The sequence below is a fragment of the Rutidosis leptorrhynchoides genome, chromosome 4 (genome assembly GCF_046630445.1).
Source record: "Rutidosis leptorrhynchoides isolate AG116_Rl617_1_P2 chromosome 4, CSIRO_AGI_Rlap_v1, whole genome shotgun sequence".
Classification (NCBI taxonomy): domain Eukaryota; kingdom Viridiplantae; phylum Streptophyta; class Magnoliopsida; order Asterales; family Asteraceae; genus Rutidosis; species Rutidosis leptorrhynchoides.
In genome coordinates this window covers 218,842,060-218,914,148 of record NC_092336.1, presented here as the reverse complement: position 1 = coordinate 218,914,148, position 72,089 = coordinate 218,842,060, and the positions used below count along the sequence as shown (strand labels likewise).

Below are 72,089 nucleotides of genomic sequence, written 5' to 3'. Positions count from 1 at the left end.
TTATTTACTTTACGCTTTAATTTAAGTCTTGTATTTATTTTATATTTTACATTAGGTCTTAACTACGACTAAAGTCTTAAAATCGACAAACCGGTCATTAAACGGTAAAAACCCCCCTTTATAATAATAATATTACTTATATATATATTTGTATTTTTATAAAAGTAAACTAATATAGCGTTGAGCTTTATTTAAAGATTTCCCTGTGGAACGAACCGGACTTACTAAAAACTACACTACTGTACGATTAGGTACACTGCCTATAAGTGTTGTAGCAAGGTTTAAGTATATCCATTCTATAAATAAATAAATATCTTGTGTAAAATTGTTTCGTATTTAATAGTGTTTTCTGCGAAAATTAATAACTATTTTATATACACCTCGCATAACATCAGTGTACCAAGCATATAAACTTCGTACGTGCACGCTGAAGCACAACGGTTATTGTAAGCTGTACCTCTGCTAAGTAAGGCCATGGAACACGGTTAGTGTTGACAAGTACACTTCACCATAACGCGGTCTCAAGCATTGCACCCTGCTTGAGGGATTCTTTGTTAATTAAGAAAATTTTTGTTCGAACACGTAAAGGATTTGACCGTTAGGATAACCGAACATATTCATGGAAGTCAGCTTGACTTGAAGTATTTTAAGGGCCTAACTATCTTTTAAACCAATCATTAACAAAAGCATCGAGGCACATCACGTCTCTCGGATGTGGAAAACTGTGTATTCTATTATGCTTAAGAAAGTTTAGACCATTTTGGAATGTTAATACGTCACCCAACCGAGTCGCTCAATTGGATGAGCCGTCTGAACGTGTATGCATGTAGTCAGACTGCATGGGCGTCGGGGGTAAGGGACGTTGTTGTCTATTCAGAATCTTCAAGCCTATCGCATTACCAGTGACATGTCTTATGATAGGGGCGTTTAGGACTAGTGTAGTAAATACAAGGTCACTGCCTATCCATGAGCCAGCACTCCATATACTGGCAAAGTAACTGATGAAATCATAGCATGCACTTGTTTTAGCCTTATCTGAATTACAAATTTTATCGTATTTACTTTACTTTATTTAGAAAACTCAAAATTAGGTAATCAACCACTACTCCTGCACCTTAGAATTATCTTAAGTTTTAGATATAGGTTCGATTTTACTGATATCTCAAAAATACGACTCTAGGTCATACTTCTCTTACTCATAATAAGGAGTAGTATGATTTAGGTCCCGCTAAATATAAATTTAAAACAAGTACCCTCCCTCTCAGTGGCTGACTCTGACGTGTCGTGACCTAACGACATCGAACGAAATAAAACCATCCGTTTTGGCCATATCATTTCTTGACCTCAATGCTCAAGTTGTCATCCATGGGAGCTTTATCTAGATGCTTTCTTTTCAGTGGCTGAGTTTCAGGCTCTTCAAGAGGCTCAGGTGAATTAACTTTATGCCCGAGCTCTTCTTCAGGTTCTTCCTCCTCTTTAGGTTCTTCCTCCTCTTCGGGTTCTTCTTCCTCTTCCAGTTCTTCTTCCTATTTCAATTCTTCCTCAGAACCTTCCTTCTTTTCAGAGGACCAAGGATGAACTACCAGAATAATCAGGGTGATTTCTCCATTTGGAGGGGGTCATCGGGTGGTAGCTCGATGAATGGTTGGGACTTTCGTCCTCGGAGTCGGAGAGAATGATGGGATTAACTTTCGACATGTTATCTTTAAAAACAAGTAAATCAAGAGTAATAAGTAAGTAAGGCAATTAATAAATATCTAGTTATAGATTAGGCTTATTAACGTATCCTATAGGCAGACACACTACTACATCCTAATTCCGTATAACCTGGCTCTGATACCAATTGTAATACCCCGTTAAAATATGGTCATGACGTGCTGTATTACCAGAGGTTAAAGTCTGATCGATGTAATCTATATTCTGTAATGACCCAACCCGTCATTAACCCGAATTTTTTTATGCATTAGGAATTTAATAACAACACCACCATACATGTTTGAATGACATTAAAACATTTCATACAATGCTTCAAGTATCAAAAGTTTAGTACAATCCAAAATATAACTTTGACCCAAGAGTTTAAGTTCCAAACAAAACACGAGCATGGAGTTTGGGGTTGATATGCTTGCACATACTTGCATCTTTTAGATATAGATTTGAAATAAATGTGGACTCGACTAAAGTGACAAGCAAAGAGAACGATGACTCGGTCTTTTATTAGCAAGTTTTCCGTTTAAGATTCGTCCCAAGCGAGCGTTAATGCTAATTGATTTAATGAAAACTAATAATTATCCTAAGGTTTGTTTGGGGGTTTGTGTTTTGAAAACATTTTGATTAACAACTAAACTTTCAATAATAAGAAAATAACTAAATATCGAAATATAAATCAAATAATTAAGTAGTGTTCACTTATCTAATCCACCCTTATGCTTGGATTGCCCCGTTCTACCCAAATTACTATCGTATTCGTTGTTGAACTATTAGATGTTTAACATCACTATTAAATCTTAATCTAGTAACACTATGCAAACTCACATAAGCATTGAATTACAAGATCAAGTTGAATAATGAGTAGTCATTGAGATTAAGCTTGGATTAAAATCATTTAAAATCCCTTAGTAGTCAAAATCACTTAAGAGAACTAAGCACCACTAGTTTTGACTAAGAACACCTTAAAAACCAAACAATTAGAGGACACAATCACTTATAATCCTTTCATTGATTGTCTAGATCATGCAAACATGATGAAGTACAAATTGAATCTCATTATAAATCACTTAATAATGATTAACAACTCATATAATCAATGGTGAGTTCAAAATAAACACTAGCAATGGATATATAACTAACTCAACAACAATCACTCATATATTTCATTCAAACAACAATTATTCATTGTTTTGGGGAAAATCCTCACATTAGGGTTTCATAAATAAGCAAACACAAGTAAATTAGCCAAGCATGGCTAAACTAACACTAATCAAAAATAAAAGAACATAAATAAGCATCATGTTCAACTAGTGCAAGTATTCAATGGAAAAATAATGAAGACAAAGGTGGAGATTACAACCCAAATGAAGAAATGATGTACATCTAACACTAAGATTTCTTGGGCTTGAGCTTAATCCTCTAAATTAGCCTTATTCTATCACTAGATGATGAAATTAGGGTTCTTAGGGTGAGATTCAAGGTAAAAACTGTAGCTCCCTTTATGAAAACCCCATCTCATATTATTTATACGCTTCATTAAAAACTGCCCAGAAAACATATGTGGAACGTTGTTCCTTAATTAGGAACGTCGTTCCATTAGTCTTGGAAGTGGAACGTCGTTCCACAATCTGGAACGACGTTATGTTGCTCAATAAGGTGGAACTCCGTTCCTTTACATGGAACGTCGTTCCCAATTCGTCCTCAATAAGATCTGTTCAACTTTTCTTCAATTCCTTTGTAATGGAATGTCGTTCTTCAAAGCTAGAACGCCCTTTTTGCAGGTGGAACATCGTTCCTCTGATTTGGAACATCGTTTTTGTCATTGGAACGCGGTTCCAGAATGTGGAACATCATTCTTGGTCATTTTTCAGCACTTTGTAGTTTTCTTGAACGTTTTGCACAACACATTGGTCAATTTTGAACCAATTTCATATCCAAGACTGCAATCACACTTAGAACGCGACTTTTCCCATTTTCTTCAATTTTAAGCACAATGAGGATCAAAATCGAGTAAAATGAGGTAGATATTGTGTTAAGAAACGTAGTGTAAATGAGCAATATCAAACCCCCTACATTTGAAACTTGCTTGTCCTCAAGCAAGCATAAAACAAACAAGAATTGGAGATAACACGTATAGAGAATAATAGCATACCAATGATCAAAACCAAACTGTAAGAATCGAACAGACGGAGTTACCTCCATGATTATGCAACTTTGAAGGCTTAAACGATCTCCAAAAACTTGTGCTCGCCAAATATCAAGCATCAACCTTTTCTCCTTCTTTCAAAACTTCCAAGACTCAAGTTCAATGTTGTTCAATAATCTTCATCAACTCCAATGGGCAATGGTGTCAATCGTTGACAATTTTTTCAACCTAACCCTCAAAAGTAGACACCACTCCTCCAAACCAAAACTTCATTTCTTCAAACTTCAAACTTTCACAAACATCCTCAAAACAAATCAAGTTCAAGCCTAAACTACCCAACTCTTTATCTCAATAATCCACAAAACAATCAAACAAACAAATTTGCTCCCTAGAAGGGTTCTAAATCAACAATATTCACAAGGTTTCACATTTGAGATTAAATAGATAAAGAATTAAACTTTTTAGTGCAAACCTTTCTAGGAGCATTCTTCAACCCACACAAAATAAGCTTCACCTCCACATCTAACTCTCCTCACCAACTAATCAATGATTTCCCAAATGCTTCACTTCGGTGTATAGAGTGCCAATTTCATGAGTCACCCAAGAAAAAAGTTTAGCCTTAGGGAAAACAAGGCTTTTAGAAAACCATTTTTGCTTTTTATAACGGGGAAACAACTCGAGTTGTTACACAAGACGAGTTTTCCAGAATTTTATGGTTTTTAAAGCTTTGTGCATCCGAAGCTGTGATGCCCCGTACAAAACCATCGTGTACGAATCATCAACAACAGGATCATTACAAGGTTAAGTACTATATGCTGTAATTAAAGAAGTTGCATTCACGATAAAAAGGTGATGTCATAACCGACATCAAATGTTTTACATTTCAAAAGCATGCTTCACTAAGTAGAAGCAAATAATAAGTGTATGTGACCACAATGGTCGTTACAAGTCATAGTTCAAAAGTACGAATGTTTGAATGCAAAATAAAGTAGTTCATGCGATAGCAACTCTAAGCAGCGGGTGTCTACAGCACGACTAGTACACAGCGGAAGCTAACCTCAAGCACCTGAGAAAAACATGCTTAAAAACGTCAACACAAAGGTTGGTGAGCTATAGTTTAAGTATAACAGTATGTAAGGTAGGCCACGAGATTTCAGTGCTACAAAGAACGTTTCAAAACAGTATGATAAAGTATATGTTAACCGTGGGCACTTGGTAACTAACTTAACGTTTATACCCCCTGAAAGTACACTTGGCAAGTGCGTATGTCTACGAAGTATTAAACACTCGTTAAATGCTAGCGCTACTAGCCCGAGTGGGGATGTCAAACCCTATGGATCCATATCTAAGATTCGCGTTCACGGTTCAAAAACCAATGATTAAACATTACCGAGCTAAAGGGAATGTTTATGCCGTTGTATAACCCACACATATATAAGTTTAAGTACTCGTGCCTAGTATGTAAAACATAAAATCCGCATGTATTCTCAGTTCCCAAAATAAGTTAAAGTAAAAAGGGAATGCTATAACTCACAATGATATGTAGCGGTAAAGTAGTAGTCGGGAAAGGTGTGCAAGTAAACGGTCCGACGTCCTCAACCTAAGTCAAATAGTACTAAGTCAGTAAATTGTCTTAATAGGTTTAAAAGTATGTAATTAAGGTCTTAAGGGTCATCATCAATCATCATTAAACAAAAGGCGTAAAGTAGGTTTCGTTTATGAAAGTAGTTTAAAACAAAGTCTGACTTCAGTCAGTCACCACGGCCTCTACCCTAACTGAATTAAGGTGAGACCAGTGGCCATGGTTCCATCTATGAGTCCTTTGAGTGTGGTAAAATTTACAGAAGCAAACTCGTCTTGGTTTGACCGTGGCGACGGTCTAAGTGCGAGTAGGTCAGAAATTTCTGCACAACGTTAAAGGACATAGTAACGATCGGAGGGCCATAAATCCTAAACCGTAACTCGGATTAAGATGAGTCCTATATGAAAAGTTATCTACTCGAAAAGTTCTATCTAAAAATAAAGGTTAGAACAGCCCAGGTCTAATGGTACGTTACAGAAACATCAGATCAGTAGCTTTTGGACAGAAACTGTGAGTTTAAAAGGGTTCCGGTGGTCTTGGTGCTTGATGTTCATCATGGTTCTCATCCTTGATGCATATAGCTTCAAGTGTACAACTCATTGATGTATCTACATCATCTTAACCAAGTCTTGACCATAATAACCCTAGTGCAAGTCTAAGACATGAAGCACAACTCACTTAAGAGTTGCATGTAGTTTGATGAACCAAAGTTACATCAAATTCTTAGGTTTGACACTTACATGAACAATAAACTTGAAAGTTAACTAACTAATCAAGATCATAAGTAGTAGAACATAGTTCTTAGTTTGATCTTGAAGATCTAAGACTCAAAAGTCTAGATCCAAAGTTATATTTAAAGAAAACTTATTTGTGTGTTCTTGAACTTTCAAAGTTAACTTAATTTGTTCAAGAGATATGAGATCAAGACTAACTTGTAGTACTTGACCATATAAACTAACTACATGAAATTAAAGTGCATAAATTGAAGAAGTAAACTTAAATAAACAAGAAAAGGTTCATGGTTGTTCATACTTTAAAGATTCAAACCAAAGTTTGATCTTTAGAAAGTAAACTTTAAAGTTTACTTCATGAGCTTCAAGTATGTCTTTAATCAACACATGGAACTTGCAACTTTTGAAACAATTGAAGTAGAATCATAAACTAGTGAGTTTATGTTCTTGTGTTCTTGAACTTACAAGATAATAGAAGAACCAAAACTAGAAAGTTAGGTTCTTGAAAGCTAGTAAGTAACTACAACAACAAGATGAAACAAGTAACAACAACAAACAAGAAATCAAACAAGCAAGTAACAAAAGATGATGATGATGATTAAGTGTGTATATAATTCGGTTTCTAACAAGAAAAGAAGAAAAGAAAGAGCTTGAAAGAACACTCACACTTGAGAGCAAAAGATGAGAGGATGTTTGAGAGAAATTACAAGTAATTGTGTGTGTGTGAAATGAGAGTGTTCTAGTGAATAAAGTAATGGAAAATTTGAAACAAAAACACCCATATAAGGGCCCTTAGGCCGACGGCCAGCTGCATGGGAGGGAGAAGGAGAGTATTTGTTGGTTAATAGTGTAGTGACCCGAACTTTTCCATGTTTATATATATTAAATGAAATTGTTATTTACATGATTAAGTGTTTCCAACATGTTAAGCAATCAAACTTGTTAAGACTTGATTAATTGAAATAGGTTTCATATAGACAATTGACCACCCAAGTTGACCGGTGATTCACGAACGTTAAAACTTGTAAAAACTATACGATGACATATATATGGTTATATATATAGTTAAAATGATTTTATTATAAGTATTTATCTCATTAGGTATTTTAACAATGAGTTATATACATAAAAATGAGACTATTAATTTAAGAAACTCGAAAACGATATATATAACGATTATCGTTATAACAACGTCTTACTAGGTACATATGAATCATATTAAGATATTGATACACTTGGTTAATTATGTTAAATGATAAGTAAATATATTATTAACTGTATTAACAATGAAATACATATGTAAAAATAAGACTACTAACTTAATGATTTCGAAACGAGACATATATGTAACGATTATCGTTGTAACGACATTTAACTGTATATATAGCATACTAAGATATATTATATATCATAATATCATGATAATATAACAATTTAACATCTCATTTGTTATAATAAATAATGGGTTAACAATATTCAACAAGATCGTTAACCTAAAGGTTTCAAAACAACATTTACATGTAACGACTAACGATGACTTAACGACTCAGTTAAAATGTATATACATGTAGTGTTTTAATATGTATTCATACACTTTTGAAAGACTTCAAGACACTTATCAAAATACTTCTACTTAACAAAAATTCTTACAATTACATCCTCGTTCAGTTTCATCAACAATTCTACTCGTATGCACCCGTATTCGTACTCGTACAATACACAGCTTTTAGATGTATGTACTATTGGTATATACACTCCAATGATCAGCTCTTAGCAGCCCATGTGAGTCACCTAACACATGTGGGAACCATCATTTAGCAACTAGCATGAAATATCTCATAAAATTACAAAAATATGAGTAATCATTCATGACTTATTTACATGAAAACAAAATTACATATCCTTTATATCTAATCCATACACCAACGACCAAAAACACCTACAAACACTTTCATTCTTCAATTTTCTTCATCTAATTGATCTCTCTCAAGTTCTATCTTCAAGTTCTAAGTGTTCTTCATAAATTCTACAAGTTCTAGTTACATAAAATCAAGAATACTTTCAAGTTTGCTAGCTCACTTCCAATCTTGTAAAGTGATCATCCAACCTCAAGAAATCTTTGTTTCTTACAGTAGGTTATCATTCTAATACAAGGTAATAATCATATTCAAACTTTGGTTCAATTTCTATAACTATAACAATCTTATTTCAAGTGATGATCTTACTTGAACTTGTTTTCGTGTCATGATTCTGCTTCAAGAACTTCGAGCCATCCAAGGATCCGCTGAAGCTAGATCAATTTTTCTTTTATCCAGTAGGTTTATCCAAGGAACTTAAGGTAGTAATGATGTTCATAACATCATTCGATTCATACATATAAAGCTATCTTATTCGAAGGTTTAAACTTGTAATCACTAGAACATAGTTTAGTTAATTCTAAACTTGTTCGCAAACAAAAGTTAATCCTTCTAACTTGACTTTTAAAATCAACTAAACACATGTTCTATATCTATATGATATGCTAACTTAATGATTTAAAACCTGGAAACACGAAAAACACCGTAAAACCGGATATACGCCGTCGTAATAACACCGCGGGCTGTTTTGGGTTAGTTAATTAAAAACTATGATAAACTTTGATTTAAAAGTTGTTATTCTGAGAAAATGATTTTTATTATGAACATGAAACTATATCAAAAAATTATGGTTAAACTCAAAGTGGAAGTATGTTTTCTAAAATGGTCATCTAGACGTCATTCTTTCGACTGAAATGACTACCTTTACAAAAATGACTTGTAACTTATTTTTCCGACTAAAAACCTATACTTTTTCTGTTTATATTCATAAAATAGAGTTCAATATGAAGCCATAGCAATTTGATTCACTCAAAACGGATTCAAAATGAAGAAGTTATGGGTAAAACAAGATTGGATAATTTTTCTCATTTTAGCTACGTGAAAATTGGTAACAAATCTATTCCAACCATAACTTAATCAACTTGTATTGTATATTATATTATCTTGAGATACCATAGACACGTATACAATGTTTCGACCTATCATGTCGACACATCTATATATATTTCGGAACAACCATAGACACTCTATATGTGAATGTTGGAGTTAGCTATACAGGGTTGAGGTCGATTCCAAAATATATATAGTTTGAGTTATGATCAATACTGAGATACGTATACACTGGGTCATGGATTGATTCAAGATAATATTTATCGATTTATTTCTGTACATCTAACTGTGGACAACTAGTTGTAGGTAACTAACGAGGACAGCTGACTTAATAAACTTAAAACATCAAAATATATTAAAAGTGTTGTAAATATATTTTGAACATACTTTGATATATATGTATATATTGTTATAGGTTCGTGAATCAACCAGTGGCCAAGTCTTACTTCCCGACGAAGTAAAAATCTGTGAAAGTGAGTTATAGTCCCACTTTTAAAATCTAATATTTTTGGGATGAGAATACATGCAGGTTTTATAAATGATTTACAAAATAGACACAAGTACGTGAAACTACATTCTATGGTTGAATTATCGAAATCGAATATGCCCCTTTTTATTAAGTCTGGTAATCTAAGAATTAGGGAACAGACACCCTAATTGACGCAAATCCTAAAGATAGATCTATTGGGCCTAACAAACCCCATCCAAAGTACCGGATGCTTTAGTACTTCGAAATTTATATCATATCCGAAGGGTATCCCGGAATGATGGGGATATTCTTATATATGCATCTTGTTAATGTCGGTTACCAGGTGTTCACCATATGAATGATTTTTATCTCTATGTATGGGATGTGTATTGAAATATGAAATCTTGTGGTCTATTGTTACGATTTGATATATATAGGTTAAACCTATAACTCACCAACATTTTTGTTGACGTTTAAAGCATGTTTATTCTCAGGTGAATACTAAGAGCTTCCGCTGTTGCATACTAAAATAAGGACAAGATTTGGAGTCCATGTTTGTATGATATTGTGTAAAAACTGCATTCAAGAAACTGATTTCGATGTAACATATTTGTATTGTAAACCATTATGTAATGGTCGTGTGTAAACAGGATATTTTAGATTATCATTATTTGATAATCTACGTAAAGCTTTTTAAACCTTTATTTATGAAATAAAGATTATGGTTTGTTTTAAAAATGAATGCAGTCTTTGAAAAACGTCTCATATAGAGGTCAAAACCTCGCAACGAAATCAATTAATATGGAAAGGTTTTAATCAATAAGAACGGAACATTTCAAATAGCATGAAAAGCTTACAAAAGATGGATATTAGATGGTTGTTTATGGGGATTACATGTTAACTAGATTCCATGCAAGTTAACTAACTAGTTACAAATTAAAGTGATACTTACACTTTGAAAGAGTGGGCTAACTAAGCCCACTTAAAGGTAGGGTGGGCTTACAAGTCATAATTCATGAGTCCATTAACTAATCAAAGCCCAAGTTCAATTAATTACCAATTAAACCCAATTAAAGCCTAAGTAGCTAACTAATAGCCTTAGTTAATTAAAATGATTAATAAATTTAATCATGAATGTAAATAATATCTAAAAATATTATTCGTGAAAGTTCCGGGTGTCACAAAGACGTTTCGGGCCATTAAAGTCAAGTTCGGGCAATCATGGCAACATGTAAATGTAATAACGTACATTCGTTTAAACACGCGTATTAATAATAGTAATTATTAATAAAATAACGTTAGAAATTCCAGGGTCGTTACATTACCCACCTGTTAAAGAAAATTTCGTCCCGAAATTTAAGCTGGGGTAGATGGAGGAGTCGGGAAAAGGTGAGGATTCTTTCGCATCATTTGATCCTCTCGTTCCCAAGTAAACTCAAGTCCTCGTTTGGCATTCCATCGTACTCGTACAATCGGAATCTTGTTGCGTTTCAAAGTTTTGATCTCACGATCCATAATTTCAACAGGTTCTTCCACAAAGTGAAGTTTGTCGTCAATCGTAAGTTCCTCAAGTGGTATGATAAGTTCCGGTGCAGCAAGACACTTCTTCAAGTTCGATACGTGGAAGGTAGGATGAACTGAGCTCAATTGTGCTGGTAGATCCAAACGGTATGCAACGGGTCCAACACGTTCCAAGATTTCAAAAGGACCAATGTATCGTGGGTTTAACTTCCCACGTTTTCCAAAACGGATCACACCTTTCCAAGGTGCAACCTTTAACATTACACGGTCGCCGACGTTGAATTCAAAGTCTTTACGTTTAAGATCGGCATAACTCTTCTAACGATCGCGGGAAGTCTTAAGTCTAGCTTGGATCTGAGCAATCTTCTCCGTGGTTTCGTGGACTACCTCAGGTCCTGTGATTTGCTTTTCGCCTACTTCGGCCCAACAAATAGGAGATCGACACTTACGGCCATACAATGCTTCAAAAGGTGCAGCATTAATGCTAGAGTGATAACTGTTGTTGTACGAGAATTCGGCGAGTGGCAAATGTCTTTCCCAGGCCTTTCCAAAATCAATGACACATGCACGCAGCATGTCCTCCAAGGTCTGAATCGTTCGTTCACTTTGCCCGTCAGTCTGAGGATGATAAGCAGTACTCATGTCAAGACGAGTTCCCATGGCTTCTTGCAAAGAACGCCAAAATCTAGAGGCAAAACGGGGATCGCGATCAGAGATGATCGATAAAGGTACACCGACGAGATACAACCTCTTTGATGTATAACTGAGCAATTCTTTCCATTGTATCAGTTTCCTTCATCGCTAGGAAGTGTGCAGATTTGGTAAGGCGGTCAACAATAACCCAAATAGTATCGTATCCGCCCACCGTCTTCGGCAGCTTAGTAATGAAATCCATTGTGATCCTTTCCCACTTCCGTTGTGGGATTTCCGGCTGTTGAAGTAATCCAGAAGGTCTCTGATGTTTGGCCTTAACTTTCGGACAAGTCAAACACTTTCCAACATAAGTTGCAACGTCCTTCTTAAGATTCGGCCACCAATACTGTTCTTTAAGGTCGTGGTACATCTTGCCCGCACCGGGGTGAATCGAATATCTCGATTTGTGTGCTTCATCAAGTATGAGGTTCCGTAGATCTCCATAATAAGGTACCCAAATTCTTCCGGCATAACATCAGAGTCCAGACTCCCTAACCTCGAATCGAGAGACAAGTATGTTCAAATGTTCGTGAGATATATTCTCCTCCTTGAGAGCCTCATCTTGGGCTACTCTGATCTGGCTGTTGAGGTTCGAATGGATGGTGATGTTCAGAGCCCTAACACGAAGAGGTGCCGTCCTCTCCTTTCGGCTTAAAGCATCAGCTACAACATTGGCCTTGCCAGGGTGATAACGGAGTTCACAATCGTAGTCGTTGAGTGTCTCGATCCATCGATGCTGTCTCATATTCAGTTGCTTCTGATCAAAGATGTGCTGGAGACTCTTGTGATCGGTGAAGATAGTGCTCTTAGTTCCATACAAATAGTGTCTCCATAATTTAAGCGCAAAGACAACGGCTCCAAGTTCAAGATCATGTGTAGTGTAGTTCCGCTCGTGAATCTTCAATTGGCGGGAGGCATAGGCAATAACCTTTGTTCGTTGCATCAGTACACAACCAAAACCACTCTTCGATGCATCACAATAAACAACAAAGTCGTCACTGCCTTCAGGAAGTGATAGGATAGGTGCGGTGGTTAACTTCTTCTTCAAAGTTTGAAATGCTGATTCGTGTGCGGGTTCCCAAATGAACTTCTTGCCCTTGTGAGTCAGTGCGGTCAAAGGACGCGCAATCAGAGAGAAACCTTCAATGAATCTTCGGTAGTAACCGGCGAGACGTAGGAATTAGCGAATATGCATTGGAGTAGTGGGGGTCTCCCACTTGCTGATGGCTTCAATCTTGGCGGGATCAACTTTGATACCATGGTCGCTCACAACATGACCCAAAAAATGTACTTCTTTCAACCAAAATTCGCACTTGGAGAATTTGGCATAAAGTTGCTCTTGTCTTAAGAGTTCAAGCACTAATCGGAGGTGTTGCTCATGTTCTTCTTCACTCTTTGAGTAGATGAGGATATCATCTATGAAGACGATAACAAACTTATCCAAGTAAGGCTTGCAGACACGATTCATGAGATCCATGAACACGGCAGGTGCATTTGTCAAACCGAATGGCATCACGAGGAACTCATAATGACCATAACGGGTTCTGAATGCAGTCTTCATCACGTCACTTTCCTTTACCCTCAACTGGTGATAGCCAAATCGCAAATCGATCTTTGAATAAATGCTCGATCCTTGTAGTTGATCAAAAAGATCGTCAATTCGTGGAAGAGGATACCGATTCTTGATAGTCAATTTGTTGAGTTCACGGTAGTCGATACACATACGGAAGTATCCATCCTTCTTCTTCACAAACAACAAAGGTGCGCCCCAAGGCGAGAAACTTGGTTGGATAAACCCACGGTCTAACAGCTCTTGTAGTTGACTCTGTAATTCTTGCATCTCGGATGGTGCGAGTCTATAAGGTGCGCGAGCTACAGGTGCAGCTCCTGGCACTAAATCAATCTGAAACTCTACAGCTCTCTGCAGCGGAAATCCAGGCAATTCCTCTGGGAAGAGATCGAAAAATTCGTTCACAATTCGAACGTCGTTCACGCTCTTCACCTCAGTTTCTACCGCTTTCACATGTGCTAGGACAGCAAAACGTCCCTTCTTCATAATCTTTTGCGCTTTCACACAACTAATGAGGTTCAACTTCGAGGTACATCTCTCTCCATAGATAACCAGTGGTTCGCCATCTCCTTGTGGTATGCGAAGTGCTTTATCTCCACAAATAATATCGGCCTTTATCTTGCTCAACCAATCCATACCAACGATCACGTCAAAGCTTCCCAGTTTGATAGGTATCAAATCAATTTCAAAATCTGCACCAGCTATGTTGATAATAGCTCCACGACTAATATGGTCAACCTTTTCAAGTTTTCCATTGGCGACCTCGACAAGCATACTCTCTTTTAACGGGACTAATGACCAATTAATCTTATCACAAAAATGTCTACATACATAACTTCTATCCGCACCAGTATCAAACAAGACAGAAGCTAAAAGATTGTTGATTGTGAATATACATGTCACCGAGTCGGGGTTATCGTGTGCATCCCTTGCATTAACATTGAAGGCTCTACCTCGGGGTGGTCCTCCGTCTTTTCGCTTGTTTGGGCACGCGTTTCTGAAATGGCCCGTCTGCCCACATTCGTAGCACTTCTTCGGTCCATTGGTGTTCGGTTTCCCATTCAAAGTGGTGACCTTGCAGTCCTTTCCGATATGCCCAGCCCGTTGGCACTTCTCACAGACAACATTGCAATATCCATTATGGTGCTTGTAGCACTGCTTGCATTGTGGTAAGGTTCCTTTGTAGTCCGGGTTGGTGTTGGTGTTGTTGTTGGGATTAGGGTTTCCACCGTTGTTGTGCCTCTTGGCGGGGGTCTGATCGTAGTTTCTCCCCCTATTATTGTTGTTGTTGTTGTTGTTGTTGTTGTTGTTGTTGTGGTTGTTGTGGTTGTTATCCCATTTCCTCTTTTCGCTACTACCAGCTTCAAACTTAGCCTTCTCCGGCTCATCAATAAGAATCTGATTCATGAGAGTATGCGCCATGCGCATTGCTTCGGGAACATTCGGTGGTTTGGATGAGGTGACATTTCCTTTGATGGACTTAGGGAGTCCTGAGAAGTATTTCTCCATGCGCTTGAATTCAGGGGTGACCATGGTCGGACACATCAGTGCTAACTCCAAAAACCTACGATTGTAACTGTTAAGGTCATTCCCTACGGTCTTCAACTGCATGAATTCAATTTCCATCTTCTGGATTTCGGTTCTCGGACAATACTCATCAATCATAGCCACCTTGAATTCCTCCCATGGCGTAGCATACGCCTCATCGATACCTTTCGCTTGAGCTAACGTGTTCCACCACATTAGCGCGCCGTCAGATAGCGTGCAAGATGCAAACTTGGTCTTATTGTCCTCCGAATAGTTGCTAACTCGGAATACTGATTCAAGTTTCTCGAACCATCTGGTGAGACCAACTGGTCCCTCGGTGCCGCTGAAGTTATGCGGTTTGCAGCTCTGGAATTCCTTGTATGTACACCCATTTCGAACGGGTGGAATAACCGGTGGTGGTGGCGGTGGAGCTTCGAGATTTCTTTCTGCTAGGGCTGCAGCGACCCGTTCGTTGATCATGTCCTCAATCTGGGCGGCGGTAGGTGTGGATCTTCCGTTAGCCATGATATTCTAAACAAAAATTTTGACTCAAGTCAAAATCCAGTATGCAAGTAGTAATAATACAGTATATAGTGACCAACATGGAATAAAAACATCACATGTTATTAAATAATGCATCTAGGTACAAATACCACAGAATCATTGTACAGCAATGTAAATAGAACATCGTGCAAGAATTAAATAACGCAAAGTTCCATTCATTAATAATAATAAGTTTCATACATCTGAATAAGTTCGTACAATACATATGAAATACATGAAACTATAGCTAGATTACATCATGAAATCTAAATACAAAGTCCTACGGTGAAGGAGGATGAACTGCTCCTCGAGCCAACTGCTCCTCGAGCTCAGTGACTCGAGCTCGGAGAGTCTCAATCTCCCTCATCAGTTCCTCGTTAGAGGGAGCTGGTGGGACAGGCAGTGCAGGTGGGGCGGGTGGTGCCGGTGGTGCTGATGTAGATGGTCCGGCTCCGGATGTAGACGGTACGTCCCTAGATGTAAGTAGTCCATATCTAAATCTAGGTGGTACGGTTCCAGGAATAGTCAATACGTAACGGGGAACCTTACGTATCTGTGGGTCGGCAGGGTATGGCACAACTCGTTTACAAGCAGTAACCCTACGACGATGGCCAAAAGCGTCAGTAAAAGCACGACCTCCATTCACCCCTGGAATGACGGTGCCGTCGAAACGGTACCGCTTCTTCGGCGGGGTGGAGGGTGCCTGAATAGGTCTATCAACAGGATCCTCATCATCGCTGGAGTCGTCTGATGATGAAGAATCGGCGGATGATGAGTCATCCGAATCGTGTGGTGGTGACACTGGTGGCTGAGCTGGTAATCTGAAGCGTCCGAAGGCAGCCAACATCTATCTGTGTCTGCCTGGCGGAATCATGACTAAACATCCGTCGGGAGTGCGTCGGCAAGGCGTGCGCATGTGGTTACGAAACGGCCCTTCCCCGAACTCCGCGGGGATCTCAATACCACCAATGCGGGGCTGTGATCTCGAGGGTCCGGGAGCAGACACTGGGGCAGGTGCACTAGTACCAGCTCCGGAAGTAGAAGCACCGGGATCACTAGTGGGTATCGGGGCCGGTGTATCGGTAGTAGCAGCAGCAGGTGTAGCAGTAGGTAGGGCGACGGGGTCTGAGTCTGTACTGCCCGAAATGCCAGCAGGTGAAACATCCGACATCTGAACAAGGAAAAATAAATTTTCCATGTCAGTATGTCATAAAGCAAGCAAATAATAGGCCAACAGTTTAAATCATGTATAACGGTAACTAGCATGGCAATAATAGTAATTCGTATGAAAGTAGCATGCAATCGAAAGCAAGTAGCATCATGCAGTAGTGAAATCATGTAGTAGCATACGGCATATAGCAGTAAAAGTAAGCAGCAGCATGCAGTAAGTTCAGCGGAAACAAGTAAACTAGCAAGTTGTAGATTAGTCCTATTAGTGAATCCTACTCGGGTCGGTCTTAGACTCACAAATGCAACCTAATTCCCTACAACCAATGCTCTGATACCAAATGTGATGCCCAGTACAAAACCATCATGTACGAATCATCAACAACAGGATCATTACAAGGTTAAGTACTATATGCTGTAATTAAAGAAGTTGCATTCACGATAAAAAGGTGATGTCATAACCGACATCAAATGTTTTACATTTCAAAAGCATGCTTCACTAAGTAGAAGCAAATAATAAGTGTATGTGACCACAATGGTCGTTACAAGTCATAGTTCAAAAGTACGAATGTTTGAATGCAATATAAAGTAGTTCATGCGATAGCAACTCTAAGCAGCGGGTGTCTACAGCACGACTAGTACACAGCGGAAGCTAACCTCAAGCACCTGAGAAAAACATGCTTAAAAACGTCAACACAAAGGTTGGTGAGCTATAGTTTAAGTATAACAGTATGTAAGGTAGGCCACGAGATTTCAGTGCTACAAAGAGCGTTTCAAAACAGTATGATAAAGTATATGTTAACCGTGGGCACTTGGTAACTAACTTAACGTTTATACCCCCTGAAAGTACACTTGGCAAGTGCGTATGTCTACGAAGTATTAAACACTCATTAAATGCTAGCGCTACTAGCCCAAGTGGGGATGTCAAACCCTATGGATCCATATCTAAGATTCGCGTTCACGGTTCAAAAACCAATGATTAAACGTTACCGAGCTAAAGGGAATGTTTATGCCGTTGTATAACCCACACATATATAAGTTTAAGTACTCGTGCCTAGTATGTAAAACATAAAATCCGCATGTATTCTCAGTTCCCAAAATAAGTTAAAGTAAAAAGGGAATGCTATAACTCACAATGATATGTAGCGGTAAAGTAGTAGTCGGGAAAGGTGTGCAAGTAAACGGTCCGACGTCCTCAACCTAAGTCAAATAGTACTAAGTCAGTAAATTGTCTTAATAGGTTTAAAAGTATGTAATTAAGGTCTTAAGGGTCATCATCAATCATCATTAAACAAAAGGCGTAAAGTAGGTTTCGTTTATGAAAGTAGTTTAAAACAAAGTCTGACTTCAGTCAGTCACCACGGCCTCTACCCTTACTGAATTAAGGTGAGACCAGTGGCCATGGCTCCGTCTATGAGTCCTTTGAGTGTGGTAAAATTTACAAAAGCAAACTCGTCTTTGTTTGACCGTGGCGACAGTCTAAGTGCGAGTAGGTCAGAAATATCTGCACAACGTTAAAGGACATAGTAACGATCGGAGGGCCATAAATCCTAAACCGTAACTCGGATTAAGACGAGTCCTATATGAAAAGTTATCTACTCGAAAAGTTCTATCTAAAAATCAAGGTTAGAACAGCCCAGGTCTACTAGTCTGTTACAGAAACATCAGATCAGTAGCTTTTGGACAGAAACTGTGAGTTTAAAAGGGTTCCGGTGGTCTTGGTGCTTGATGTTCATCATGGTTCTCATCCTTGATGCATATAGCTTCAAGTGTACAACTCATTGATGTATCTACATCATCTTAACCAAGTCTTGACCATCATAACCCTAGTGCAAGTCTAAGACATGAAGCACAACTCACTTAAGAGTTGCATGTAGTTTGATGAACCAAAGTTACATCAAAGTCTTAGGTTTGACACTTACATGAACAATAAACTTGAAAGTTAACTAACTAATCAAGATCATAAGTAGTAGAACATAGTTCTTAGTTTGATCTTGAAGATCCAAGACTCAAAAGTCTAGATCCAAAGTTATATTTAAAGAAAACTTATTTGTGTGTTCTTGAACTTTCAAAGTTAACTTAATTTGTTCAAGAGATATGAGATCAAGACTAACTTGTAGTACTTGACCATATAAACTAACTACATGAAATTAAAGTGCATAAATTGAAGAAGTAAACTTAAATAAACAAGAAAAGGTTCATGGTTGTTCATACTTTAAAGATTCAAACCAAAGTTTGATCTTTAGAAAGTAAACTTTAAAGTTTACTTCATGAGCTTCAAGTATGTCTTTAATCAACACATGGAACTTGCAACTTTTGAAACAATTGAAGTAGAATCATAAACTAGTGAGTTTATGTTCTTGTGTTCTTGAACTTACAAGATAATAGAAGAACCAAAACTAGAAAGTTAGGTTCTTGAAAGCTAGTAAGTAACTACAACAACATGATGAAACAAGTAACAACAACAAACAAGAAATCAAACAAGCAAGTAACAAAAGATGATGATGATGATGATTAAGTGTGTATATAATTCGGTTTCTAACAAGAAAAGAAGAAGAGAAAGAGCTTGAAAGAACACTCACACTTGAGAGCAAAAGATGAGAGGATGTTTGAGAGAAATTACAAGTAATTGTGTGTGTGTGAAATGAGAGTGTTCTAGTGAATAAAGTAATGGAAAATTTGAAACAAAAACACCCATCTAAGGGCCCTTAGGCCGACGGCCAGCTGCATGGGAGGGAGAAGGAGAGTATTTGTTGGTTAATAGCATGAAAAGCTTACAAAAGATGGATATTAGATGGTTGTTTATGGGGATTACATGTTAACTAGATTCCATGCAAGTTAACTAACTAGTTACAAATTAAAGTGATACTTACACTTTGAAAGAGTGGGCTAACTAAGCCCACTTAAAGGTAGGGTGGGCTTACAAGTCATAATTCATGAGTCCATTAACTAATCAAAGCCCAAGTTCAATTAATTAACAATTAAACCCAATTAAAGCCCAAGTAGCTAACTAATAGCCTTGGTTAATTAAAATGATTAATAAATTTAATCATGAATGTAAATAATATCTAAAAATATTATTCGTGAAAGTTCCGGGTGTCACAAAGACGTTTCGGGCCATTAAAGTCAAGTTCGGGCAATCATGGCAACATGTAAATGTAATAACGTACATTCGTTTAAACACGCGTATTAATAATAATTATTATTAATAAAATAACGTTAGAAATTCCAGGGTCGTTACAGAAGCCATCTTAATTATGGGACAACTGCACGGATAGCTATTGAACCCGTATATCACATAAGTGAACTACCTCTCGGTTTGAAGGCGATGGAACAATAACTATCTTGGGCTCAAAAAGGTTATGTGTATACAAGTCATCCCAGTTGTGGATGACCGCACGGGTAATTGTCCTCCCCGTAAACAAACTATTCGGTATCAATAGCGATAGGAAAGCAACTACCTTAGGTGAGTGATTAGAGTGCCATCCACGGTCAACTTGGTAATAGTCAACGACATGGCCAAGTGACCAACCCTTACTAGACTCCGGTGTTTTAAAAACTAGATGAAAAGGCCACAAGGTAGGACATGTTAAGGAAGACTTGACTTCCTAAAATAGGTGGACTCGATTCTCCTGGAAGTGACAAAGCTTGAAGCTTTTAATTACTTAGCTACTTCCCACACATCAAGCTTTTATGCTTATGTTAAGAAAAGGTAGGAAGTAGGAACTACCCTTCCGTTAATTGAAAGAACTTGGTGCCATAGCTTTTGGGTATGGCATCTGTTGTCTAAGCAATACTAGCACGAAGTCATTGCTCTTCATCAAGAAGATAGCGCAAAGCTCGAGGGCTTCTCTTCCCAAGGTATGATACATCGGTGTGATGCATCGTGAAATGATGCATCAACCAATGTCAATATGAAATGATGTAGATCAGAAGTCTCCCACACCAAGTAAGACAATGTTCAAAAGACTTTACTTTCTAAAAGGATGGACTTGAGTCATCCAGAAGTGTTAAAGCTTGAGGATTTAAACACTTGGTTTTTGAAGCAATCATGGAAGACTTTACTTCCATGCACAACTTTGATTCTCTTTAAAAATTGTTTAACTTTAAGTACATGAATCACTTTGAAAGTGGAAGACTTTTCTTCCATTTACACTTGCAACAACAAAGGAAGACTTTACTTCCTTTGATGTGAAACAAAAGGGAAAAACTTTACTTCCCCAAATTACAAGTTTTATACCATTTAGATGTTTAATGATTTGTGATATTGCAATGGCAAAAGCTTGTTCCAAAAATTATGTCAACAATGCAAGTTTCATCAAGTTTTAAGTGTATGTGACAAGTTTTAACCTAAAAGTTTTAAAATGGCCCGAAATTTAACTCTCCCCCTACATTTAGTAAGTAATGCCCTCATTACATTGAACGAAGAAAATGAGTAAAATAGAGGGACATTTTGGAAAACAATAGAGAAGATAAGATAAAGAGGCCGGGGATAGAGATCAAATGATCTTTGTTGTCACCATTTGGAAAAACGTAGCCACCATATCACTTGCATGTTGTTGTACCACTTGTTGAATCAAAGTAAGGAGCCATTTGCACAATGGCTTTCCCTACAATGCAATTATGCTCACAAAGTACAATATGGGTGGGGCGATACTTATACAGGTATTAGCACCCACAATATGTTCATAATCTAACCAACTCATAACACAACCAACCAAATCATAACACAAACAACCACAAAATTATATCTCTATGCTAAAACAAACCAAGCAATAAGAAATAGATAACAAATCATAAACACAACCATATGAATGATAACAACATCACAATCCTAATAAATGTACACAATCGAATGTGATGTTATTATATGAGATAACCAAATTGTTCAATTATTTTATCTGGGAATTACCAACCCTCCGGATTCTACAAACACAAATTACTAACATACCAATCACAAGCAAGTAAAATCACCAATCAAAAAATCATCGATCACAAATTATCAAACATTGTATCAAATTACCAACCCATCCACCCACATTATTACATAACCAAATTGTTTTGAAATTCAAAAAACACAAGCCATAAAGTTATAAAATCACCAACCTTCAAAGCACAAACCAACACAAATCAAATCATTTCCAAAAGTTACTAAACTATCCACCCGGACCAAAGGTTGAACCGCTTTGACCACCATACTCGGCCCTACGCCTTTCTTCCTCCGCTTGCCTCTCCCTTTCTTATTGTTGTACCCGTTATTGATGTAATTAATGCAACTCTTGAGAACGTTGCACGGCATAAGCGTCATTATAAGGGGTTGGAAAAGGTGGTGGTGGGGTCAATTACACGTATGAGTTCCAAGGTTCACGGTACGGTAGAGGGGCATTGGGGTTCGCGTACATTTGTTCCATAGAGTGGCATAGCCACGAGATGTCCCTACTGTGGCCCGCTTGGGTGTAACCAACGGCAAATACAGTTCGGTTAATATTTTGATTTATCCCATCAAATTTGTTTTGAAAGAATTGCATTGTTTGTAGGCTAAAATCATAAGTCCCTTGGGGAGGTACACTTGCACTCCCACTTCCCCCGACTTGATTTGGTTTGGCTCATCTTTTGGGGTTGGTTTGGTTCATCTTGTGGTCTCGCATACTCTACATACTCATCATCCTCTTTCATCAAAATATTACAACCTAGGTAATCATGCATCGACCTCTTCTTCATCTCCACCCTTTCCCCGACCAAATCATCAAGATTGATGTCAAAATACTTAGCCACTAAGGTCACAAAATGGCCACCCAATGTAGGCTTTTCGGCCTTCTCATCATCCTCATCATATAGGATATAAGCGATGGTGTTTGGAATGTGTGCATTCCAACCATTGAAAATGACATAGTTGAGCCATACGTCCAAATGGGACATTTTTTTCAAGGTTCTCGATTGTTGATCACACGTGAAACAACATGATGAATCATACGGCGGGTGTGGCGTTTGAGAAAGGTCATGGAGGTTTTCCCGGGGGTGAATGGACCATGACTCGGAGAATCTAGTAACAAAATTAAAAGGCATTGAAAAGTTTTTACACCCTTGCAAATACTTCCATAAAGCATCTAAGTCTTCCTCGTACTCATCATAGATCCCTAGGATTCTAATCCATTATATCATGCTCGAGTTCCGATCAACACCCCCAAGGCAGAAAGTCATGTAACCCACCTCGTCTATTCGGATTGGTTTGGGGTTAAAGTGCAAGGTGGTGACGAATTCCATAGTGATGGTTGGGTAAACAGCCTCCCGAATGATAAAGAGCGGCCACCAAGTATTTATTGTTATTTCTTTATTCCCCACAATTGGGTAGACCACAATGTTTTCCAAAAGGTCTTGATAAAGACCTACGTCTTTTAAAGGTTGCCAATTTACGTACTTGGCAACATGGACAGGTTTAGCAAGTCAGTCTTGCAAACATTTTCGCCACTCGGGCTCGTTTTTCATGGCTAAAATGGCACGTAGCCATGGGTGGATGTTAAATTTTCTTAGGGGCTCATCCCCCTCAGGACATGGTGGTGATGGAGGATTAGGTGGTGGTGGTTCATTTCTTTGCCTTTAATTGCTAGCCATTTGTCGTTGGCAGGATGTTCCCTTCGATTGTTTTCCTTTTCCTTTGCCTCGACCCTGAATTATAAGCAACAAACAACAAACACAACCATGTTCGCATAAAGCTAGCACAATTTCAACTTGCCACGACAAACCATTAATGGGAAACACGCCCCCTACATTTAATTCTAAATACATAACAACGCAATCCATTACTGACAAGCTTCACAATCTTTAATGTTTAGGCCAAATGGTCAACATGAAACAACGGTACAATGGTCAACTCGGGTTAAACTAGACAAGTGAAATTCCAAGTAAACCTAAGTAACCTTGCAAGCATACCGAAAGCACACATTTAAACAAATAGGCCAGAGTGTTTCATGCTTCGAATCAACTAATTCAATAGTCAAAAAGTCAAAACTAGTCAAACCCTAAAGTCATAAACCCTAATTTCAAATTCATAACGAAAGAACACCAATTTGTAAGGGTACATGGAAATAGTAAGTTGGTAGACTAGTAATCAACCCTAGACAACACCCAATTTCATCTCAAACAACCAAATTGGAGGGAAAAAACCCTAATTTCGAAGAACCCTAGATTTTTAAAGTTGGAATTCGTGAAATTAAACATGAAAAACATGTTAATTAGCAACAATGTAACCTATATTCAACAATAATATCATAACATTCAACATTAATCAAGCATAATCGACATGTATAGCATAATGAGCAAAAGCATGAAAATCTCAAAAAAAAATAATGAAATTAATTGAAATAGATGCAAGAATCGTACTCTAAACATGTTTGTTGTTGAAGATTAGGCAAGATCTTTACAGAAATTTGATTAATTTTAAGTATAAGATTAGGGTTTTAAGTGTGGTAGTCGGTTTTGAGAGATAAGAGAGAAGTGGGTGTTAGAAAAAGTGATTCAAAATAACCCGCAAAAAACATCTAAAATGGGGTATGGAACGTTGTTCCATAAAGTGGAACGTCGTTCCAAAAACCATAACGTCGTTACTTCAGACAACTGGAATGTCGTTCCTTTAATTAGGAACGTCGTTCCTGAAACTCACTGGAAAGTGCCACCGATCAATTCGTTCAAAACCTAGTGTAATGGGACGACGTTCCACCAAAGTGGAATGTCGTTCCAGAAACAAGGAACGTCATTCATCTTTAGTAGAACGTTGTTCCTGATCAAAAATTGCATTTTCCAGAATTTTAACCAAGTGCAACACAATCCAACCTATTCACAAGCTGTTTTTGGTATTTTCAATTTCCCATATGCATGAAATGCAACTAAATGCCAATGAAATCTATCAAAACACAATATCATACAATTATAAATGAAATGCAAACCTACATGCACAAATATACACAAATGTGATCATTTTTTATCTCGAGTCTATCACTTGACCCGTTTCAAGCACAAAGGTGTCATTTTGGGTAAAGCTTGATGTCATCAAGCTAAGGGCATTGACTTCATCATCATAAACTTTCAATCTATGGCCATTCACCTTGAAGGTGTTCCCATTCCTAAAAAACTCCACATAACCCATCGGAAGGGCTTTTTTCACAATATAAGGACTTGTCCATCTTGACTTTAGCTTTCTGGGCAAAAACTTAAATCTAGAGTTAAACACTAAGACTTTGTCCTTGGGGTAAAACTCCTTAACTCCCTTAAGCTTGGCATCATGCTACTTTTTGGTCTTCTCCTTGTATGTCAAGGAGTTCTCATAAGCTTCTAGCCCAAATTCATCTAACTCATGCATTTGCATGACCTGTTTATCCCCCGCTTGATCTAAATCTCGGCTAACTTGTTTTAACACCCAATAGGCCCTATGTCCAACCTCTACCGGGACGTGACATGCCTTTCCATAAACCAATCTAAACGGTGTTGTACCGATAGGGGTCTTAAATGTGGTCCTAAATGCCCACAAGGCATCATAACGTTTCGTTGACCACACCTTAGGGTTATTATTGATCGTTTTCTCTAAAATCCTCTTAATTGCCCAGTTCGTATTCTCCACTTGACCACTCGTTTGAGGGTGGTATGGAGTTGAGAACCGGTGCATTACCCCATACTTTTCTAAGGTTTTCTCCAAAAGATTGTTCGTAAAATGTGTTCCTCTATCCGAAATTAATGCCTTAAGGACTCCAAAACTAGCAAATAACCCTTTTAAGAACTTAACTACAACCCTGGCGTCATTAGTGGGAAAAGCCTTTGCCTCGACCCACTTTAACACATAGTTAACCGCTACCAAAATGTACAGACATTTGTTTGAATTTGGGAACGGGCCTATAAAATCTATGCCCACACGTCAAACACCTCACAAATTTGTATACCGGGCATTTCATCCCTTTTTGAAATTGTCCCGGATCTTTGACAAGAATCACACCTTTTGACCAACTCATGGGAGTTTTTGAATATCGTGAGCCAATAGAACCCGGAATCAAACACCTTTTTTGCTGTGTGATTCGACCTGAAATGTCCTCCCGTGGGCTCGTTATGACAAGCTTCCAAAATTTCCCGGGCTTCTTTCCCATAAACACATCTTCAAATTACTTGGTCCGTCCCAATGCGGAACAAATCCGGATCCTCCCAAAAGTAATACTTTAAGTCATTAAAAAAACTTTTTTTGTTGTTGGTAAGAAAATCCTTTTTAAATTACATTTGAAGCTAAGTAATTAGCAAAATTGGCAAACCATGGGACTTCATCATCAAGTTCAACCCGCATCAAGTGTTCATCCGGGAAGGTATCCTGGATTTTTGATTCATCCAAAGTTTGTAAGTCGGGGTTGTCTAATCTTGACAAATGGTCGGCGGCTACATTTTCGGCCCCTCTTATCTTTGATTTCGATATCAAACTCTTGTAAAAGTAAAACCCGCCAAATTAATCAGTGTTTTGAGTCTTCTTTTTGAAAAATATATTTTAACGTTGAATGGTCCGTGTAAACAACCGTTTTAAAAAGGACAAGGTAAGACCAAAATTTGTCAAAAGTGAATACCACCGCGAGAAGTTTCTTCTTGGTGGTTGTATAGTTCAATTAGGCCCCATTCAAAGTCTTACTCGCATAATAAGTAGGCCTAAAATGTTAGTCAACCCTTTGACCAAGAACTGCATCAAGTGCAAAATCACTTGCATCGCACATCAATTCGAAATACTTGTCCCAATCGGGAGAGATTAGGATTGGTGGATGGTTGAGTTTGTGTTTCAAAAAATTAAACGTTTAGGTGTACTCATCATCAAATATAAAAGGTTGGTCCTTTTCCAATAATTTAGTCATGGGTCGTGCAATCTTTGAAATATCTTTTATAAAACGTCGGTAAAAATCTGCATGACCAAGAAAACTTCGTATAGCTTTGACGTCAGACGGTTTTGGAAGATCTTTTATGACACTAATTTTCGATTTATCGACCTCAATCCCCACTTTTAAAATTTTGTGACCTAAAACGACTCCCTCGTTCACTATAAATTGACACTTCTCCCAATTCAACACTAAGTTGGAATTTTCACAACGGGTCAACATTTGGTCAAAGTTTTTGAGACAATGGTCAAAAGAGTCCCTGAACACTGAGAAATCTTTCATAAATACCTCCACCGTGTCCTCGACCATATCCGAAAAGATTTCCATCATGCATCTTTGGAATGTCCCGGGTGCATTACACAACCCAAAGGGCATTCTTCGGTAAGCAAAAGTGCCATATGGACACGTGAAAATAGTCTTTTCTTAATCCTTAGGGTCGATTAAGATTTGAAAATATCCCAAGAATCCATCAAGAAAGCAATAAAAATCATTCCCGACTAATCGTTCAATCATTTGGTCAATATATGGGAGAGGGAAATGGTCTTTTGTTGTAGCATCGTTGATATTCCTATAGTCAATGCAAACCCTCCATGTAGTGATGGTTTGGGTCGGGACAAGTTCATTTTGGTCATTGAGGATCACCGTGGTCTCACCCTTTTTGGGCACCACTTGAACCGGGCTCACCCAAGGTGAGTCCAAAATGGGATAGATAAGGCTCGCATCTAGCTACTTAATGACTTCCTTTTTCACAACTTCTTTCATATTCGGATTGACCCGACGTTGTCGTTGAACTTCGGGATTGAAATTTTCTACCATGAGAATTTTATGGGTGCAATAAGATGGATTTATCCTTGGTACCGTGGTTTTCCATGCAATAGCTTTTTTATGAGACTTGAGAAGTGAAACAAGACTTGCTCTTTGATCATTGGTGAGCCTAGATGAGATAATCACTGGTAATTAACTTGTTTCCTTGAGGTAAGAATACTCAAGGTGCTCGGGGAGTTCTGTTAACTCAAGTGTAGGAGGTTCCTCCCATGAAGATTTGATTCTAAATCTATCTTCATTTGGGATGACCTCAAATGACTCTTCCACGTTGGTTTCACTTTCAAGCTCATAATCATCAACATTCACATTCATTAGGTCCCTAAAGTCGACTTCTAGGTCCAAAGTGTCATTTTCACCAAGTTGGTTGAACTCGGTGGTGCCAACCTCTAAGAGTTTTTTAAACTCTTCCTCTACGTATTGGTCAATCAGGTCAATAGAATAGCATTCATTGTCATCAGTCTCGGTCATTCATTATCATCAGTCTCGATCAGTTGCTTCAAAGCTTCTCGAATATTAATGGTCACACGCTCATCACCAACACCAATGTTGAGTTGGTTGCGTTGGACTAAAATGATTGTATCAGCGGTTGCTAAGCATGGTCTCCCTAAGATGAGTGGTACTTAAAGGTCTTCCTTCATTTCCATTATGACAAAATCAACCGGGAACACCAAGGTGTCAATACTAACCAATATGTCCTCGGCGATACCAATGGTGGTGTCATAAGAATGGTTTGCCAATCTAATTCTAATTCGGGTCAGTTTTAGGGGTCCAAGTCCAAGTCTTTCATAAATTGAGTGGGGCATAAGATTAATTCTCGTACACAAGTCAGCAAGTGCATTAAACACTTCTGAATCACATTCTTCATCATGTCTTGTAACTTTTTGTATTGAGTCGCCAACTTGTCTTTCCTTAAAGCTTTTGGATACGGGACCGTTTTCTTAGCCTCCAAAGGCTCACAACCCCTTTCATCATTACCCTTTACCCCGGTTGAGTCGACCTTTTCTTTACTCTTGTCACTACTAACCCCAATTTCAATCTCGATAAAGCTTAGAAGTGGTTCTTGGGTGATAAAGGTTTGTGGTTCGGGACTTTCATTTCCCTCATTCAAGGTTAAACCGCTTCGGGTGGTTATGGCATTGACGTTTTCATTTCGGTTTTGGTTGGTGTTGATGTTTTCAATAGGGATGTTTCTGTGTTGTTGTTGTTTTGGTTTTGTTGACTTTGGTTTTGATTGTTTCAGTTATTGTTGTAATTTTTGTTGGGATTGACTTGTGTATTTGATGGTAAAGCACCTTGAGGTCTCTCGGCTACTTGATTTAACAATCTTCCCACCGTGCTCTCTAAGTTTTGGAAAGATGCTTGGTAATGTCTTGGTTGTTGCTTTAGAAACTTGTTATTTTTCAAAAAAAACACATCGTTACCTTCTTGATGTAATTTTGCATAATCTCTTCTAGGCTTCTTGAGGATTGAGGTGGTTGAGTGTTTTGTTGGTTTTGGTTAAAGTTGGAAGTATTGGCATTTTTTTGTTATTATTGAGGTTGGTTTTGATTGTATCCTTGGTTATTTTGGTATTGGTTATAACCTTGGTTTTGTTGATAGCTTTGATTGTAGTTTTGGTTGCTTTGGTTGTTGTAAGATTAGTTGTTGTAAGGTTGTTGGTGTTGTGTATGGTAATTGTTGGTAGTAACCTTGGTTGCCTTGGTAGGAGTTGTTGTTTTGGATTGATGAACCGCCTATTTGATAGTTTTGATTACCCACATAGTTAACATGTGCATCCGAGTTCATTGGAATGTTGTCCGAGTTGATTACATTAGTTTATTTGTGGACAATTCTTTGTAAGGTGAGGTCCATCACATCTCTTGCATCCAACTTGCATAGGAATAAGGGATTGTTGGATCTTCTTCAACTCTTTACCATAGGATTGAAATTGATTGTTAAACTTGAAAGTGTAACTTGACCATCTTCACTTTCAACTTGAGATACGTTCTCTCTTGGCTAATCCCTAGGTGAGGGATTCCACTCATAGGTATGGAATGAAATATCTTCAAGTAGTTTTTCGGCTTCGTTTGGTGACTTGTACATGAACACGCCTCCCGCGGAGGAGTCAAGAATTTGCCTTGTCTTTTCATTTTTACCCCGAAAAAAAGTGTTAATGTGCTCTCTCTTTGATAGACCGTGTGGTGGACATGCCCTTAACATCTTTTTGAAATAAATCCAAGCGCCTTACAATGACTCATCACCTCTTTGAGCAAAAGCATTGATTTCTGTTTTAAGACTTTCCGCCTTCGATGGTGGAAAGAAATGATTGATGAAAGTATCACTCAAATGTTGAAAAGTGCGAATGGTGTCGGAAGGTAGATCTCGTAACCAAATCTTTGCATCTCCTTGAAGAGAAAGGGGGAATGCCCTTAGTTTGTATGCATCCTCACTAACATCCTTATGTTTGTAAAGATCGCAGATATCGTTGAAGGATTGAAGATGCTCAAAAGGATTATCTTGCATTACACCGTAGAATTGGACATCTTTAAGCATGGTGAAGAAATTTCCCTCGACTTTCCAATGTTCGACCCTAATAGGAGGTTTGTTAATGGCCGGTGGCACAACTGTAGGTGAAATCAACCGTGCATTCCATATAGGCATGTCATTTGGGTCTATCCTTTGATCTTGAATCTCGGGTGGTTGAATTTTGGGTGGTAGGCCATTGGGACCGCAACCAAATGGATTATGTTCGGGTGGTTGATTATGTTCGGGTGGTGGATTGAGACCATCCATTTCTTCAATACAAAAAGGTAATACGTCAAAATTTCTCCTTAAAATCCTTTCATCCCGTCTTTTATAAACCCCTTTAACTTGTCTCTCCGGATCGAAATATGGATGTTCAAAACCTTGATCCTTTTGGGATCTCATTTTCATACATCGTGGTACCTACCTTTGATAACAACACAAACAAAATACGGGTTTTCCAAACACAATAATATATAATAAACAAGAAAAGTAATTTTATGAGGATAAATCCTAACAAAAGGATCGAACAATTAAAAGTTTTGACTCAAAAATCCAACTAGCTACCACTCCCAAGCAGCGGCGCCAAAAAGTTTGATATGCTTGCACATACTTGCATCTTTTAGATATAGATTTGAAATAAACGTGGACTCGACTAAAGTGACAAGCAATGAGAAACGATGACTCAGTCTTTATATTAGCAAGTTTTTCGTTTAATATTCGTACCAAGAGAGCGTTAATACTAATTGAATTAATGAAAACTAATAATTATCCCAAGGTTTGTTTGGGGGGTTTTCTGTTTTGAAAATGTTTTGATTAACAAATAAAACTTGCAACAATAAGCAAATAACTAAATATCGAAATATAAATCAAATAACTAATTAGTGTTCACTTATCTAATCCACCCTTATGCTTGGATTGCCCCGTTCTACCCAAATTACTATCGCATTCGTTGTTGAACTATTAGATGTTTAACATCACTATTAAACCTTAATCTAGTTACACTATGCAAACTCATATAAGCATTGATTTACAAGATCAAGTTGAATTATGAGTAGTCATTGAGATTAAGCTTGGATTAAAATTACTTAAAATCCCTTAGTAGTCAAAATCACTAAGAGAACCAAGCACCACTAGTTTTGACTAAGAACACCTTAAAAACCAAACAATTAGAGGACACAATCACTTATAATCCTTTCATTGATTGTCTATATCATGCAAACATGTTGAAGTACAAATTGAATCTCATTAGAAATCACTTAATAATGATTAACAACTTATATAATCAAGGTTGAGTTTAAAACAAACACTGGCAATGGATCTATAGCTAACTCAACAACAATCACTCATATATTTCATTCAAACAACAGTTATTCATTGATTTGGGGCAAATCCTCACATTATGGTTTCATAAATAAGCAAATGCAAGTAAATTAGCCAAGCATGGCTAAACTAACACTAATCAAATATAAAAGATCATAAATAAGCATCATGTTCAACTAGTACAAGTATTCAATGGAAAAACAATAAAGACAAATGTGAATATTACAATCCAAATGAAGAAATGATGCAGATGATGAAATTAGGGTTCTTAGGGTGAGATTCGAGGTAAAAACTGCAGCTCCCTTTATGAAAACCTCATCTCATTCTATTTATACCCTTCATTAAAAACTCCCCAGAAAACGTATGTGGCACGTCGTTCCTTAATTAGAAACGTCGTTCTTATGGTCTTTGAAGTGGAACGTCGTTCCACAATCTTGAACGACGTTCTGTTGCTCTATAAGGTGGAACTCCATTCCTTTAAATTGAATGTCGTTCCCAAATCGTCCTTAATAAGTTTTGTTCAACTTTTATTCAGTTCCTTTGTAATGGGACTTCGTTCTTCAAACCTAGAACACCCTTTTTGCAAGTGGAACGTCGTTCCTTTGATTTGGAATGTCGTTCTTGTCATTGGAATGTCATTCTAGTAATGTGGAACGTCGTTCTTGGTCATTTTTCAGCACTTTGCAGTTTTCTTGAACTTTTTGCACAACACATTGGTCAATTTTGCACCAATTTCATACCCAAGACTGCAATCACACTTAGAACGTGACTTTTCCCATTTTCTTCACTTTTAAGCACAATGAGGATCAAAACCAAGTAAAACGAGGTAAATATTCCGTTAAGAAACGTAGTGTAAATGAGAAATATCATGGGTTAAACTACCCAACTTAGGCCGAATCCAAAAGTATCCTCCAAAAGTCCATAAGGTAGAGGTTTCTAATCCACAAGCTTACTATTGCCCTTGTCCGCACCTGAATCTAAAAAGAGTAAACAACGAGAGGGTAAGCATAATGCTTAGTGAAAGCAACAATTATACATATATGTATTGCAAACACTTACAAAAATACCGCATACATGCTAGCAATTTAATTAGCATACAATCTCAATGTACAAGCTAAAGTCCTCAACACGCCACAAGCTAGCATTACCAAAAGCATATAATCATCACAATATAACATGCTAATACTACCGATACATAACCATGGTTAACCATAATCACAAGGGAATGGTTCTCGCGAATGACCATCAGTGTTCGCAACATCCATTAGTGTACATACGCCTTGTATCACTAACCACTGGGTGGTGTCTTACACTTTGACTAAACCCACCTATCATGACAAATGTGGTGTCTTACACTGCCACTAAACCCACACGTCACTAACCCTGGAGTGGTGTCTTACACTGCGACTAAGCCCACCTTTCACGCCGCACAAGCAAATACATCATGTATAATTATTTCACTCACCTTATCACTTTGGTGGAAAGCAATACCAAAGTCCCGCAACCTTCAATGCAATGTACCTATTACATTAATCACACAATTAACACACAAAAAAGTTGGACTACTTACAAATTCATAACTCCTAGTGCAATTAAGACCAATAGTGAAATTATGACCCATTTTCACTACTAACACCCACACTAGGTCAAGACTACTACATATCACTAATAGCTAGTTATTAAAGTCCAAACACAATAACTAACACAAGTTTTGAGTAATTAAATGCTCATCTTGTTAGTTGGGTCACACAATACCCATTTGACCCTTTTCAAGGTCAATACTTGCATTTGGGTCAACCATGAACCCTAATAACACTCATTTCACTAACACACAAGTGTGCTAGTGATTCAACAAACATTAAAGCTCAAAAACCCTAAATTACAACATAAAACCCTAGATTATGAATCTTTAGGTTTATGTACATAAATCTTACTCAAAATCTCCAATTTATCATAGAAACGGGGCTTACACCCAACACATGACCAAAAACCTAGCAATAACTCAAATTAAACACTAAGACTTAGAATTGGAACTTACCACAACATCAAAAGATGGTTAGCAAGTGGATGCAACAACATCAAAAGACATGTATTCTCACCCGAAAAATAGTTTATAAAACAGTTAAAAAGTTGGGGCTATGACTCACCTTAGGTGCACAGTAAACAATGTGATAGCAAATAGCAGCGGTGGTCCAAAGTAGTCAACCTATCATGATCAGGTTTAAGTTAGTCGGATCATCATTTTCATCATCTTTTTAGTTATGTGTTTGTGTATAGTTATGTGTTTGTGTTATATATTCATATATATCATTGGTGTTCATTTGTTTCATAGTTTCTCAATTCGCATAATTACTATACTCACAGTTTAGATGTTATACAATTCTCGTTGCTATCAAGTAAGTTAATAGACAGCCAGACGACCTGGGGCCAGGATCCGTTTGGTCAGAGCGTATCATGACTGTTTGAAAAATCCAGCAAGCCAATTCCCATATGTTCGACCAATAGACACCATTTATGACCGTAAGTAGCGGTGAAATTCGTAAGAGTCGTACGTCATCCGTTTGTGATTATAGTTCCGCATTGTATATTATACGCTCGTATAATACGCGTGTCTTTTTCATAGCTTTCGAATGTGTGTATAGGAATACAACACGATTATTATGTTTCACTTATATATTATACAATATATGTAAATGTTTTATATAAGTTCTTGTGTCATATACATATACTTTATATATATATATATATATATATATATATATATATATATATATATATATATATATATATATATATATATATATATATATATATATATATAAGTATTACCATACTTATATATTTATTATGTACATGTGAATGTGTTATAATATATGTATGTAACTCTAGTGTTAATATATATATATATATATATATATATATATATATATATATATATATATATATAATATGTTTATTATACTTTTATGATGATAATATATTATGTACATATAAATGATAATATATTACTTAATATGGAAAAATAGGAATGACAAAGTCTTCAACAATAAATGTTGGAACGTGCCGGTAGCGGTAAGTGAGATTCAAGTTAAAAGTTTCGAGTGGATTGGGAAAAGATGCAAGAAATTAAAGCTCGATTGGCATAATTGGCTTCATATGCCGCGTAATTGTTTTGTGTAGTTTTGTCGGAATTTTCTTCGGGAAAACAATGTAAATATGTGTGAATTGTGTGTCATCTTGGCACCTTATGTATTGCTTGTTTGGTTGCGCTCAATTGAGTGGTGGCTTTGAGTAATAAAAAATATAATTTACCTTTCAAAAAAAAAATTTACGCACATATATTATTAGTGCAATCGTTTTAATATAATGCTTATGATATATTTTATTTACAAGTATTTTTATATTTATAGATTCACCTTTATATTTCATTAAAGAGATGTGTTTATGTTCAAGTTATCATTATCAAGTTCATAAATATAATTATTATTAACTTCATCTTTATACTTCCAAGTTTATAAACTTTATATTCATAATCAAAATCTTTATATTTTTTCATAATCATAATCATACTATAAGTATCATCATTAAAGTTTATAACTTTTATCCATATCAATATTTATTCATGATCTTAACTTTATTCATATTTATATTCGTCAACTTTTATTCATGTATCATAGATTTTTGTTCGAGCATATATACATACATACATATACACACACACACACACACACACACATATATATATATATATATATATATATATATATATATATATATATATATATATATATATATATATATATATATACTTTTCATACATATATATCGTATATTTAATAAAAGAGTAATTACGTATCCACTTTAATTATATAAGTGATAAGTGATATAATCAAACTTTTCAAAAACAAAAAGTTAGAATGGAAACTTGATGAAATTTGTTTCAGGAGCATGTGACAACAATTGTAAAACTCATTAGTTGGTATACTCCTCCGAAACTTCTAGAATTTTATTGAGATAATTATTAAATATTTTAAGAGTTGGACTTAAACAAACTACAAGTAACAATCTCATCTAATTTAAACATGAGATGTCGTCAAATCATTCATGCGATACTGTATATCATGTATATATATTATATATATTATATATTAAACTAGTTATAATAATTAATGAAGAAAAATGACTCATAAATATAATATAATCTAATTGGTACCAAAAATTTAACACAAAGGAAATTGAAGGCTTACTTATGCAATGAAGGCAATTGGTAGATGGTTGATCGACGAGCAACTTGAAGAAAATAAAGGATCGGCAAAAAAAAAAAAACATATATGGAACAAATGGTGAGAGTTTGAAGTTTATTTATAAGCTAAAAGTTAGAGTTTAGGTTGGGTTTTCCAATTCTTCAAATTTGGGATTGAATTCAAGTTGGTTTATGATAGAATTTAAGTTTGTTTTAGGATAGCTAATCTTCAAGGATCAAGTCACAATTTGATTTAGATAATAGTTATCTATTTTTATTTTTAACTTTTCGGATTTATTTAATTATTTAAAAAAAATTTAATATATATCCACATTTATATATATTTTTTGGCAATATATATATATATATATATATATATATATATATATATATATATATATATATATATATATATATATTAGTTTTATTAATTTATCATATGTACACTCCAACCCTTCTACATTTTAATTATGGTTTATTTATTCGTTAAATGTTTATAATGATGATGATCCAAGTCCATAAAGTTTTTGGTAATCTCAGTTACCCAATAGTCTCGTTGGTTTCACATAATCAAATAGTCTCCATTTTTCTAATCGGGTTAGTTTTAAGGTCGACCTAGGACATTTCTTAAGTTTTAAGTTCGAGTTCGTTAATTTCTTTAACGATTGCTAACAAAATATAAAATAAAAGTCAGGTTGTTATAGAAATGTTTGAGGAATAAAATATGAAGTGTTTGAGGTGTATTTTATAGATGAAAACTAGTTTTCGAACCCTCGCTTCGCGCCGGGAGTTCGATTTTTAATGTATTTTATTGTGTTTAGTTACGGAGCCTGCGAGTGAAAAATCAACATATATGAAAAATGAAAAGTACCCTAAATATTTAGCTTTTTTTTAAAAGTGTCCGTTTTGCGTATAGTTAGTGACATTGTGTTCATAAAATTATTTCGAGTTTAAGGATGGTGTCGCAAAAATTTAACTCGTTGCGAGCGAGAAGATATGACGTGTTGAATATTTGAGTGGAGTTTATTTAAGATATTTTATGAAAATTTTGATTTAACGCTTTAACCCCCTGTTTTGGGGGCCGATTTTAATTTTTGAGCAAAGTGTGGGGGGCTTTTGTGGTGTTACTTGAAAGAAAAGGGAAAAAAAAGTTAAAAGACGAAAATACCCCTAATACTATTCATAAGTTTTGTCTAATAGTTAATATGGTAATATATAATATATTTAATTTATTAGTGAATTTATTTTTCTATCGGTATATTTAAACAAAAAACTATCCGCTCTAATTGAAATAGCCAATCAAAATCATACACGTACACCAACACGAGGTCATCTTCTACGTGCAAACTTCCAGCACGCCGACCCTAAAACCACCCAACACGCTGCGTTAGTGGAGTGCTAGTGGCGTGCTGGGTGCACGGCTAGTCCAGCACAGGCGCGTTACAAACGGTCTTAACATCTTTATCGATAATTAATAAAACATTTTATTATAAATAAATCCTTGAAGTATTTATATACTTATATACAACAACAACAGAGCTCAATACCTCATGTATAGGGTATGGGGGATGTGAGACGTAGACAATCCTTCATCCACCCTAGATTAAAGAGAGGTCATTTTTCACCTAGAGTGAAACACTCTAAGAGTAGAGAAAGTCCTCTCTCTTTATATTCGACGGATGGAGAGATTGCTTCTAGAAGAACCTCCGGCTAAAATTAAAATAAAATAAAATAAATAATAAATAAATAAAATGAGATGACGTAAAAATGATATGATCAAATTTACCTGAGTTTTAGATTATAGACTTTTAAGAGGCAGTAAAATTCAATATATATAGCACTAAGCTTTTAGACCAACCATACTCGTTATTAAACAATAACCACCACCCAAAAAACTTGCCACCATTTCATTTTCTTCTGCGTCTTCCATGGCGTCTAAACTATCACTGACTCCCATCACAGACCACCTCCAAATACACAAATTCCCAATATTCCATCCTCAATTCTATCAAACCAACCATGCTTTTTATTCATCATCATCGCTATCTTTATTTTCACATGAAAGAAAACTTAATTGTACTTCCAGGCTCATTTCAACACATAAATCATTTGTTTGTAGCAACTCACTGAAACAAGAAACAATTGAGAACCCTAACCCAACAGTTCCAGCATCTGATAATAAGGTTGTTTTTGTCACTGGGGGCACTGGTGGAGTTGGTATGAACTTGTTACTTTTTGAAATTAGTGTGATTAAATTATCTATTACACCGTACAGCTGTTTAAAAAAGGGGGATTTTATAGATGCTAAATTGGTTCAAAATTTGGGTTTAAATTTGGATTATTGTGTTCTGATTGGTTGAATTTAATTTAGAAAAATTGATGTTTTGCCAATGGGGCTTTGCCTCATTGGTCACCATGTTAACATGGTGTTCGAGGAGACCAGGGTTCGAGTCTCGGGGGGGGGATTTTCGTGAATTAACTTCGTGAGCTAACCACTAACATTGCCTTTCAAAAAAAAAAAAAAGAAAAATTGATGTTTTTATGCTGTAGATTGATGGTTAAATTTCTTAAAGCTAGTGCTTTTTTTTCATAAAAATACAATTCGATATGCTAATAGAAGATTGGTCATATTAGCTTTCCAAAATGTATCTTTATCTTAATATATATGATAAAATGTTGACTCAATGAGGGTGTTTGGATGTGAGATTAGTCTTAGTGTATAATTGCCCTCCCTGGGTATCCTAAGGAAAAACGTTATCCGTTTTATTAGTCTTATTGTTACGTCTTGAGATTGTGGTGGTGTAAAATTGAAGTATTATGATTAACCATATATATGTGAAGAGCTTGGCAAAGTTGATTTAAGAAAACTGATTACTAATATTAATCTAAAATTCTCTATCTATTCTGATGTTCCCATTACTCATTTAGAACATATATATATCCATAGAATTTGAATGTACATTTTAAAGGAACAAGACAAATTGTCTACTAATATGAGCGGTCATATCATGGATCCTTAATATGTAGGTGTTGCTTCTATACAGGACAATTAGTGGTAGCCTCATTGCTAAATCGGAATGTTAAATTGCGCTTATTACTCCGAGATCCAGAGAAAGCCACTGCTCTTTTTGGGGAACAAGAAGATGATAAAATGCAGGTTTATGTTGTTTTTTTTTTGTTCTTATATGTGCTATGACAAAAAGCAAAATGTGAAACGAATATTTGTTTTGACACTCTTACTTTAAGTACTGAAACCAAATTAGGTGTTTATATTTCTTATCTAAAAAGGGATTTTGGTAGGTGTTGAAAGGTGACACTCGGTATTCAGAGAATCTTGAACCATCAATCTTTGAGGTTTGTACTCTCAGTTGATTTAAGGTTTCATAGACAAAGGTTGATTTGCAATATAGGTGGCAATTTCTACCTATTTACTTATAGGGGTCGATTCAGGTTATGTTATTTTCATAAAAGATTTAAGGGGGTTATATAATGCAAGAATTGCATAATAAGGATATGGAAATGGGTCAAAATCCCACAAAACGTATCTTGAATGCATAAAATGTTAAAACCTCGTAAATCATATCTTTCAAAAAACTTCTTAAGAAAATAAAATAAAACTATGCGTTTTTTTTTTTTTTTTTTTGGTAATCATGCTTAACACTTGTAATAAATTAATTGTTAAGACAAAACAAAAGGTGCTTGCAGTCAACTTGACCAGACCCATTATGGCCCATGCTAAAAGTTCACTGCTTTGGCAAGGTTACCCATCCTGCTTGACCCGCCCACGACCCATTATGTCACCTCTATTTTCAGCAATAACCTTGAAGATTTTGATGCATAGGGTGTAACTCATGTTATATGCTGCACTGGTACTACTGCCTTTCCATCACGGCGCTGGGATGGAGATAACACACCTGAACGAGTAGGTCTGAATCATACCTAACAGAATATAATCTTTAACCTTATTTTATTACACATTTAGTTTATATTTTATCTTAACGCCATAAAGGAATATATAGAAGCATAAAAGATTGCCCAATAATGTTTAAGACACGTAATTAGGTCAGTAGCTAATAATAATTGACCTAAAACAAATCTTAAGACAATTTTGAGAAAACTTTTTGGTCATAATCAGAATAAAAAAACAATGTACAATCATCTTTGCCTGGATAATTGCTTTGAGTTCTGATAACTCAACGTCATTTTTTAATGAAGATTGGGAAGGCGTGAGAAACCTCTTGTCAGTACTGCCTCGATCACTTTCAAGATTAATACTAGTTTCATCTGTCGGAGTAACCAAGTCTAGTGAACTACCTTGGAGGTATTTCTAATATTTATTTTAGTACATGCTATAATTTTGACAAATTCGGTCAAACGTGATTGATCTGTGTTATATTGGTTAATTAATCTTTCACTAATATCTGTTGACTATCGTCTAATCTGATATTTCGAAACCTTGTTGTGTTTTGACAATAAGGGGGTGTCTGAATGTGCAGTTCCAAAATGCATATCCAAACATCAATTATCTAGCAAATAATCACTTAATCACTCTTTATGCATTTTACTGATCATGTGCAAACGTGTTTTTGGTGTCAGTAAAAAGCTAAAAATGAAGAACTCTGTAAATTTTCCTTACGTTTGCTTTACCATTGATGTCAGCATAATGAACCTTTTTGGTGTTCTCAAGTATAAAAAGATGGGCGAGGACTTCGTTATTAACTCTGGCCTTCCTTATACAATAATAAGGTTTACATCTCGTATTCTCATTACTTTTAAAAATCCTTAATTTAAATAATTAAAGAAAATGGTTGTACCCGTACTATATGTACATTATGTACTTACTAGTGTCATATACTTTTGTGATTACTAGACCTGGTAGATTGACAGATGGACCATATACATCGTACGATCTAAATACTCTGCTCAAAGCTACAGCCGGTGAAAGACGAGCCATCCTTATTGGTCAAGGTACGTAATTCACACACTCTTGTGGATGTTGTTAACGTGCATAAAATTGTTGTATAATTCAATAACCGTCACTTTAAAGTCAATATATAACACTTCTATGCACATTAACAACCACCCTAACGGTTGTCATTAGAAAAATCATTAGTGTTTTTTTAGTACCGTGCTTGCTTGTGGTTTGCAGGAGATAAACTCGTAGGAGAGGTTAGTAGGCTAGTAGTTGCTGAAGCTTGCATTCAAGCATTGGATATAGATTTTACACAAGGTCAAATATATGAAATCAACTCGGTCCCTGTGAGTAATCCAACTTTTTTTATATATCTAGTAGTTCATCGTGCCAAAATTAGTATTGTAGCAGTATTTAGCCATTGTTTCGATCTTATTTGAGGTTGTTTTATTAAGACTTGCAAGCATCGTTAGACGAGTTTTACAAGTGTATTGTTTATACTAATTGAATAATGGTCAAATATCGACATGGTGCAGGGTGATGGACCAGGAAGCAACACAGAAAAATGGAAAGAATTGTTCAAAGGTGCTCAGCTCCAATAATATATGTATACAACCGGTTCAGTCATGATATATAATTGTGTATCTAATCATGTGTATAGAATTATAGTGTGGTACATGTTAGAAAAACAAGTGATTCAGATATCCAACTATTGTTTGACATTATGATAGGCATTGTACCTGCCATACCTGCCATATCATTTGCACCCATTGTATATTGTACTTCAGCTTCTTGAAATATAACGTACAATACAGTTTACTCATACCAAACATTTATATATTTTTATGGAAAAGTATATTTCCTGCAATTGTATTGTTAGGTTGAATAACGGATCATTAAACTACATCTACGAGAAATAAGTGTAAGCTTGTAAACGAACAGGGTTTTTCTTGTTCAGACTATCCAGAGAGGACGGTGATTTTTACTTAGATGTACCTAGCCTAACCAGGTTATCTTGTGACTGTTTTTGACCTTTTCCCCGGTCACAAGATATGTTACACTCGTGACCTTAATCACTAGGTAATGTTGGGATGGTTAGAAATTAGATGCAAGTTATGTTGTATTTAAAAGCATATATAACACATTTACATCCCCTTCTTTTGTTTATTGTAGCCCTGGAAGACTTAAGTTTTATGGTGTGTTTAATAAATTGCTTCAATAGTGATATCTTTGTGACTAAAGATTCAAAGGATAGACATTTCTTGATAAATTAGTTGGTTCATGAACCATGAGTCACGGCAATTTTTAAAATTATAGAGGAAGAAGTATTATCATATGATATTATCTGTTCCAAAACATCTATAGATTAAGTTATGTTATGTAGCACAAAGATTCTCATACACCCTCAATGCAGGTGCTGGTCATAGGAACTCTAGTTGCATTTTGCATTTAGAAAATAATAACAAAATCATGAAACATACAGATGCATAACAAAATCATGAAACATACAGATGCATAACAAAATCATGAAACTCATAGATGCATAACAAAATCATGAAACTTATAGATGCATAACAAAATCATAAAACGTATCAAACCACCAACACATGAAACAAAACACGAGCTCATTGATCCGGTTTAGCATTTGTAATTCACAACACTTGTATGTTTAATCTGGTTATGTTTTTATTAACCTCCCATTGTTCAAACTACTTTTTTGTATCAACATTGAAAAGAAACAAGGCTCATTTTTACTTGCACTTTGTAACAACTTACCTTTTGTACTTTCTATTTTTGTTTGTTCAAGTTCATTACTTTTAGTGTATTTGTTCTAATAAAGCAATTTTATTGAAATTTTACTTAAAATTTTGCGTGTTATGTAAAAAAATGTTTGGATTTATAGAGGTTAGTCTTTTAATTTTCGATGAAATTTTTTACCAACAAGTAGCAAAGCAGGTCATGAAATTTTATTGTGCTATCAGTGACAAAATAATCTGGATCCTTCGCCCGTCCCGAGCAAAATGCTTTATTTATAACCTGAAAATGCAGTAAGCTTTTGGATCATCTAGGTTAAAACAATAACCACCACCCAAAACAGCTGCCACCATTTCAATTTCTTCTGCGTCTTCCATGGCTTCTAAACTCACTCCCATCACAGACCATCTCCAAATCCACAAATCCCAACATTTCCTACTCAATTCCATCAAACCAACCATGCTTTTTATTCATCATCATCTTTATCTTTATTATCACATGAAAGAAAACTTAATTGTACTTCCAGGCTCATTTCAACACATAAATCATTTGTTTGTAGCAACTCACTGAAACAAGAAACAATTAAGAACCCTAACCCAACTGTTACAGCACTGATAATAGGGTTGTTCTTGTCACTGGGGGCACTGGTGGAGTTGGTATAATTTTGTTACTTCTTTATATTAGTGTAATTAATTAATATTGAATTGTTTATTACACCGTATTATATTCTAATATTGAAGTTACTTCGTTTTTCATGTTACAGGTGGTGCTTATGTTTTTTATAAATGCTAATTTGGTTCATAATTTGGGTTTAATTTTGGACTTTTGTGGTCTGATTGTTACGGCTTGAGATCTATGTGGTGTTAAATTAAAGTGTTATGATTAACCATATGTGAAGAGCCTGGCAATGTTGCTTTAAGATAACTAATTACGGATATCAATGTAACGTTATCTATCTATCTATCTATCCTGATGTTTAACTAGCTTAATAAGTAATCATCTTAGCTCAATTTATTAAGTAGCAATAATGACTTCTCAAATGTACATTCAAATCGTATGGATATATATGTTTTAAATGACATATAAGTGTTTGATGTTGCTTCTCTACAGGACAATTAGTGGTAGCCTCATTGCTAAATTGAAATGTTAAATTACGCTTATTACTCCGAGATCTAGAGAAAGCCACTACTCTTTTTGGATAATAAGAAGATGATAAATTGCAGGTTTAAGTTGTTTTATTTTTGTTCTTAGATGTGCTATGATCGAAAACAGAATATGAAAAGAATATTTATTTTGACACTCTTACTTTAATTAGTGAAACCAATTCGGTGTATATAAATTCTTATCTAAAAAGGGATTTTGGTAGGTGTTGAAAGGTGACACTCGGTATTCAGAGAATCTCGAACCATCGATGTTTGAGTTTTGTACTCTAAATGGATTTCATCTTTAAAGTTTCCTAGAAAGAGGTTGATTTGTAGTACAGGTAGCAAATTTTACCTAATTACTAAAAAAATGGGTTGAACCACCTTACGTTATTAATCATAATAGATTTAACGGGTTAAATAATACAAGAATTGGCTTGAAAGGATATGGAAACGGGCCAATATCCCACAAACCGTATCTTGAATGCATGACGTGTTAAAACCTCGTAAATCATTTCATTCAAAAAACTAGTTTTTTTCTTTAAATAATACTCCTTGGTACTCATGTTTGACACACTAATAATTATTTAATTTTTTTGACAAAACAAAGGTTGTTTGCAGTCAACTTGACCAGACCCATTATGGCCCACACCAAAAGTTTACCCGCTTTGTCCGTTACCCATCCTGCTTGACCCCCCACGACCCATTATGTCACCTTATCAGCAATAACCTTGAACATTTTGATACTAGGGTGTAACTCATGTTATATGATGCACAGTACCACCTTTCCATCACGGCGGTGACATGGAGATAACACACAGTAGGTCTGAATCTTATTTTACTACACCATAGATTCATGTTTATTTTTTTCCGAGAAAAATATTTTTTTATATATTTTTGTTTATTCGTAAAATAAAAAAAGAAAATGTAGCACGAGTTGTGTGACCTCATTATGTGATATACTATATGCATTCAAAGTTGTAATTTGAATAATTGACTCTATTTCATGTTCTGTCTAGCTTATTATAAAATGACACGTGCTACTCTATGTTACTTCCCGCCTCACCTAAGAGGATTGTCATTTTCTCTTCTCTATCTATGTGTTGCCTTGAATTTCATCAGAATCACATTTTCAAAAAAATCCAGGTACTTCTCTCTCTCTCTCTCTCTCTCTCTCTCTCTCTCTATGTGTGTGTGTGTGTGTTTTCTCTGTTTTTATGTAACGGTGAAATATTTACATTTCAATTCGGATGATATTTAGATCATTAGGCCCAAGTAGCTAGGGTTTAGTGCAGTAATTAAACTACATAGATTCGGTGTTAGATTTTAGACAATTATAACTGCGAATGACTTGCAATGAATCCCTTGTCGAGCAGTCGGCCTTTTTTTTTTTTGTATAAAGGAAACTATAATGTAGGAATTGATTTAAAAACACATTATCCTGAATTTGTTCTGTTTAGTCTCTGTTTTTATGTATTAACGATATATTTATAATCAATTCAAATGATTTCTAAATCATGCAAAGAGCTAGGATTTTGTGCACTAATTACAATACACAGATTCGTTATTAGATTTATGACAACTATAACTGCTAATGACTTGCTATGAAGTGTAATCAGTGCACAAAACCCTAGCTCCTTGCACGATTTAGAAATCGTCTGAATTGATTGTAAATATTTCGCTGATATATAAAAATAGAGACTAAACAGAACAAAATTCAGGATAGTGTGTTCTAAAATCAATTCCTACATTATAGCTTCCTTTATATAAAAAAAAATAGATGACAGCTCGACAAGGGATTCATAGCAAGTCATTCGCAGTTATAACTGTCTAAAATCTAATAACGAATCTATGTAGTGTAATTACTTCACTAAACCCGAGCTACTTGTGCTTAATGATTTAAATATTATCTGAAATGAAATGTAAATATTTCACCGATACATAAAAACAGAGAGACAAGACACACACACAGAAGAAACAGTACCGGAATTTTTTTTGAAAATGTGATTTTGATGAAATTCAATGCAACACATATAGAGTTGAAATTCACAATCCTCTTAGGTGGGGCAGGAAGTAATATAGAGTAGCACATGTCATTTCATAATAAGCTGGACATAACATGAAATAGAGTCGGTTATTCACAGTGCAACTTTTAATGCATATAGTATATCACCAAATGAGCTCACACAACTCGTGCTACATTTTTTTTTTTTTTTTTAAAACAAGAAAATATATATCAAATCTTTTTCTTGGAAAAAAAAACATGAAACAAAACAATCAGAGACACTTGAAAGAGTAAGTCTGAATCTTATTTTCATCACCCATATGCATATAAAATCATATTGCGTCTTAACACATCACCCATATGCATATAAAATCATATTGCGTCTTAACAACCTAAAGCATAATATATTACCTTTGCTAAGTATACCTTATAATACACCTAACCCCCCCCCCCCCCCCCCCCCCCCCCCAAACACCAAAACCGGCTTTTAATTACGCACTGCCGGAGCAGGTTCTTAATTCCGTGCACCAAGTGCTCGGGAAATCGACTGATTATCGAGCGTAGGGGCAATATTCATTCACTTGTCAAATATTACAAAGTAGAACAACTTTGTGCTTTCATGCGTCTAGTTATTTAATGTATCCATCAAATGTAGTATTTGACTTGATGCATAATTAGAAGTCCCTAGTATATTGTGATTTACCTAAAATAAATCTTAGTAAGACTACTTTGAGAAAACATGTTGGTCATAATCAGGGGGAGAAAAACGGTGTACAGTCTTCTCCCGTGCCTTGATAGTTGGTTTGAGGTATGTATTTCTACTACTTTTTTAGTGCATGCTATAATTATGACAAATTCGTTCAAACGTGATTGAACTATGTTATATTGCTTACTTATCTTTTCACTAATATCTGTTGACTATCCATTTGTAAACCTTGTGGGGTGTTTGGATGTTCATATTGAAATTGATTAATGTTGAATTTGCTTATGTTGTTTGAAGGTGTAATATTTCTAACTAGATGTCCGTGTTTTTAAATTTTTGATTATTTAAGAAATTAATAAATAGATTGATTATTGAAAGAAAGAAAAGTTTTTCTAAGGAATGCAAGTCAAAATCTCCAAATTTAGCTAAGAGGAGTTAAATTCTCTAAATTTAGCTAAGAGGAGTAAAAATCTTTATATTTAGCAAAAAGGAGTAAAAGCACTCTTTATGCATGTTACTGATCATGTGCGAACTTGTTTTTGGTGTCGATTGAAATCTAAAATTGAAGAACTTCCATAAATTTTCTTACGTTTGCTTCACCATTGATGTCAGCATAATGAACCTTTTTGGTGTGCTCATGTATAAGAAGATGGGGGAGGACTTCGTTATTAACTCTGGCCTTCCTTATACAATAATAAGGTTTACATCTCGTATTCTCATTACTTTTAAAAATTCTTTGTTTAAAGAATTAAAGAGCATGTGTGTGTACCCGTACTATATGTGCATTATGTACTTACTAGTGTCATATATTTTTGTGATTACTAAACCTGGTAGATTGACAGACGGACTTTATACATCATATGATCTAAATACTCTGCCCAAAGCTACAACTGGTGAAAGAGGAGCTCCTTATTGGTCAAGGTACTTAATATACACCATGGTTGTAAAAGTCCCCCGACTAGTCGGGATTTCGAAGTAGTCTGACTAGCCCCTACTATTCGATCAAAATCAGTCAAAGTAGGCCAAATATAGTCAAAGTCAAAGTTAGTCAATGTCTGACTAGTCCCCACCAGTATCCGACTTACCTTATTAGTCCCTACAAGCTCCCTACCGACTAGCGACCTTCTCTTGCACTATATTTGTTATATTTCACTTAAAGGTGTTCATGTATTCTGCAGTATTTTTATATCCGCGCCTCTTATCTAAGGGTCTTGAACTAATTGAGCACGTGACCCTTTTTTTGCTTTGTTATATGATAAAATGATTTTGAGATTTTACTTTTCTTTATGATATTAAATATAATAATGATAGTGGTTTTCTGAATACTCTACTTGCTCGTGGTTTGCAGGAGATAAACTAATGGGAGAGGTTAGTAGACCAGTAGTTGCTGAAGCTTGCATTCAAGCATTGGATATTGATTTTACACAAGGCCAAATATATGAAATCAACTCGGTCCCTGTGAGTAATTTAACTTTTTAGTATATTTGTAGTATGAGTTCTCTTTATAGTATTTCATCATACCAAAATTAATAAACGAGTGAACAGAGGAGATTTTCTCTATTGAAGTTACCGGGAAGGCGAGTATTTTTACTCAATTACTCAGATATACGCGGTTTAATCAGGTTATCCCATGAGTGTTTCCTACCAGGCCACCCCAAAATGTGTAGCTAGTAGATTTGAACCTTAGACCTGTTGAGGACGTCAAGCCAAATTGTAATGGTTATCATACCAAAATTATTATTGTAGCAATAATTAGCCCATTCTTGCGACCTTACTCGAGGGCTGTTAAGATTTACGAGCATGGTTAGACGAGTTTTACAATTGTGTCGTTTATAGTAATTGAAGAGTAGTCAAATGTTGACATGGTGCAGGGTGATGGACCAGGAAGCAACACAGAGAAGTGGAAAGAACTGGTCAAAGGTGCTCAGCTCCAATAATATATGAATACAACTTGTTCAGTCATGATATATTATTGTATCCAATCATGTGTGTAGCAGTACATGTTAGAAAAACAAGTGATTAAATTATCCAACTATTATTTGACATTATGATACGCATTGTACCTGCCATATCATTTGCAGTCATTGTATTTGACTTCAGCTTCAGGAAATATAATTTTTAAGAATTATGTAGAATACAGAGAACATTTATATTAAAATATATTTCCTACAATTGTATTGTTAGGTTAAAGTGTGTTGATGTAAACCAACTTAATTTGATAACCTGATATATAATGTATTTGTTATACATGCTAATGTTGTTAATTTTTTCATGTGAGGGCATTTTTGTGTCATCTTCTTCCTTACATCATCATCTGAACTTAATATCAATTGTAGAGCGTTAGGATTAATGTTTGCAACGACGTTCGTGAAGATATTATCAGCTAAAACGAATGATGATGAAAATCACCTTTTTGACTCATAAGCCGCTAGCTGCTGCTATTCTTCTTTAATCTGAAACAAGGTGATTTTTAGGTTAAGTTGTATAGACTTAGCGGACCTTTTTAACGTCCGTTAGCTTCAAGGACTGCACACGCAGGTAAACGGTCAGCAATAGCCTACATTAGAACATTTTTTAATAGTATGTAACCTACATTGTGTATTATTATTTTTAGTTAAAAAAATGCTAAATAACTAGTTTTACCGGTTCATCGGGTAACCGGTCACCAATAAGCTACATTAGAACATTTTTTGAAAATATGTGACCTACAATGCTATTTTTCTGTGTATATAGCATACATTGGAACAAAAATAAAACTATAAAGCTATTTAGTAGCTTAAACTCTTAAATATATGACCCCGTATATTTTTTAAATTTATGGTTTTTAGATGTAAACAACCACTAAAGTACCCTTCAAATATAATTAGTTTTAAAAAAAAAATTGGGGACTCCATTGGATATTCATCATGGCTGCAGACAGGGCTGGTATTTTTTCTTAGATGTACAGTCTAGCCAGGTTATCTAGCCAGGTTATCTGATGATTATCTCATGACTATCTCTGACCTTTTACCTGATCACCCTAAGATATCTTACTCTCGCGAGAAGAAATTAAATGTAACTTATGTTATATTTAACAGCATATATAACATATTTACATCCCCTCCTGTTGTTTATTGTAGCCCTAGAAGACTTGGGGATTATGGTGTGTTTGAAAAATTGCTTCAGTAGTGTTATCTTTGCGTGATTAAAGATTCAAAGAATAGACATTTCTTGACAAGTTAGTTGGCTCATGGACCATGAGTCAGTCATAGAATATGGGTGGCAATTATTAAATTTATACAGAAAGAAATGTTAACATATGATATTATCTGCTCCAAACCATTTAATAGATTAAGATATGTTATGTAGCACAAAAGTTCTCATACACCCTCAATGCATAGGCTGCTTCCCCATAGGAACTCTAGTTGCACTTATAAAACATAAAACAAGAATATAGATGCATAACAAAATAATGAAACATATAGATGCATAGCAAAATCAAGGAGTAAAAATACAAAAGAGTAAATAATGCATCAGTTTGATCAAGTGTCATCATCTTGTTACATGTTATAATTATACTAAACAAGACACAGAGCATTAAAGTTTAATTACACAAACAAAATTTAATTTCATATTGTTGTTCTAGAGACCTTTCTTGCAAGAATGATCCAACAAAGAACTCTATAAAACACAAAGAAACCAAACATGATCCCAACATTCATCCATCTAGTGTCAAAACTAAGCCCTCTACCATTCAATATATCCTTCCCAGTAACCATACATTTAGACCCATAACTCTCCCCAGAAAAACAAACATCCATTCTTTCCCAATACTCATTAACCAACCATGAATCTAACGGGTATCGATATAACGACACGTAGTACATGAACATCCAGTATTTGGGTATCAATTCTTTTGGTATAAAGTAGCCCGAAAAGAGGAAAAATGCACCAAGAACCGTGCAAATGAGTGAATTTCCCGATATAAAATCAGGAGAAACCGCACTTAGGAACAGAACCAACGAGCTAGCCATTAGTACGATGAGCCAAACAACGAAAACGAAAAAGGCGAATGCAGTGAACGATGGGTTCAGCCCGACTAGCCAGTAGACCGGAATAGAAAAAAGAAGCCCAACCACAAAAAGAAACGGTAGGAACACAATAGTGTTAGCGATCATATAAGAAGACGTTTTGTATGCACCTCTTGATGCTTCTTTCATCAAGACCCGACGTTCTTGAAGGTATATAGGAAGTGCTTCAACCGTTGAAGAAAGAAGAAAACTAAGACTAAAAGCGAAAAGGCCTAATCTTTCTGCAATCCCGTTTTCGTTATTCTTGATATTTACATAAACACTCCCTAAACCGAGTCCTCCAACAATCGCTTGCATCGTTCTTGCTAAGAACAATTGTTTAGTCCTGTAAATTGATTTCCAAAATCGTGTGCAAAGAACTAGAATTTCGTATAAACCATGTTTATATCGAGTTCTATCCATGTTTTGATCTCGTCTTAAAAGCTCTTGAAACGTTCCGTGTGTTTGTTCAGCCCATACTGTTGCGAAAGATGGTTCCATAAGTTCTCTAAATGTAATAACGGGATCTTTCGAGTTATATGACGTTTCAAGAACCTCCTTGATTTCCATTGAAAACTCGAGTGCATTTAGTTGTGTTGGGATTTCGAATCCCAGCTGATTAATGGTTTCCTCGAGTGACTCTAGTGACCCGTTATGGATTACTGAACCGTTTGAAAGGATTAAGAAGTTAGAAATGTATTGGAGGACTCGATAACTCGGTTGGTGGATAGATAAAATGATGGTTCGTTGCTTTGAACTAGCCATGTTTGATAGTAACTCAATCACTTGAAGAGCCGAGCTACTATCTAACCCTGATGTAGGCTCGTCGAGGAGTAAAATGGGTGGGTCAGGGATCATATCGACACCAATCGATACCCGTTTCCTTTCTCCACCGGATATCCCTCTATCGTCTTCATCTCCAACAAAACTATCACGAACATGAACCAACCCGAGTTCGCGCATTAAACACTCGACTCTCTCTTCTTTCTCTTTTGAACTCGTGTCTTTTAGCCTAAACTTAGCACTATACATCAAAGTTTCCTTCACAGTTAACAATGGAAGCAAGTTATCTTCTTGGGCCACAAGCCCACATATTTTTTTCATTTGTGACGGACTCGTGATCGGGTAATCGTTGAGTGAGATAGTAGTTTTTGGATCCAATGTGTTGTTTCTAACACGGCCCGATACAAAATGAAGCAAACTTGACTTCCCACTCCCACTCGGGCCAACAATCGCCATGATCTCCGAGCTTTGTGCGACAAAAGATACGGACTTTAGAATATTAATATGTTTTGGTTTGTTTATGAGCCATGAAAGTGAAAAATCCGTGCTTGTTTTGATGGTGTATGAGAGGTTTTTGATAGTGAGCTTGTAAGATGGTTTTGAGGTGTAAGGTGGTGGTAAGGAGTGGTGGGAGGAGGAGGATGGGCTAGTGGATTGGGCCGGTGAGTTATCGGAGGCGGTGAAAAGGGCGGCAGAGTCGTCTTCAGCGGAAGTAGGGTGGAAACAAGAAGCCATTTTGGGTTGAAAGTATGCAGTTTGTAGCAAGTTTTTAGAAGAAATGTAAGAAGATGAATTGTAGGACTTACACTAATTAGGAAAAGTTGGGTGGGCTAACCCATGTTTCATTGGTATATTTTGTTCCTGACTTAGGTGAACTAACTGTGTTTCTTGCAGTCCCAAGTTATTGGATGGTAAGACTAGTGAAAATTATGTATTCAATTAGTACAAGTATAAAGGTATAGCAGGTTGTTTAATTATATAATATAATCTATATATAATATATAATATATAATATATTTAATTATATAAACTGCTATATATTATATTATATTTAAATATATAACTGTATACCATATAAAAGCTAAAGGTAGCAAAGCAAACGAGTGTTACATGTTGGGTATCAAATATATATAATCTGAATAACCTTTTATTACAGTAAAATTATATTATATTATATTATATTATATTATATTATATTCCTATATCTAAAGTTAAGCGGAAATGAATAGAACTACTCATTTTTCAAGGAAATGAATAGTACTATTCATTTTTCACTTTTCGCAAATTTAGCCCCCTAACTTTCATTAAAATACAAATCGAACCCAAAGTGGAAATGCATAGTACTATTCATTTTTTCACTTTTCGCAAATTTAACCCCCTAACTTTCATTAAAATACAAATCGAACCCCCCACTTTATACGTATATTTTTCCCCAAATTTTTTTCACTTCTCGCAAATTTAACCCCCTAACTTTCATTAAAATACAAATCGAACCCCCCACTTTATACGTATATTTTTCCCAAATTTCACAAGCTTAACCCCTAACTTTTATTAAAATACAAATCAAACCCCCACTTTACTAACTTTTTTTTTTTTACTAATATTCAATTTTCACACTTAATCCCCTAACTTTTATTAAAATACAAATCGAACCCCCACTTTATACGTAAAGTTTTTTCAAATTTCACAAACTTAACCCACTAACTTTTATTAAAATACAAATCGAACCCCCACTTTACTAACTTTTTTTTTTTAAAATAAAACCCGAACGCTAAAAGAAGCAACTTTCACAAAAGGAACAACCCTTCAATGTTATGTCGAAAAAAATTCTTTTTTACAAAATAGATCAAGATTTTTTTTTTAACTCGCATTCAAAACGGAGCCCCCGGCGCGAAGCGAGGGCTCCACAACTAGTTTATTACTAATAAGGAAAGGATTCTTATTTATAATTTTCATAAGGAAATATATAACTGTGCAACATAAAAGCATATTCTTATTTTTATTTAATTTTCTAACAATCAAAAGCAACCATGAGATAAATTTACATTGCAAATACTTATTAAAGGATGATAAACATGAGATGGACATATACATACCACAAAATCATTGATTTTAACATAAAATAATTCTACAAAAAGTTGGACAGTTGAAACTTTTACAGACATACTTCCTTTGCTTGCCATATTTTTCCGGTTCTACAAGAATCAAAATACTTATAATCTGCTCCTCAGACGTAAATTTCATATCTAAAGTGCCTATTTACTGGATAGCAAGTATTACAAAATTTTAAGCTGTAATGATTAGTAATACGAATATCAATGAACCTTTGTAGTGGGTAACTGTACCTATGATCATTTTCTCATCCAGGTTTGCTCTGTGAGTGCTTTATATCAGGTACCACCTCAACTTCAGAGTCGGGCTACAGAGATTTTGAAAAAAAAAAAAAAAAAAACATTAACACAAATTAAACGGGCGTCGGTCATTTTGTAGAATAATGGGAACACACGTACCTGCCACAGTTGTAATAGTCGCCATAATATGAAATCAATGATCATAACTAGACAAAAAAGTTTGCCTGCCAAAGCACCACATGTAAGGTACCTACAGAAAATCGAAAAAAATCAAAATATCTAAATACTCATATCAACCATCGAAACAGACTTACGTTTCTAGTTATCAAGTGCATACCTAGGGAGTCTTTCCAATAAGGTTTGATTCGAACATCTCAAGGCACGATCATACACAATCTCTGTTCTTTTGGCAACATCGTGCCAACTATACATGCCTTTTATCTATTGACATCACAAGCATCATTAGACAATAGATATCGAAAAATGAACAAGTTGTTTAAAGCTTAACAACTTATTCCCATCAAAACAAGTAGTAGTTCTTTCTCAAGGGTTGTGTTGATATACAAAGGGCATTTTTATCCACCCTTTTAAATCCTATAATAAATAATCTGATAAGTATGACTACAAAACTAAATTATTACAAAAAATGAAACCTTTTATGATAAAATGACTAAGAAGGTTTTGATGCACCTACATTACATTTTGGATGACCTACAGCCTGTTTGACCTGTTAGTTTTAGTTCAGTTCTTTAAGTTAACCTACTGTTAAGAGATAAAATGCAAATCGACCCATTTTTTTTATAGGCAAGGTTTAATTTAATAAATAGGTTAAAGACCGGTCAGCATTTAGAACACGAAAGCAGAGTCCAGATCACTACTGGAATTATTTAAGAAACGAAACTTACACGAAGGTGCATCTCTTGTGGATCAATTTGAGGAAGTATCCGTATTGCCTTCTTAATTGCATGTACCATATCCCTAGGATCTGGTTTAGCAAGAACAATCATATCATCTGGTAGAACCTATAAACCCAAAACAAAAACATTCTATCTAACATGAACTATATATAGAAGCCAAATTAATGAAGCAAAAGTATTCAATATTTGCAATGAACGTGCAAAATGTTTGTATTCTCACCTCTGGTACACCACCAACTCGTGTACTCACTGTCAATAATCCACAACTAGCAGCCTCTAGTATTGCTATACAGAATGCCTCTGTTAAAGAACTAAAAAAGACAAAAAAAAAAAAAAAAAAAAAAAAAAGGTATAAATTAATTGTTTAATATCAAAAGATCCACAACCTCATCAGCATAAAAAAATTACTTGATGTGGCAAAACAGGTGAGTTGGTTAATGGTAACTTCAGTAATGGATTGTGTTGAGTGACCTCTAAACACTTATGATCCACGTTCTAGTTTTTATATATACAAAATATGATGCATCATAATATATGTTGTATAGGTTAATCAACAGTACATATATAGAATCATACCTGTTCAAGAATATATGGCCAGAGTTCAAAACAGATCGCACTTTAGCATGTGGGACCGCACCTAACATTTCAACTCGATCTTGAAGAGAGTGTTTTTCCCTCATCTCTTCTAATCTTACTCTCTTGGGTCCATCTCCTCCAATGATAAAGCGGACCTTCACATATGCTAATTAGATGAGAACTATACCTGGCAATTGAGACCCATTCTCTCAAATTTGGGTCAATTGGGTCACGCTTTCGGGTCAATTGGGTCTTGAGAAAAATGAGGTCTAGCAATGTAAATCAAAACTTAAAAAAAGTCCAATAGGTTTCCCTCCGACCTATTGGGTCCTATACAAAATATAAAAGAACTGGTCTAATGAGTATCAATTCTCAAAACTTAATAAATAGAGATAGGTCTAATGGGTCTTGTGAATGGGTCAAATGGGTCGAGTATAAAAAGTTACATCCGCCAAACATTTATGAAAGCATTCATGGTTAAATCATTTATTATGCATACTAATACTTTTCTTATATATGATAAATAAATAATAATAACTAAAGTAACATAATAAATGTAAATATCATGTAAAAATATATGACATGTTTGGACCCATTTGACCGGTGACCTGTTTCGACCTATTACCCAACCTGGCCCATTCGGACCTGTTTAAAAATTTGACCCATCCATGACCCATTTCAACCCAAAACCATTTTGACCCGTTACCCAAACAGACCCAACCTGCCAGGTATAATGAGAACCAATATAAGTTGCACCATAAACTCTTCATTATAATGTTTCCAAAACTTAGAACAGTTGCAAAAACTTACATTAGGGTACAACTGACATACTTCAGGAATAACTTCAACAAGCAGATCTGCACCCTTACGATAAACCAATCGACTAACAACAACAATAACAATCGGATCCATACCAAGTCTTACTGTAGCAGGCTTAAACATAGTTGTATCCACAGCATTCGGTATAACATAAACCTTTTCGGGTGGCAACCCTGATCTCAAAACTGTATTTTCTTTACTTGTATGTGAGACACAAATGGCTTGACTTACATCTGCTAAGGTAAATTGTAATACTTTATTCATGTGAATGCTTCCAATATCAGCAAAACCATATAGTGAATGATCAGTGAATATGACTTTATAACCCATTGTTCGTGCGTGCATTAAAGCTTCGTGACAAAGGGTTGAAAATGCTTGATGCCCGTGTACTAGTGAGATCTTTTCTCTAAGAAGAATCGTCCTTACAATCGGGAGTGTTCCATAAAACGTTGGTAAAGTGTTTTGCATAAGAAACGGCTTCCAAGGTATGTAATAAACTTTTAAACCATTTGTCATGTACCTAACCCCGGAACGGTTTGCATAAGCATGAGTCATAACTACCACCTGAAGATTAACAGAATTTTTTAGACTTCAAGCGTAAAATATATTAGTTTATGGTACCCAACGAGTTTCAAGTAATATATCTAATTTCTAACCTTATGACCAAGCTTAAGCAAACATAGTGATAACAGATAGATGTGATTCTCCACACCCCCAAAATTTGGATAAAAAAAATCAGATACCATCAAAATGTTATGCCTCCCCTCGTTGCATTCCATAACTACATAGAAACAATTTTGTCCACAACAATATATGAGATTAAAATACATGAGTTGTTAAATCGTAGAATGAAAGTTTACATCTCTCATCTCTTTATTGGAACATATCCAACTTTCCCTATATGAAATATTACCTTTGGTTTCACCGGATTAGAAAACACTATTTATAACAGACCGCCTGAAAAAATATACATGACGGAACAGTGTGACATATAGTAATAATTTTACGAAAATCTACACTAGAGCACTGAGGGCATGTTTACTTATGAGTTATGACTTATTGGGCTGAGGTGACTGTAGTTCTTATTCTGTCAATACATTAACTGAGTCCATCTTACTTAAGACTTAAGAGAGCATTCGGTCATCCTAAACTGGTGTGTAGTCCCAATCTAGCCATCTTATCTTATTCTAGTCAAAATCAAAATATATACATTCAATTAAATTCAAAAAGCACTAGTGAATTTCGATTCCTATTGCTGTTGCTATCATATTTTCAAGTTATACGGAGTATGATTTTACATACACAATGAGAAATATTTAACTATTCAAATTAAGGTAACAATAACATGATTACATAAAGACGAAATCAACTAAACAATTGCATATTAGAATTAGCAGGTGGAAAGTGATGTATACCTTCGGAAGTTACAAAAATGAGGGGAATACACTAATACTTGTTGACCTGAATCGATCTATAGCATATTAGGGTTAACATGATGAATGAGAAGACATCTGCGATGCAAATCAACAAGGCAGCCTGAATCGGTGATTAAGAACGAGGATGGCCTCCGACGAATATAATCGGCACGATTAACTAAGGTCTTGACGAATCAGTGGTGAGGTCCGGCGGTCGGTTAAAATGCCGATGACTGAACTCGAGAAGAAGAACGAAACAAATTGTTAATGGGTGTTATTCGAACTGTTATTCAGATTAATCGACGATTTTAGACAATCACAAGTTATTAAGGTTTTTCTTTTTCCTGAAAAGCAACAAGATTTTTAATAATAATTATATACTGAAAATTACAAGCATGGGGGGTTCAAAACCGGAAATTCGGATATCCGAAATTTGAGATATCCGAAATTTGGGAGAGTAGATTTGGCCATCCGATATCCGAATCCGAAATTTCGGGTATCCGACAGAAAATTTTGAAAGTGATCTTCAATCTTTAATCCTTGAAACAGAGACAAAGCCACCTCTATTATATAAAAAGATAAAATTAAGTAATTAGATAGCAAGCACAAAATTGAGTTGGAAACTACATCAAAAACTGTATGAGACTAATCATACTCTCAAGTTAAGTCTCAACCAAAAATATAATACGTTCGAAATTAAACAAAAATTCAAAAATATTGTTGACTTGCATCCAAAACTAAGATTACTGGTCAAACAAAATATAATACGCCCAAAATTATAATGCATCAAATCAAAGTCCTTTGCATATCGTGACTTACCCTTACTTGACCAAAACTGGCGTACCTCTAAAAACTCCCAAATCTAAGATCACTCCTCATTTGCAATTGCATATCGTCACCTCATTTGTTTTGTTTTTTTTTTTTTTTTTTTTAATTAACAAATTCTAAAATTCAGATCTAGAGAAAGAAGTGTGATGTGAGTTAACTTGATAGATAATAATGATGATGAGATGAAGGGATGAAGATCATATCGAGACTCATGATCTGAGGTGTAGAAAAAATATTAGATATGGGTTTTTAACTTTTTGATAAGAAAGAACCCTTTTATGACTTTACAGCCCATTATTTTATGTTAAAAGTATAATATAAAACATATAAAAATATTACCAAAGTATTAATTTCGGATATTCGGATATCCAAATATCCGAACTTTTGAAAAAAAGCTATCCGAAACCCGAATACGAAAAATCGGGTATCCGGTTTTCGGATATCCGAAAAATCGGATATCCGAATTTTCGGATATTTTCGGATCGGATTTTCGGGTTATTCGGATATCGGATTCGGATTCGGATTTTTTGAACACCCCTAGTCGTATGTTGATACTTACCGATAGCTAATATATTGTATTTCCTTTCGATACTCTGCGCACAGAAGCGATATCGTCATATCGAACATCACTTATTTTCATTTCTCAATTGAAACAAACTAGTTAAAACCCGCGAGATCGCGGGCATTTTTGAGTTATGTTTTTAGAAGACTAAACGTACCATAGTATGACAGAAACAATATATTAATGAGTTTGAACGAACATAAAACACATTATTATTTATGCTGTATAGTTTGATATAGTTCAAAAACTTAAGAAACCATTGTATTCAACAATAAAAAGAAATGAAAGCAACTTAATAAACTCTGATGAGTTGGTGATTTAGTTTGATATGATCATCCGAAAACCTGTGAATATGGAAAAGATTTAGGGAAGGTAGTTAATGATTTCCAAAATTTGGAGTTTTGTATCTTTATTATTTGCAAACATAGTTAAAGACCTGCGAGATCACGGGCATTTTGAAGTTATGTTTTTAGAAGACTAAACGTACCATAGTATGACGAAAACAATATATTAATGAGTTTGAACGAACATGAAACACATTATTATTTATGTTGTATAGTTTGGGATAGTTCAAAAACTTAAAAAAAAACCACTGTATTCAACAATAAAAAGAAATGAAAGCAACTTAATAAACTTTGATGAGTTGGTGATTTAGTTTGATATGATCATCCGAAAACCTGTGTATATGGGCCCACAACTTACCCACAATTAAAGACTACATTACGGATTAGATTGGCCCCACTTCTCCTGTCAGTGAAAGGTAAAAAGCAGTCATCCATGATTGACATGGCTAAACCAACATAGAATTTATTGCACACGTTGAGAATGTTTAACAGAAGAATCGACTATTGATATATCAGATCGATGAATAAGTGACCATGAGAGAACCCTGAATCCAGTTCATACTTCACTCCAAAGAGCTTCTGCAAGTTACTGTATACCTGAAATTTTAAGAGGTAACTACAATCACTAGCCATTATCAGAGTTACTACAACGATATGATTAAGAGCAAAAATATTAGCGAAAAAAGAGTTGAAAACACCTCATGGCACTTCTGCCCACAGAATGAGAAGTTTGAATAATTGGTAAAGGGACGACAATGGGCGAGAAAAAACCTGTGACCCGCGAATACCCGACCCATAATGGGCGGGTAAAATCATTAAATCTTACCCGCGAGCACGAGTAAAAAATTATACCCGCCAACGGGTCGTGGGTACATACTACCCGTCGCGGGTAAAACCCGGCCCGCTAATTCATAAGATTTTTTTAATTTAATCGCGACTTTATACATACAATTATCAAATTTAAAAGTGATTTTACTTGTAATGCCAATAATGATCAAAAATATAATATTATATGAGTAAAAAACATGACTTTAACCTCAATTTACACTTGTTAATTGTACATATTGTTTATAATTAATAAAATTATCTAATTTTTCTAAAAAAAATTAACGAAGTTATATATTATTATTACCCGCGGGTTAACCCACAGGTCACGGGTATCCGCGAATCACGGGCATGGGCGAAATTTTTTTACCCGCGGGCGGGTAATAGGTCTTAACAACCAAAAAACAACCCGACGGGCGGGTCGCGGGTATATAGAACCCGTGCCCGTTACCCGCGGATGCCAAAGTGAAGATGAGAATAAACAATGGATGACTTTGAACTTACACCAATTTGACCTGTGACAAAATGTGTTCCACATTGAGACACAACTTTGGGTACCTATTGCAATTAAAACCTCCAGTATATGCATAATATGAATTTTGATGGTTTATTATTAGTAGACTTGTGCGATTCTTGTTCCCCAAAGCAGTTCTCAACCTGAAATATATGCAGAAATAGGTTTATAAAACTTTGGCTATTACAAACCAAGAATAAGTACATAGATGCAAGAAAAATCATGTATTCGGTAGTAGCATATATAACATACATAACTTTCATGAATCAAAACTGCAAACATACATAACTTTCATGAATTATTGAAAAATGAGCATATAATCAAAATTATACCTGTATCGTCGGATATATGGATATAAACCTATAAACACCCAATCGAATGCACATTAATCGTCTATGATAAACGTTGGATTGAGGTTGACGATGGCGGTGGATTTAGGGTTAGGGTTTTTTGTTATTCAAATGGATTCAAAGCATGGTACATATCCTACAAATATAATATTTTTCGGCATCATGCGCAAAACCTATCATTTATGGCTTAAAGGAATAATTACAAAACGCTTATGTCCTACTTTTAAACTTACTTATATACGGAGTATTATATTATAACAACCCTCACTTTTCCCTTCTGAATTTACCAAGATGTCCTTAGGGTTTCAATGCCATATCCCGTGCCTCATCATTAGGGTTGTTATCAAGACATATTAAATACGTTATAAATAATGCTCGTAATTAAAAACCTGAAACCCTAAACCTAATAGTAATTAATAATCTAAACTCTAACCCTAAAGGTTTATTAATATTATAAGCCCTAACCCTAATAATAAATTAATAATATAAACCTTAACCCTAGTACTAATTTAATTATTAACATTATGAACATATCTGTAAATTATATTACTTTTGTTAATAGTTAAAGTAATATATAATATAAAAAAAAATATTATAACAAATACAATTATATATTAAAACTAAATAGAAATAAATGTAAATTAACAAAGTTAGGATCTAATATTTAAATAAAAATGTAATCCTAATATTAGTAATAATAATAATAATAATAATAATAATAATAATAATAATAATAATAATAATAATAATAATAATAATAATAATAATAATAAAATAAAATAAAATATATAAAATACATAATAAATAAATAAGTGCCGTAAAAAAAGTATATATAGAAGTTACAAACAAATCGGCTGTAGGGAACAAATTTGATCTCTAAGCTTGCATTAATCCTAATCAAATACAACTTAGTGCCTTGATCACCAAGTAGATTGAGTACAATTAGGAAACCAACATCCTTATATAAACCCTCATGTTATGCATTAAGTCCCACCACAAAATAACCTGGAATCTAGTCGATCATACTCCTGCTATACCCTCCTTTATCCAGTCGGCTAATACTCTTTTTCCCCTCCAAGATTGTTGACTAAACTGCACTCGTTCAGCCTGCCAGTCAACTAAATATAACCCTCAAAACCATCCTGCTAAATCGACTAAAAACCACCATCAAACAGCCTATTTTTCGATCTCCTGTCCAGTTTCTGTTTTCGTCACCACCAACTGCTACTCTCCTGCTGAAACCTCTCCTGTTTCTTTCTGCTAATCGATATCAAAAAAAAAATCCAAGAAATCGTCCTTTGTTGCTGATGTGTGTTGCTGTCTTTCTGTCAAACAAAAAGGACCCAAGAAAGACCTCAATTGGGTCTATTACTGCTGCTGCCTGGCTTCTGTTTCTATTTCGCAAATAATCATCACCAATCCTTGATCTTTAATCCATAAGGTATACCTAATAAACCCTAGTTAATTCCTACATTCAATCCTTTAAGTTTATTGTTATAAGTATTATGTTAAGAGTTAAGATTAATTAATGAATGAGTTGATTGTTGTAAGGATAATTATTATGAATAATGTTAATGGTTATGATCAAAGTTAAAAGTATCATATTAAGTATTATGAAGTATGTTCTTGATGAAGTATTATGATTAATAAAAAGTTAAGGTTATGAATAATTATTAAATTTAAGATTTTATGTGTGAAATCAATAAGAAGATTATGATTTTGTGATAGGTAATGTTAAAGTTAAAGGATAATGAAGGTTATGATTAATAAGATTGTTAAAATTGATTAAGAATATATTTTGTAAATAAAAGTTATGATGATGATTAATAAGGTTACAAGTATTATGAAAAAGATTTATGATTAAGGTTAAAAGTCATGATTGAAAGAATATGATTAATGAATAATGATTAATGAGTTAGGTTTGATCATGAAATTTGGAAAGAATAATGATAATGGTTAGTAGTAATAAGGTTAGGATTGTTAAAATTAAAGTTATAGTTAATATGATTATAATTATGAATAAGACATGAAATTAGTTTAATGATTATGAATAAGATGAGTATGATAAAAGATTATAGTTATTCGTAATAAGATTGAGCATGAATAGATTAGAAGTATTATGATTATGATATAGATTATGAATATGAATAAGATTAGGGTTAATGAATACGATTAAGTGTTAAGATTAATGGACTTGAATATAATAAAAAGATTATGATTTCATGTAGTGATGATTAATGTTGTTAGGCTTTGATAAAAGTTATGATTTTATGATTTGTAAAGTATAGTGATAATGATATACATGCATGCGTGCATGCATGCATACGTACGTATGTGTATGTATACACTATATGTATATGTGTGTGTGTATATGTAAATATATACATACGTGTATATGTATGAGTACATATGTATGTATATGTACGTGTGTGTGTGTATGTATGTATGTATGAATGTGTATCATATAAGTTATATAAGTTAGTAAACATAATAATAAAAATTAATAAGTGTATATATATATATATATGTATCATCTTACACTTATGTATATGTAACACCTACACCTAATATATATATATATATATATATATATATATATATATATATATATGTATATATATATATCATATAGTTATGAAAACATACATGTATAATAATAAATAAAGAATATATATGTATGTATCACATAGGTATATTTATACAGGTTACATAATAGTTGATTAAGGTAATTAATAATACTATTATTAGTATAACCTATACACCTAATTATATAGTAACACTTAATAACACTAATTATATTATCATTTATATAAATATAACTTTTCTCGAGAACGGTCACTGTTAATATAGTTTGCTATATTAATAAACAAACTTTATGTCTATTAGACATTAACTAATCGAACATAATATCTCTAGGTTGAGATCTCCGTGTTCAACACTCCGATCATATAACTTGCGTGGAATATCTATCTGCTATTAAGGTGAACTTCATAGCCCCTCTTTTTACTATTTCTTAACTGTTTTATAAACTTTTGGGGTGAGACACATGTTTGCTTTCAAACTGTTTTATGCTTAGACACAAGTACCTGAAAACTGTTTAACTATGTTGACATGCTTTGATTCATGCTAAATCCCTACCATGATATCGTTAATTGCTACGTATAAAGGCAAGCTTAGTTATTGTGAATAGCGCTATTGAGAGTGACGTCTCTAACCATTTGACCGTTGGTCTTTGGTTACATAATAATGATTAAACGACACTGACAGTTCAAGGTGTCCTGGGGTAACTTTGTTTACGTCTCGATATCATAACTTCAGCATTTACTTTTCATAACTAAATCTTGTGGTCTAAAACTATATATATTAAACCTATGTTGTTCACTCAACCTTTTTGGTTGACACTTTAAGCATGTTTTGTCTCAGGTGAAGATTGCTAAAGATTGTGTGCTTTTTGGACTTTGCTGCATTTGGAGTCCGCATTTTATTATTCATATTATTGCATTAAAACATTTGAATTTACATTTACATTTTGGATTTATAAATTGTAATAACTTAATACATTTCGCTGCGTTAACACATTGGTTTTTAATTAAAACGTCTCATATAGAGTCGTTCTCGATTTATACATACTTGTGTTGTGATATTGGTTAGTCATATTTCCCCGTCCCTATTTGGGGGTATGACAGATTAGTATCAGAGCCAGGTTGTGTTATCGAGAACCAGGATTGCATTTTATGTGTGCCTTACGTGTTAGTTAGGGTGCCTTAGTAATCCATAGGTCTATAACCTTTCCTGTTTTAGTTTCTAGTGCTTTTTCCCTTACATTTTATTCGTGCTTTTGCGTCATCCTTAGAACCTACCTAATTATCTCTCTTTTTTTTTCATTTAGGATGTCTCACCTTAACCCGATCGTCATTTCTGACTCTGAGGAATCCTACTCCGAAAGATCTGTCCGCACACTGACTTATGGACCCGTTTCCCCGCCATTTTAACCAACTCACCCAAACTATGTCCCTGCTAGTCCACCACACTCCCCTCATTTGGAAGAATCCCACACTAATGATAACTATAATGGGGATGACGAGGAGGAAGAGTTTGTGGAGGAGATAACTGAAGAAGAAGAGGTTGAGGAAGAATCCAAGTCCGAGTCCTCTGTTCAAGGCAATGGCAACAATGGCGTACCGCGAAACCTTTCGACTATTCGTTCTTATCAACGTTTTATAAGCTACCCGCCCCCTACATACAAGAGTACTGAAAGACCTGGGCTCAGTAATATAGAAATGGTGAATGCTGATCTCATGAGCTATACCAACTGATTTCAAGAGTTTGCTCTCATGGCTACTCCCGAGTATCTAGGAATCCAATGCTACATCAATGGATTGCCTAATGAAGTCCGAAGAGATGTTATCTTGAAGAACCCGAGCACCATACAAGAAGCTGCTTGCATGGCAAGCTATTTCATCGTCAAACATAAGGAGAAAGAAGATGCAAAAAGGAAAAGAGAAGGAACGGAGCAAGAAAATTCTAAAAGCAAATTTAACAAGTTTTATAAGGGAAAATTCAACAAGTTGTATAAGGGAAAACGTCCTTATTGCAAAAGATGTGAGAGACATCATGAAGGATGGTGTAAGGCCAAGTGCACCAAGTGCAAGAAGGTGGGTCACATAGCCAAGAATTATAGAGTTGTTATTCCTCTAACAAAAACTCCAGATACAAAGACAAATGCAACCGTTCCTACTTGCTATAACTGCGGAGGAATAGGGCATTTCAAAAATCAATGCTAGGATAAGAAGAAGAATGAAGAGGCACAATGAAGAGTTTTGGAAACCACTAGAGACATTTAAATTTTTCATTTTCATAGTGTTCTTTATGTTACCATTTAGTACTTTTACATTATGGAAGATTTCGTTAAGTTTCTGTAATACTCTGGTTATTTTCTTTTAAATGAATGAATGATGTTATTTTCTTTCTTTTCTTTCATTTTCCATTTAATCATTCACCTCAAAGAAGAGGAATATTGGCTAGATGACATAGTAGTAACCTTATGGAGTGATAAAAGTATGATTTAGAATAATATAATGACACTTGATCAACGTAATTATATTATGATAAGTCATACAGAAATCCTAATAGATCATGATGGGAATAAGATTTGATCAACCTTAGGACCATTGTGTACCATTACATACTCCTTGTCACTATATTGTCAACTAAAAATATCAACCCTAGATATTATATATCCTTTACTTGTCAATTATCCACGCCCGGTGCTATACCTATTGCATAGGTACCATACCGCTTAGTTCCATCCGAAATGAAAGAATCATCCAATCAACTCCAAGAAGTTTTGGAGAAAATCTTCATTTGTCTTAGCTTGCCTCCGTGAGGAGCACCCGTTCTATTTATTAAGAAGAAAGATGGCACGTTGAGGATGTGTATTATTTACCGAGAACTCAACAAGCTAATCATCAAAAATCGTTATCCATTCCTGCTTATTGATGACCTGTTTGACCAACTGCAAGGATCAAGTCTCAATTCGAAGATTGATCTTAGGTCGGGTTATCATAAATTGAGAGTCAAGGAAACCGATGTTTCTAAGACTACTATCCGAACTCGTTATAGACACTATGAGTTTCTTGTCATGTCTTTTGGTTTAACCAATACTCCTGCTGTAATCATGGATCTTATGAACCGTGTATGCAAACCTTATCTTGATAAATTTGTAACCATCTTCATTGATGACATCTTAATCTATTTTCAAGAGCGAGGAAGAGTATGATCAACCTCTGCGATTTATTCTATAGCTCTTAAAGAAGGAACAACGTTATGCCAAGTTTTCCCAGTGTGAACTTTGGCTGCTAATCGTATAATTTCTTAGACATGTAGTTTAAGAGTGAAGGAATACATGTCGATTCTATAAAAAATCACCATTAATCAGAAATTTTCAAGAACTAGTCATGGAAGAAGTCCATAAGACTAGATATTTTAATCACCTAGGCTCTTTTAGCTAAAATTTCATGCAACATCAGATCCCCACTGTAATTAAGTGTAAACTTTGCTTTAACAAAACGTTGACCGAATGCTAAATTTTAGTCAACACTTCCTGTTAATTAAAGTTCATACATTTCACATTTCAAATCTTAAAAAGTGTCTTGTTGATGACATATCCGTTATGTCCTTGAATGATCTTCGCATTAATTGCACTTCACCGAAAAACCTATAGAAGTTCTGGATCGTGAGGTTAAACGTTTGAAACAAAGCTCTATTCCTGTTGTTAAGATTCGTTGGAATTCACGAAAAGGCCCCGAGTATACCTGGGAACATGAAGATCAGATGAAGTGGAAATATCCCCATCTCTTCTCAAATGTTGATGCATCCGAGAAGTCTTCCTGAAACTTCGGGACGAAGTTTTTATTAACGGGGAGGTACTATAACAACTCTCACTTTTTCCTTCTGAATTTACCAAGATGTCCTTAGGGTTTCAATGCCATATCCCGTGCCTCATCATTAGGGTTGTTATCAAGACATATTAAATGCTTTATAAATAATGCTCGTAATTAAAAACCTGAAACCCTAAACCTAATAGTAATTAATAATCTAAACTCTAACCCTAAAGGTTTATTAATATTATAAGCCCTAACCCTAATAATAAATTAATAATATAAACCTTAACCCTAGTGCTAATTTAATTATTAACATTATGAACATATATGTAAATTATATTACTTTTGTTAATAGTTAAAGTAATATATAATATAAAAAAAAACTTTATAACAAATACAATTATATATATTAAAACTAAATAGAAGTAAATGTAAATTAACAAAGTTAGGCTTTAATATTTAAATAAAAATGTAATCCTAATATTAGTAATATTAACAATAACAATAACAATAATAATAATAATAATAATAATAATAATAATAATAATAATAATAATAATAATAATAATAATAATAATAATAATAATAATAATAATAATAATAATAATAATAAAAAATAAAATATATAAAATACATAATAAATAAATAAATAAGTGCCGTAAAAAATATATATATATATAGAAGTTACAAACAAATCGGCTGTAGGGAACAAATTTGATCTCTAAGCTTTCATTAATCCTAATCAAATACAACTTAGTGCCTTGATCACTAAGTAGATTGAGTACAATTAGGAAACCAACATCCTTATATAAACCCTCATGTTATGCATTAAGTCCCACCACAAAATAACCTGCAATCTAGTCGATCATACTCCTGCTATACCCTCTTTTATCCAGTCGGCTAATACTATTTTTCCCCTCCAAGCTTGTCGACTAAACTGCACTCGTTCAGCCTGCCAGTCGACTAAATATAACCCTCAAAACCATCCTGCCAAATCGACTAAAAACCACCATCAAACAGTCTGTTTTTCGATCTCCTGTCCATTTTCTGTTTTCGTCACCACCAATTGCTACTCTCCTGCTGAAACCTCTCCTGTTTCTTGCTGCTAATTGATATCAAAAAAAAAAAATCCAAGAAATCATCCTTTGTTGCTGATGTGTGTTGCTGTCTTTCTGTCAAACAAAAAGGACCCAAGAAAGACCTCAATTGGATCGATTACTGCTGCTGAGTGGCTTCTGTTTCTGTTTCAAAAATAATCATCACCAATCCTTGATCTTTAATCCATAAGGTATACCTAATAAACCCTAGTTCATTCCTACATTCAATCCTTTAAGTTTATTGTTATAAGTATTATGTTAAGAGTTAAGATTAATTAATGAATGAGTTGATTGTTGTAAGGATAATTATTATGAATAATGTTAATGATTATGATCTAAGTTAAAAGTATCATATTAAGTATTATGAAGTATGTTCTTGATGAAGTATTATGATTAATAAAAAGTTAAGGTTATGAATAATTATTAAATTTATGATTTTATGTGTAAAATCAATAAGAAGATTATGATTTTGTGATAGATAATGTTAAAGTTAAAGGATAATGAAGGTTTTTGATTAATAAGATTGTTAAAATTGATTAAGAATATATTTTGTAAATAAAAGTTATGATGATGATTAATAAGGTTACAAGTATTATGAAAAAGATTTATGATTAAGGTTAAAAGTCATGATTGAAAGAATATGATTAATGAATAATGATTAATGAGTTAGGTTTGATCATGAAATTTGGAAAGAATAATGATAATGGTTAGTAGTAATAAGGTTAGGATTGTTAAAATTAAAGTTATAGTTAATATGATTATAATTATGAATAAGACATGAAATTAGTTTAATGATTATGAATAAGATGAGTATGATAAAAGATTATAATTATTCGTAATAATATTGAGCATGAATAGATTAGAAGTATTATGATTATGATATAGATTATGAATATGAATAAGATTAGGGTTAATGAATACGATTAAGTGTTAAGATTAATGGACTTGAATATAATAAAAAGATTATGATTTCATGTAGTGATGATAAATGTTGTTAGGCTTTGATAAAAGTTATGATTTTATGATTTGTAAAGTATAGTGATAATGATATACATGCATGCATGCATGCATAAGTACGTATGTGCATGTATACGCTATATGTATATGTGTGTGTGTGTGTGTATGTTAATATATACATACGTGTATATGTATGAGTACATATGTATGTATATGTACATGTGTATGTATGTATGAATGTGTATCATATAAGTTATATAAGTTAGTAAACATAATAATAAAAAGTAATAAGTGAATATATATATATATATATATATATATATATATATATATATATATATATATATATATATATATATGTAGCATCTTACACTTATGTATATGTAACACCTACACCTAATATATATATATATATATATATATATATATATATATATATATATATATATATATATATGTATCATCTTACACTTATGTATATGTAACACCTACACCTAATATATATATATATATATATATATATATATATATATATATATATATATATATCATATAGTTATGAAAACATACATGTATAATAATAAATAAAGAATATGTATGTATGTATCACATAGGTATATTTATACAGGTTACATAATAGTTGATTAAGGTAATTAATAATACTATTATTAGTATAATCTATACACCTAATTATATAGTAACACTTAATAACACTAAGTATATTATCATTTATATAAATATAACTTTTCTCAAGAACGGTCACTGTTAATATAGTTTGCTATATTAATAAACAAACTTTATGTTGGATTTTAACAAGTTCCAAAATGTTTGAAACATTTTATGAATCAAATTAAAGCGGAAGCATGAAAATTTTTACCAATTGAACTTGTTAATCTTTAACCTTTTAAAGTTAAATCCCAATTAGGATCAAGTTGTGAAACATACTTACAAACTACAAGTAAGAAAAATGTTTATACCTTCTCCTAGCTTGTTGATAGATGACGATGAAGATGATGATGAATGGAGCTCCAAAACAATGAAACCTCAAGTATTTATACCCCAAGCTAACCACCAACACCTTTGCTTTTAGTTAGGATTTGATTGAAACACTTGAACCAACTTGAAAAAAAAAAATTGAACCCCTTTCCCTTTGAAAAAGCTCACGGCATCAGGCAGGAAAAAGAGGGAGCAATGCAGTTTTTTTTGAGTTGTTTTGATGTGTATGTCAAGTGTGTGTAGTCTCCAAGAGAGCCTTGGTACTTAACCACCTTGAATATAGAATCAACCATTCAAATGGCTAGTCAAGGCATGCTCACTTGACTCCCAATGCCACTCACATTATATTAAATGGTTTTATAAAACTAGACATATTTTATAAACATTCCCATTTTATAAACATGTTTTTATAAAATAAGATTTTATAAAACATATTTATAAACTTGCATTTTATAAATTATGTATACTTATTTATAAAACTCATTTTATGAATTCCATATTATGTTTATTTTATAAAACCAATTTTATAAAATGTAACATGACTTTATTAATTATTTAACCTATAAATAATTAAATTCTTGTTATATAAATAATTCCATAATTTATATACACATCAAGTAATATTATTTAAGAAAACCATTTTTCTTAAACTTCAAGTGTTGTGCAATTTAATCAACGACCCAATCGTTAAGATCAAAATACGATTAAGGTGTCGGTAAGCTTATTATTGGGTATGACCCGACTTGGATCAAAACACATTAGCCACATTAATTTAATATGTCTCCCGGGCATACGAAATACCTTCAATCTCCCACTTGCACGAGAAACATAAGAAATTAATGCAAGCGATGGATACCACCTAACGACCGTCCATTACCCCCAATATGTTATGACTTTGTGCCATTCAATAACATTATCCTTTTCGAGTTCCCATCTCGAATATGAATAGGTGAATCTTTTCATTATATCCTTTCATCCTAGATGTCATGTTAAATCCAAGAGATACAGAGTGATCACTCTCTTCTAGATTTAACTTTTCAGGCCTTAAACATCTGACTCTCAATGAATAAGAGGGGCAAATTCCATCTTGACTACATACGTCCTAAATATATACCTTGCATTATACCTGAGCTCTTCCTTATGAACTACCATATTTCAGAATAGCGAAGGAAAGAATCAAGGCACAATACTTGGCAAATATCAGAACCTAATATGCATCTCAGGTCAGAGGATATTATGATATTCGCCTTTTACTCAAGATTACATGTGATCAACCACGAAGGCTCCATTTAGTAAATCTTGAAGGCGGGTCTTCCAATATTTGTATCCCACAAATATCTATGAACCTTGGTTGCAACCTTTCCCCACATTCATCCCGTGAATGTATACCAATCTAAGTTCATAATAGTCTAAACCTCACACTTGCTCCCACAAATGTGATCGACTACGGAATTTAGAATAATTACTTATTCATGGATAAAATATGCAAAATAGGAACATAACTCAAAATAAATTAATGCCATAATTATATTAATGAGTTTAAACAATTTCGTTCCGTTACAATACTTAAAACAAATCATGACCAATCACTAGAATATCGAAGCCCTAATGCACAAACATGTCCATTATGTTTTGCTCCATGTAAGAGCTTCGTGAGAGGATCCGCTATATTAAGATCTGTGTGAACTTTGCGAATACATATCTTTCCCTTTTCAACTTCATCCCTTATGTAGTTGAATCTCCGCTCAATGTGACGGGTCTTTTGGTGAGCACGAGGTTCTTTGATTTGAGCAATCGCACCCTCGTTGTCACAAAAGATCTCAAGAGGGTCCTGAATGGAAGGGACTACTCCTAAGTCGTCGATGAATTTCTTCATCCATGCAGCTTCCTGAGCTGCCAATGATGCGACGATGTACTCCGACTATGTAGTGGATAAAGCAACAACATCCTATTTTGAACTCTTCCAAGAGACCGCACCTCCATTTAACATGAAGACATAATCGGATTGTGATCGAGAATCATCTCGATCAGTTTGGAAACTCGCATCCACGTAACCTTTTACAGCGAGTTCCTCCTCACCAGACCCATATATCAGAAACATATCCTTAGTCCTCCTAAGGTATTTCAATATACTTTTGACAGCAATCCAATGACTGTTCCCTGGGTTATTCTGGTATCTACTTGTCAGGCTAAGAGCGCATGACACATCCGGTCTAGTGCATATCATTGCATACATGATTGACCCAATGGCTGACGTATATGGGACTTTCTTCATTCTCTCCTGTTCATCTTTCGTGGTTGGGCACTGAGATGAACTGAGAAGTGTTCCCTTTTGAATAGGTACCAAACCTTTTTTAGAGTTCTCCATCTTGAACCTTTTCAAGATCTTTTAAAT

At 34.7% G+C, this 72,089-nt stretch overlaps 3 protein-coding genes and 1 pseudogene across 17 annotated transcripts; 2 read left to right on the top strand and 2 right to left on the bottom strand.

The window, feature by feature from the left end:
* The first annotated feature begins 37,287 nt into the window (after window positions 1-37,287).
* Window positions 37,288-40,987, top strand: LOC139843325 (uncharacterized protein At5g02240-like). The gene is made up of 9 exons (XM_071833399.1): window positions 37,288-37,628; window positions 38,456-38,568; window positions 38,712-38,765; window positions 39,253-39,337; window positions 39,627-39,732; window positions 40,071-40,157; window positions 40,282-40,379; window positions 40,561-40,670; window positions 40,860-40,987. The coding sequence occupies exons 1-9, from the start codon at window positions 37,340-37,342 to the stop codon at window positions 40,923-40,925; spliced, it is 1,008 nt and encodes a 335-aa protein (XP_071689500.1). The 5' UTR covers window positions 37,288-37,339; the 3' UTR covers window positions 40,926-40,987.
* Window positions 40,988-46,544: 5,557 nt separating this feature from the next.
* On the top strand, window positions 46,545-47,865 carry LOC139844509 (sanguinarine reductase-like; annotated as a pseudogene).
* A 1,671-nt stretch (window positions 47,866-49,536) lies between these two features.
* LOC139904510 (ABC transporter G family member 23) lies at window positions 49,537-51,495 on the bottom strand. The gene has a single exon (XM_071886426.1). It carries the CDS (start codon window positions 51,493-51,495, stop codon window positions 49,537-49,539), a length of 1,959 nt encoding a protein of 652 aa, XP_071742527.1.
* Window positions 51,496-52,765: 1,270 nt separating this feature from the next.
* LOC139904469 (phosphatidylinositol N-acetylglucosaminyltransferase subunit A) lies at window positions 52,766-57,897 on the bottom strand. 15 transcript variants are annotated; one of them, XM_071886398.1, is made up of 10 exons: window positions 56,839-57,897; window positions 56,337-56,380; window positions 56,080-56,204; window positions 55,415-55,987; window positions 54,605-54,759; window positions 54,249-54,339; window positions 54,017-54,133; window positions 53,449-53,552; window positions 53,271-53,361; window positions 52,769-53,179 (listed from the first exon to the last, which is right to left on the bottom strand). In XM_071886398.1, exons 3-10 carry the CDS (start codon window positions 56,200-56,202, stop codon window positions 53,120-53,122), a joined length of 1,314 nt encoding a protein of 437 aa, XP_071742499.1. In that variant the 5' UTR covers window positions 56,203-56,204; window positions 56,337-56,380; window positions 56,839-57,897; the 3' UTR covers window positions 52,769-53,119. The 15 variants fall into 15 exon arrangements, 11 of the variants coding, with proteins under 11 accessions (XP_071742501.1, XP_071742495.1, XP_071742496.1 ...); XR_011778812.1 differs by having other exon boundaries at window positions 52,766-53,022; window positions 53,106-53,179; window positions 53,271-53,335; window positions 56,080-57,897; XR_011778813.1 differs by having other exon boundaries at window positions 52,766-52,955; window positions 53,106-53,179; window positions 53,271-53,335; window positions 56,080-57,897.
* Between the last annotated feature and the right edge of the window lie 14,192 nt (window positions 57,898-72,089).

Excerpts from the sequence above, each read along its gene's own strand:
- LOC139904510 (XM_071886426.1), bottom strand. The coding sequence starts at position 51,495 with ATGGCTTCTTGTTTCCACCCTACTTCCGCTGAAGACGACTCTGCCGCC.
- LOC139843325 (XM_071833399.1), top strand. The coding sequence starts at position 37,340 with ATGGCGTCTAAACTATCACTGACTCCCATCACAGACCACCTCCAAATA. Across the intron at positions 38,569-38,711 it reads AAGAAGATGATAAAATGCAG|GTGTTGAAAGGTGACACTCG; the intron begins GTTTATGTTGTT and ends GGATTTTGGTAG. Across the intron at positions 39,733-40,070 it reads TCTAGTGAACTACCTTGGAG|CATAATGAACCTTTTTGGTG; the intron begins GTATTTCTAATA and ends CATTGATGTCAG.
- LOC139904469 (XM_071886394.1), bottom strand. The coding sequence starts at position 56,253 with ATGTATTTTAATCTCATATATTGTTGTGGACAAAATTGTTTCTATGTA. Across the intron at positions 53,362-53,448 it reads TTATTGGAAAGACTCCCTAG|GTACCTTACATGTGGTGCTT; the intron begins GTATGCACTTGA and ends GATTTTCTGTAG. Across the intron at positions 53,180-53,270 it reads GACTATTACAACTGTGGCAG|CCCGACTCTGAAGTTGAGGT; the intron begins GTACGTGTGTTC and ends AAATCTCTGTAG.